The sequence below is a fragment of the Lepisma saccharinum genome, chromosome 1 (assembly GCF_977018435.1).
Source record: "Lepisma saccharinum chromosome 1, izLepSacc3.1, whole genome shotgun sequence".
In the NCBI taxonomy this organism is placed as follows: Eukaryota; Metazoa; Arthropoda; class Insecta; order Zygentoma; family Lepismatidae; genus Lepisma; species Lepisma saccharinum.
Genome location: NC_139229.1, coordinates 163786686 through 163853015, shown reverse-complemented (window position 1 = coordinate 163853015; position 66330 = coordinate 163786686). Strand labels below are relative to the sequence as shown.

The 66330-nt window shown below is 37.4% G+C and overlaps 2 protein-coding genes across 3 annotated transcripts; one reads left to right on the top strand and one right to left on the bottom strand.

Annotated features, from left to right (window-relative positions):
- Positions 1–6103: 6103 nt before the first annotated feature.
- jef (major facilitator superfamily domain-containing protein 6 jef) lies at positions 6104–29264 on the top strand. Its single transcript, XM_083141844.1, has 10 exons — positions 6104–6891; positions 11902–12814; positions 13283–13438; positions 14439–14552; positions 18444–18540; positions 21522–21683; positions 22895–23025; positions 23589–23763; positions 24789–24919; positions 27857–29264. The coding sequence occupies exons 1-10, from the start codon at positions 6443–6445 to the stop codon at positions 27980–27982; spliced, it is 2454 nt and encodes an 817-aa protein (XP_082997970.1). The 5' UTR covers positions 6104–6442; the 3' UTR covers positions 27983–29264.
- Positions 29265–29299: 35 nt separating this feature from the next.
- LOC146003556 (venom protease-like) lies at positions 29300–54037 on the bottom strand. Of its 2 annotated transcripts, none has more exons than XM_083141862.1 (8): positions 53355–54037; positions 41527–41614; positions 40335–40715; positions 39142–39277; positions 38174–38337; positions 34993–35094; positions 33203–33354; positions 29300–32395 (listed from the first exon to the last, which is right to left on the bottom strand). In XM_083141862.1, the coding sequence occupies exons 2-8, from the start codon at positions 41600–41602 to the stop codon at positions 32240–32242; spliced, it is 1167 nt and encodes a 388-aa protein (XP_082997988.1). In that variant the 5' UTR covers positions 41603–41614; positions 53355–54037; the 3' UTR covers positions 29300–32239. The 2 variants fall into 2 exon arrangements, with proteins under 2 accessions (XP_082997988.1, XP_082997981.1); XM_083141855.1 differs by having other exon boundaries at positions 53576–54036.
- Between the last annotated feature and the right edge of the window lie 12293 nt (positions 54038–66330).

Below are 66330 nucleotides of genomic sequence, written 5' to 3'. Positions count from 1 at the left end.
ACCTGCAACGATAAAGCAAGCATAAAAACGTTAATAACTTCGTCCCTGTTGGTGCTAGAACATAATTATGCACACCGTTGAACTCGTGAGAAAATTTCCTATTGAAATGAGGTATTACACTACATTGTTTCCACTTGAACTTTTAAAGTTGCATTCAAGATGGCGGTCGTCATCTTCATATGCACTATAATATTCCCCCTCCCCTATTAGAAACCTGCAATGTTAGTTGTTGGAAATATCATGCCATTCAATTTTTATTCAGGTGTTTCCACACTTTTGGACCACCCTGTATAAAGCTCTCACATACGCTATCCATAATAATTACACAAAAAATCTTATCATAACAGATGCTTTAAGCTTATTAATGGCGCTGAGTTCCTCATATCCTCAGATTTGTAAACATCCTTTATTTATCATCCTTATAATCCAACAAACCCAGTATGCTAATGGAAGAAATATCAACGTTCAGTTTAGTTACGTAAAGGCTCACCAAGTAAATACGGGAAATGAACGTGTGGACGTATATGCCAAAGCTGCCCGATCATCGGAATCTACCTCACTTGCGAGACTTCCATACACGGATCTTCTCCCAAGAGTTAAATATAAACTTCAAGATAAATGGAAACAGTGGTGTATGGAACAATTTCAATCCGCGGGCAATACATATAAATGGTTTGCAGAACATTCACAAAATAAACCTTGGTACTACTCATATAATGTTCCAAGATCAGTTATTATTTTTATAATACGTCTACGTACAGGTCATGTTCGCACTAATGATCATTTAGCACGATTACATATTACAACAAAACAAGCCTGCACATGTGGAGAAGTTAATCAAGATGCCACACATCTCTTTTTACAATGTCCTAATTTCGACAGAGAACGAGATAAATTATATAATGGTTTGCGTCGCCATGGAGTTCCATTCCCTACATCTCTAACTGCCCTGCTCACGGATCCCATTCCTCCCATTATATGACTTCTTTATGGATATGCAAGAAGATGTAATTTGACGATCTAACAAACAGTATGTATATATATATATATATATGTTTTTTCATTCTTGTGAAAAATAAGTGCATAGTGAACTAAATATATTTTTCAAAAAACTCAGAAAGATGACTAAAATCGACTAACAGTTCATAGGGTCAGAAAAAAAAAATTGGAGTTCGGGCTTTGAGTTTTAAAGAGTGATAAAGGTGAATTGTAATATGCTATTCTTTCTTTGAAATCTCGATGGAACTTCGCACATAAGTATTTTTATTTTGATAAGAAGTAAAATATACTTTCTTTTCTTAGTGAAAACTTGATTTTGATTTGGTTTGAACAACGAACAGAGAAATTATTACCCAATACCCTGAGAGGCATCACGTGAATGCTACGAGTCTTCATGTGATCATTTTTATTGTGTATTAGTTAAATGATCATGTTCTTTTGACTGAAAGAACGTGTCAATGTACATTCATGGCAAAAGTTGGTCTATGTCCCCCGGAGCCAGTGATGGGATCGTAGTGGGCCGGAAGGCGGGCACTCCAGTTCACGCCTCAATTTTGAATACTTCGTATTGACACGTAAATAACATTAGGCGTCTCGTTGCAATTTACGTAAGAGGTAAAAGAACGACGTAAAATAGCCAAAGCGCACCCCAAGTCCGTTACTTAAATACCTCCCCAGCTTACCTCCCTGCAACAAAGATCTCCGTAAGGCACTCATATGATACGTAATATGATTCTTACTTCGTAAGCTCGCAACTCTGAACGGTGTTAGATATCATGTAGCATATACTGTGAATTCGAATTTATCGACAGTATAAAACTAAAAGGGATAGGTTTGAAGCTAAATTTACCCTCGTGCAGTTAAAAAGTTCCTTGGAGCATATCCAAATTTTAGGAGCCAAACGATCAGTGCGCGAAAGAGCGAAATCTGGCTCCAAAAGAGCTAAATTGGCAACAGTGCTATGAGCCCGCCGCGGAGGGTCGTGAAGGGGAGAACCACGCGTCTGAAGACCGAAACCCTTCCTACATGTAGCAGTAAATACATTTGGAAAAAAGGTCGAAACTTCTGCTACGGTTGTTATGTGTGACAACATGCTACAATGTTTGATCTTTTATGTATTTTATTCCAACTATGCAAATTTATCTGTAATATGTGCAATATGCATATCTCTCTTCGTTAGGCCAATTAAAACGTTATTCACTTCAGCTTCAATCGATGAAGGGTGGAGAATAATACGTATCTCTGAGTAGTGAAGGGATAGAGAGTGCAAATATCTTCAATACATCTATCAGTATTTCTGGATAACTTGCAAAATTTCCGGAGATGTGCTGGCCAAATAGTGAGCCTGTGCATGACTGCGTCTGTAACCCCAAGCGCCGAAAGATGCCAGTGATTAAATAAAATGACTTCCGGCGAAGTTATTACCCAAGTTGCTGCAAGGGCGGATTCAAGGGATGTCGGAGCGACTACTTTCACCTGAATATCTTCTGTATGTGTGTGTGTGGGGGGGGGGGGCATGGTAAGGCTGTACCACAGATAAGGTTATATACCCTTATCTGTGGCTGTACCTAAGGTGGCATAGGAGGGTGGTGAGGTGGAGGGGGGAAACGAACGATTGTCTCTGAAAAGAATTTGAGAAAAGGGGTAAAGATTATTTAGAACAGGAGAAATGTATTTTTTTCCACTTAGGTTGGGAAGGAGGCGTCCTAGCAGAGGACGGATAGCATCGAGACGGTACATTAATTTGTCAGTCTCTTGTCTCGTCTCATCTCGTTGGAGAGGTTCACCTCTTTCTTTATCTTGTCTCCAGTTGCACTGGGTCTCAACGGTACGTGTGTGTAAACATACGTCTCGATCACGATATTACAGAGGTTAATCTTCTTCTTGGTCTTCGACAAATCTTGGAGGATCTAGTCTCGTCTCGTTGCTATTTTTAAAAGGTCGTCTCGGTTTCGTCTCACATTTTTTTTCCACCTTGAAGCTTTTTATCCTTCAACCCATTCACCTTTCAAGAGCATGTACACTTGTCACCGGCAATAAAAATGGAACATCTAGATCCTGAAATATTCGCTTCCCTCCTAGGCGTTATGTGTGTTGCCTAACTGTACGGCGATAAGTGGATTTTAATAGCCAATTTTCAATAGCAACTTCTACAACCGCCGTAGAGTTAGGCCACACACATAACGCCTTGCACGAAAGCCAGTATTTCAGGATCTAGGTGTCCCATTTTCATTGGAGGTGACTGTGCAGTACAGCATCACTGATAGACCCAATGTTGCGGAAGAAATGTAGCAGGATTACAGGAGAATTCGTATAACCATTTTAATCAGCATACTCCGTCTGCCTCAACAGCTCTCTCCGATTGAAATTAGTAACTGCCTCATTCAAAAACTTCTCGAGAGAGAACTAAAAGATGCTATATGGACGGAGAAACACCAGAAAAAGAATTTCTTGTGGAACAGATAAAAAACAAACAAAAGGAAAGGAGAGATTGTTCGACAAAAATGGTGTTGAATACTAAAAGAAGATAACGGAACCTCAAGACGAATATTTTTGTTTAGATTCTTCTAGGAGTGGACGAATATCGCGTCTGGAGAGGAGTGCAAGAGTTTGACTTGTGAAACTGGTCTCGCAAGAAATACACGAAGGGAGACAGATTTTACATTTGTCATAACTGTAAGTCAGAGTAATAGCCAAATGCTCAGTTTACACGATGTAAAATAAAATAATAAAATAATTTTTTACCTGTTTTTGTGATTTTTCATAATGAAAAAAATGTACGCTTCTTCTCTCATATGGGGGATGTTCCTTGGTAAACAAAAAAAATTGATCAGACAATTCGATTATTGAAGGAGGGGACAGAACTTCCGGTTTGATAAAATTCCAAATGTAAACAAGTGGGATAAATATTTTATTGGCGCTTATTTTGTTTAAAAGATTGCATAAATAATGTATAATTTGAAATGTTTAAGCAATATATAAAAACAATGGTATGTGGAAATATTGGAAACTTCCCGAATCCTTTCGATGAAGATTTAATGAACAATTACTAATCCAAAACAATGTCGATCCTCTACGTGCTTCTACTCTGTCTCTCTCTATGCATATATAAGATGAAAACTTTCTCTTATTAAACAAGAAAGTTCGTTCCTTTATAATTTAGCAGTTTCTTTTATTGGAAAAGAAGTATAATATTAAATTCTTTAAAGGTAAAACAAAGATTAAATTAACCAACGCAAAACAAAATATTCTATGTAATAGTTATAAAGTGCACATGTTATTTCTCATTAATAAAACCAGAAATCAATTTTTACATAAACGTGTATTTTACGTAGGTTCTAATTTATGTATGGCCATTTATCATTCTTCATAATTATCATTCCAATTAATCATAAACGTATGTATGCCAGTTGATTTGTAATTTCACGAAAACGAAAAAAAAGGTATTTCCACACATCCACATATGTCGGAAAACGATGCATAGATACTTATGAAAAATTATTCGTTCCCGACCTCATGTTGCAACCAACAGCCACGCAATGATTGTTGCCTTTCCTGTAAGACATTACCCTTACACCTTTTGAAATTCATGTTATGTTTCAAAACCGGAAGTAGCGTCCCCTCCCGCGCCGACCACGAACGAAAATGTAAACATCCGGTGAATAGCCCCCATATGCACAACAAATAATTATATTCTCAATGTAATAATTAATTTAATTAAATACCGCATGTTTTGTGATACTGAAAAGGTAGTTTATTTTAGGTTACATTCGCCCCAGTGTGGTGCTACATTTGTCCCTGATGAAGTGTCACTGCAACACTTGTTGCCGATGGCGTAGTTGTAACATCATCGTCTTGTAATCAAGATGACCTGGGTTCGATACCCGGTGGAGGCACATTTCACAGTGGTTCGGATCCCACTTTAAATTGTATGCCCAGTCCCGATTAGCCTATCTGTGCATAAAGTGGATTTACCAAACAACAATTCATTCATTCATTGTCACAAAAAATTGTAAATAGTCCATATATTTAAGTTAGTGATTTGTAACTTCATAATATCAATAAGATAACATTGAAGTTTTAGTATCTGATTTGCAGACTACAAATATCAATAGTTTGAGAGCAATCGCGACATTCAGCGAAAGTGTTACAATTTACCCCGTTCTCCCCAACGCGATAGCTTATTTGCATTATTTAATTAATGCCAAAGTTAACCACATTTGTACCAAAGTTAACCACGACTCGGAGGTGAAAGAACGATGGAACCAAACAGAAGATGAAATAGAAGAAATGTGTGTGGCCTTAGTTAAAAGTACCACCCCAGCATTCTCCTAAAGTGCTAGTAAAAAATCAAGAAAAGCTTTAGTTGGATTCGGCGGCAGTCAATTTGTACCAGCGACCTCCCAAGTACGAGTCCGTCACGCTAACAATTCACTTTAACTCGTTCGTTAGCGAGAAACAAGTCAAGGGTTCGAATCTCATTTTGGATCACATTTCATTTCGGAACTCAGTTTGAAAGTCAACTCTATGCACAGATAAATTAATGGGACTGGGTGGGATCCAATGAAAACCATTAAAATGTTCCTCAGAGATTCTTGATTGTAAGGTGTCAGCGTTAACCACCAGGTTATGAAGGAAGAAGTTCTGTTGTTCAAGTTCCAATTAGTCTATGTGTATAAAGTGGAATTTTGTGTAAACGTTTTTATCTAGGTGTTATTAGAGAAGTTCTTTATAGTCAAAGAACCAACTGCGAAAAAGTAACGACTATGGAGAAACTGATTATCGATTCTTTCCGCCTATTCTGTGAAAGCAAAACGTTTCCCTCGATATAGTAATCTAAAAATAGACCAATATTGTTAATGAAGAACTATCCGTACCATTTTACCTTGTTTTCTGAGGATATCTGTGCTAATCTGAGTCCTAAAATTATGTGGTGTCAACTGTGACATTTCTACGATGAAACCAAAACAGAAAGAGAAGTAATTAGCCTTCTAATTAGACAAAAAATCAACGCAATTCAGAAATCCAACATAAATACGTATCACGCTATCTTATTGTTGCATGTTCTCGGCTTCGAAACGCAGGCACAACGTCACGTAATAGAACCAATCACAGTCTGATCTGAGAAGCGAGTGCGCGAAAATTCCTCTTTTCAGCCAGGAAAGAAAGCTACACCACCATTTTAAGCCAGCTGTCGGATTAGTGTAAAATATAAAACCACACGATTTGATTTTGCCGTTTTCTTAGATTCTCAGATGGCTTCCGACACGTTCGATAAGCAAATCGGTTTCGTCGCTTAGTTTCCGGAGAAGTGTGTGTGCGTATTGATTAGCGAGAAGGTCCATTTTCACCGCGGGAGGGAGCTAGTTGCTCGCCTCTACAGCTGGGCCCGTAGCTGATAGGGGAGGTGAACGTATTTTTCCACTGTCGGGGTTAACGTGAAATGGTCGGAATGAATACGATGGTGAACGAGAATTACGGCGGCGGTTATTACGGAGGGGAGGGAGAGTCATCGCAATATGGACAGCAGCAGCAGCAACCCCAGTACATGGAAGGTGGTCCACCAATGGCTCCGGGAATTAGGCCTAAGGTCGACCCGGAAGCTTTGGGTGAAGTCGACCCCACGGTTTACCCCGAGCCGAAGGAAAGCACGCACAAGATACGCGGAAAGTCTGATATCTTGGACTTCCTCTGCAGCAATGTGGACCAGGATCTGCTTATGGCCAAAACCTTCTACTTTTTCTTCTACTCGGCTTTCGGATCTCTCTTCCCCCTTATGGCCGTCTATTTTAAGCAGATGGGCATGAACCCAGGACAATGTGGAGTGCTCATTGGATTTCGACCGTTCGTAGAATTTCTTTCTGCACCGTTTTGGGGCAGCCTTGCTGACAGGTGAGATATCGAATGATAGAAATTGATGTATTTTATTGATAGGCATTAAACGTTGCGGGGGCGTAACAGCTCCCATTTTGAATTCTTTGTGCTACATACTGATAGACGCAAGTGCTCTATAAGAATTCACACTACTAAATAGTTCCATTTTCCAACATCAAAAGTAATCAGTCGTGAATACAAAGTTTTCAATAGCTCACTATTAAAAAAATAGAATCATTTGTACAAACCAAAATCGATTTAAAAAACCAAACGTCGATGCGCGATGATGGTAGAAATTCGATTATTTCGCATCCTCCAAATTGTACAAAGCATGATGGTTAAATTAAGCTTTAGAAAATAATATTTATTTTTTCATTTATTATGAGTTAAAATGCTGAATATCTGACAGCATTGTGAACAAATAAACATTTAGAAGATTATAAAGTTTTTAAAAAAAATCTTTATTCATCTTTTTAGATTGAATGAGCATCAACGTGATGTACTGAAATGGGGGCACTATGCAATAGCGGTCCTTCACAATAACCTAGCGGTTAAGAATTTTCACACCGTGAACACAAAGCCTACAGTTCTACTTCCAGTGTGGTCACATAGTGTACGGGTCGCCACTTCAAAGGTTCGGTGGGGGGATAAAGTAAACAAACGTACCACGCTGGGGGGGGGGGGGGGGTTGCCATGTCACTTTAAACACTGGATTAACGCAATAGGGAAACATGTGCATTGAATGTGAATTGGTTTTAGTTCACGTATACACGGGCATCCAGAAATCTGATTAGTAGAAATACGTATAATAGCCAATAATAAAATAGCAATTAATTATTATAAATTAGTAATAAACTATTTCATTTATTATTATATTATTGGAGAGAGACTTCTATTTGTGTACAACAAATTTTCTGTATTTTTCACATTTCGTACCGTTAATATACTACAATAATATCTATTTGATATCCTTGTTAACATTTTAACACTTTGCTAAAGGAAATCTCTGAAGGTTATGGAAAAATCCTAGTTATGAACGTTACACTCTGAGACTTTTTACTGAAAGATTTCAGCTTTGGGATTTTGAAAACTTAATGAAATAATATATTTCTTGCATTAATATTTCAAGCTGAGCCATTGTTTCTTTAGTTATTCTGCTGAAATACAGCGTGAGCACAAAAACACTCCCTGGTTTTGAAAGGGTATAACTTTAATACCAAAAGTAGTATTCTACAGAAATGTTCACAGTAGTTGTAAAAACTCATAAAGTTTTCGTGGTGTTCATTGGAATTACAAATGCTCAATGTGCGCGCCCGCCACCTGTTACGCGGGAAACATCGAGACGATAATCCAGCTCCAACCACACCTTCTCAAGCGTATCCGGTGTGATGAAGTTGGCAGCTGTACTGATGCGTTCCTGAAGATGATTCAATGTTGTGGGTAGTGGAGGTACATAGACCTGGTTCTTCACGAACCCCCAAAGAAAAAAGTAACGAACTGTCATGTCCGGTGATCGTGGGGGCCACTTGCATAGATTTTGATCATTGGGTCCAGCTCGTCCTATCCAACGGTGTGGGAGGTTGTCATTCAGAAAACTGCGTACAGATTGATGTCAGTGTGGAGGCGCTCATCTTGTTATATAATGTAGTCACCTCTCTCTGCAGCAAGTTGAGGAATTAACCAGTCACGTAGCATTGTTAAGTAGCTATCACCTGTGAGTGTTGGCCCCTCAAAGAAGAACGGACCGTACACTCGACGCTCTGACACTGCACAAAAAACATTCACCTTGGGTGAGTCACGTTCCACATCAAGAGTGGCATGCGGATGCTCGCTTCCCCAGATCCTAATATTATGCCTGTTCACTTTTCTACTCAAGTGGAAGGTCGCCTCATCACTAAAAATGATCTTTGTCAGAAAGGTTTCATCGTCCTCCATTAAAGTGTGGATAGTCTCGCAAAACTCACGTCGCTTTACCTTGTCTTGTGAATATAACTTTTGAACCAATTGCAGCCGGTACGGGTGAAAACGCAAACGCTTCCGTAAAATCTTGCTTACGGTAGTTTGTGGCACCTGCAACTGCCTGCTGGCTTGACGTGTTGATTTTCTGGGACTGCGTACAAAGGCTTCTCGCACACGCTCCACAATTTCCTCAGAGATGGATGGTCGGCCAGAATGTTCTTTTCTTTGATCACAAATGCATCCTCTCTCAACAAATGTTTTATGCCACTGCAGAATGGATTTGTGTGTAGGTGGATCAACATTAAACTTCCGTTTAAATGCACGCTGCACTCTCACAACACTGCTTGTTTTGGCAAATTCTAACACGCACCAGCTTCTTTGCTGCGGAGTGAACGCCATTTTCGATGTTACTGCCCTCTAGCTACCGAATTCACAACTATCGATTCTGAAAAGAAAGATATTAAAATATTTTGAGTTAACTGAGCTTTGGATATCAATTTTATCAAAATATTCAAGTAACTATTAATTTTATGACATCTTGAAACCAGGGAGTGTTTTTGTACTCACGCTGTATTAATTATTAGGTGAACTTTATTTCTGTTATCGACTCTCAAAATAACAATAACAAGCTTTTCTCTAAGGATAGGATGATAATTTCCAAGAAAGGAGACTAACTGCCGTTTTGACTCACTCCTGTCTCGCGACGCCCCACACTTGTACAGAGTGGGCTACCCAGGACGGTTAAAAAATAAGAAGAAACATCCATCCCAATTGAAACATACCCCCATCTCTTTTGGGAGCACAACTGCTTGCACATCACGAAACATTTCGCATTAGTTGTGAGTATTGGGTTGCATACCTGTAGGGGTTTTCTTGCCGATTCAAAGTTTGCTTTTCCATATTGTTTTACGCCAGAACAATCCACTTTTGTTCATGACTGCATCAAAACGAGACGAGACGAAACTCAATTTGTCTCGTGCTAAGAATTTCTCAACAGTGGTCTCGCTTTTACTTTTCACGTACTGTTTCGATCTCCAAAGTTACTAAATTAAAAAAGAGGGGAGGGCGGAAGGGATAATTTCGATCTCAGTACGGCGTACATAGTAGAGAATCACTTTATAAACCTAGGTTTCAGTGCCATTGCTAAGTGAACTTACAGTCGAAGGCACATAGAAGTTGGCAACCTCTGCACTAGCATCAGTGCAATGCCATTTCTCAAAAATAGACAGGAAGTTAGGGAAAACTAATGAAAGTAGCAATGGACAATTATTGCAAACATTTATGATAACGACCGTACACTTATTTAAATACGGTACAAACCAAGCAGTAGTGTTCTGGAATTTTCCTATCCTGTCGTTAGCAAAACGTTTTTAAAAAATAATATCCGAGGTAGCGTGAGTGACACACAAAACCACCTTCATAGGCGTTACAGTGCCCGACCCTGTGGCCGAGTGGTTAGCACATCGCGCTGCGACGCCAAGGGTCCCGGGTTCGAATCCCGGTCGGGCTTGGTTGTTTGTGAATGTCCATTCATCAACTTCATCATTTCATCACTCATCCCCATCTTCGCAAATTAGCCAAGAGGCACAAAACGCGAAGTAAAATAAACTAAATCAAATCAAATCAAAAATAGGCGTATACAGCGGGGGTCAGGGGGATGTTTGCCTCCACGAGAAATTTTTCCAAACTTTTGTGTAATGATAAAACTTTTATTCAGTTTCAGCTCATTTAAATGCCAATTTTTGCTCACACGTTAAATCTGTAGTTGTTCCCATGGCCGAAAATAAAAAAAATGACATTTTTAAATTTGTAAATATTAAAAATATATCTTTCTTAGTGTTAAAGGAATCTCGAGATTGAAATTGAAAATGAAGATTGAGAAAGAAGGCGCTTCCATTTCAACTTCTAGTTTGAGCTATTTTCTGTGGTATTTGAAGAATCCCAGAGGGGTTGGGATGGGGGGGACAGAAAACGTCTTTCGAAGCATATATATTTTATAAATAGTATTCCCCTACGGGCTAAAAATTACAGATGGGGATTCTTCCCTCACAAGTCACACTTTGACTATTCTACAGTGATTGATACACACACACAAGCACCCACTTCAATTTTTCTAAAAGGCCCAACGTATGGCCATTTGGCTCTAAATTTCCCTTACACCCTCTCAGATGGAAAATTCTGGATAAACCCCTGCTATTCCTTCCTTATTTCCGTACATGTAATAGATTGCTAGATCGTAATTTGCATGACAGAGAAGAGAAACCCACCAAGAAATTACCTCTACGCCCAAGAACTATTTATTCTTGCACAGGATTTTGATGCATGCAATTTCTTGTCTCTGCCGCCCTCCAACCCATGACAGAGGCAAAGAAAAATGAGTGGCAAGGCAAGATACACATCTGAAAGAGCAGTTATCTACTTTTGTTGTGGGGCGAACTGGTCGATCAGAGGAGGGGTAGGTACCCAAACCCCTTCCCCTTTGACGTCCTCGCAGCTCCACCTCCAACACGCCATAGCAGAGTGGTTAACAGTATCACCTTGTATTTGATTGACATTGATGGCACATTTTATTTGCGCTTAAAATAGATTTAAAACTAACTTTACGAAGTTTTTTTTTCTGCATAATTAACTTTCTAAGTTTAGCAAAAATCCTACCTGCGCTAGTGAGCATTGAACCTAGAGCCGAATTATGAACACATTTCAATTTTGATATAGTAGCATGAAGGAAATAATGTTAAATAACGCTGTAAAGAATAAAGAGGGAAATGTTAAGTTTTGTCTTGGAATTCAACCAGATCCTGAGTGTCCAGAACTTGAATATGAAAATGTAGGATTTAGGCTGTTATCTCTCTCTCTTTCTGTGCACATGAAATTCTTTATTACAATTCTCTCTTTCTGTGCATATGATAATCTTTATTACAATAATCATTTAAAGGCTATTTGAGGGCACATTTCCTCACCATCATATCCTGAACATGCTTAAATATGTATGTCAATTAATGTTTTGAAATGTATTACAGAAATATTTTGTATGGTGAATGATTACTTTCAAAATTTTCTTATTAACAGGTGGCAGAAAGGAAAGATGCTGCTGCTAGCATCTGTAACATGCTGGATAATATTCACCCTTCCTATTGGCTTTGTGCAGCCACCAGTCGTATCATGCATAATGCACAATCGAACAGCATACTACCTAGGGGTTCCAGATCGAGAATTTGACAAAGACATCCAGAGATTCAAGAGAGCCGTCAGTTGGTCAGAGGTTACACCTCGAACTTTACCAATCATTAATTCAGAACGAGATCTGGTTGGACCCCACAATTTACCTCACGCACATCAAAGAACAAAGAGAGCCACGCAACCTGAGTTACCTCCAAAACTCTCAGATGGGAAATCGCCTGTCAACGTTCGCTTTGTGGTGAACTATAATGAAGTGGACAACTACAATTGGGTCACTCCACTCTTCAGCAACAATGTCTACCGTGTCCCTGATATCCAAAAGGTATTCTTCCTTCTCATATTGCTGGTTTTGATTGGCGAATTCTTTAGTGCTCCAGCCATCACTCTTGCAGACTCCGCCGTCATCACGTATCTTGGAGAAGAAGCTGATCGATATGGTCACCAGAGGATGTTTGGATCTCTTGGCTGGGGTCTTGCTATGTTCTTTGTTGGCATCGCCCTTGATCATTCCACAAGTTTTCCTGATCACCCCTGCTACCTCCATGAGGGGGAGAAGAACTATACGATATGCTTTGCCACATTCTCTGTCCTCATGGGTTGTGCTCTGATTACTGCGACTCAAATCAACTTCCACTATGAGCTAGGAGATCCCACACAGGTTCCAATGGATGTTGTGCAGAATGGACCTGTGCAACCACCACCCGAACCAGAGAAGAAACCTGATCAAGGTCTTCAGTTTGGACCTTCATTAACAGTGCCATCAGAACTACCACCTGAGCCTAAACCTCCTCTTATTGGCAAGGTAAGAATTGTCACATACACAAAATACAACTTTATATGAATTTGTCAAATCTCATTTCCAAGTTATAGACTTGTAGTTTATATATGCTTTAGAAAATAATTTACATTGAAACCAATAGAAATTTCAGAAATGTAATTCTTGTTTCATCTTGGTTGATGCTCTCCAATAATGTTGGTTCTTTAAGATGAAGAATAATGACTGAAATATTGAAAATTTATGAATGCTGACACCAATATTCAGCATTTATTGACTTTAAATTACAAAATATTTAAGTATTTCAAAATTCACTTTTAAATTTATTACAATTATTGCTTTAGCAAATCTGTTCTGAATTATGGAATCATAATAAGTCAAATTAATTGTTTCATATTGATTAGTACTCTGAACTTAGTGCACAAAAAAAGGAAAAGCACAACAAACTTTGCTGTAATGAACATGTAATGTTAAATACAAAAATTTCATTTGCAGACCAAAATGTTTGCTCAAACCACAAGAAGAATTCCCGAGTGGGTAACAGTATTGAAACAGTTTGCAAATCTTAAGTGTGGCACCTTCCTCTTTGTTGCCTGGTTCATGGGCTTTGGAATTGGTCTTATCTTCACTTTCCTCTTCTGGCATCTCCAGGTGAGTATAGTGATGACAATGCTCTTTTCAGGGCTGTCTTTTGAGCTGGGACTGAAACTGTTATATTTTATTTTATTTACTTATCATTTGATTTTATTTTATTGTAGAAGTGACGCAATTACAATGGCTGTTGATGTTCTTGTCCCCTTCCAAATTTTATTTTCTTTTGTTTAGTAGCATTTCCGAGTTTGCTTTCTTGTCTACACCACTTAGGAAGATGGTTGGGTAAACAGTGAATAAAACAGCCCTTGTAGATGAATTTACATATGTTGGATTAATGGGCTCCACAATAGCATGAATTAAATTTCTGTTTCCTCCAGAATTACATTTAGATTTGCTTTCATGACACAAAAGCAGGTCTTCCTGTCCAGACTACTAGACAAGGTGGAGCCTCGGCCACCACTAAATGATCCTCATAGGCACTCTGTTATTCCACTTCGTGCTAAAACCATGCTTATCAAGGCCTTCTCCAAACACATCCTGTGTTCGTGGAATAGCGACAGATGACCACATAGTAAAAATACACTACCCTGAACACAACAGACAAAATCAGTCTGTGTATAGAGAAACCAAGTACAGTGGATAAAATTCCGAACAACTCCACATGATTCAACCACCAATAATCAACTACAAAGATCATGAATACACTGTATTCACTCTTTGAACCACCTTTCTGGCTGAAATTCACTACAACCACAGCTTGTGTACAATTTATGCCTTTGCTCCAGTGATTTGGCAGCGATTAGGGGGCATGGGAGCAGTGGCCCCCCACTTTTTGCTACTTTGCTCCCACACTATGTTCTCTTAATGCTAATTCCAAGAAAAAGTACTGTCCCCCCATTTTGGCACCCAATCGCCACTACTGCTTTGTTCCATACATAAAGAAAATACCCTCGAGCTGTTTTACCCTGCCTCTTAGCTTGTTTTAATTGATCATTTTGTGGTGTGAATAAATACTAAAGTGGAGGAATATTTAAATTGCATCTCTTTTCTTTTCCAGGGCTATCATGGTTCGCCAACATTGTTTGGTGTTGCATCAGTTATTAATCACATCTCTGAGATTTTTGCTTATTTCTTCAGCTTCCGACTTATCAAACAGATAGGCCATGTGAAGGTAACATTTTATTTTTTGGTTCTCTAATTTTCTGCAGATAACATAAGTCGATCCCTCTAGCATGACGATGCCATCCAGCAAAATACAGATAAGTAAGTAACAAGAATCTAAGTATATATGATCAATATTGATCACAGGGAAAATTAGTAGGATTTACTAGTTAGTACATGTCAAGTGCCTATTTACTATGATCAGTACACTATAAGGTAAGAAATATCTATGCTACAGGTTGTCAATAATCCTACAAGCTACTTTTTACTATTGTGCTACTATTACGAGTAAGTATCAAATATAATTGTTAAAAAAACACACAAAACACATAAACAGCATGACACAAAACACTTTAAAAGTCTTTCCAAATTCTTGACTCCATCTTGGAGTCATCATCATAGCTGGTTGAGAGACAGCAAAGAAGACGCAGTCAAGGTTCTGATATTCTGTGTGGTTTTTAACAAGAATGTTGCCAACATGTGATGTAAGAAGATATTTTTTAATATCACATCAAATATAAGTTTATCTCTACATTATATCCTTCATGCAAAATACATTTTGCAGGAAGTCCAAACATGTTCTACAAAAGAACTGAATCCATTTTTTAAAAGTTTTAAAACCAATGTAAAGAGAATAAACATGCATTGGTGTTTCTATATCATAGACCATATTATATTATATCATAAAGTGCTTGATTTAATGCCCACATTTAATTTGATATTTCATAATTTGCATGACATTACACTATATTAAAAATATGATTCAACTATTGTTCAGAGGTTGCAGCTGGACAATAAAAAATCCATTTTACGTTAATAATATCACACTCAAAGAAGAAAATATTTATTTTTGAAAAAATCTGTCTATCCCTGATTTAAACTATTCATATCGTAATAACTACAAGAACAAACAAAAAAAAAAAGAAAAAAAAAGGATGCAAATGGGAGCAAATTTTAGGCACCCATGATTTCTATACATCTCACATTGTGGCCATGCGGTTCCAAGCTTCGAGCTCCCGCTACAGGATGCGTGCAAGTTCAAGCCTTCTGAGGGAAACGTAACAACTATTTTCCTGACATTTTGGCCTGTGTATGGGACTGGTGACCACTTACCATCGTGAGGAAATTGGGGAACTACAAATGAGTAGCGTAACGTGGTCGTAGAAAATCTACAACATTGACTGGGGATTCATTGTGTTGAACTCACGTCACCCGGTAATTGGTTAAATGATCTCCCACCTCTGGTTGGAGTGAGGCTGGCAGTTGGTAGGTAGGCATTGGCTTAGGTGGGCACACGGGGGGGGGGGGGGCAGTTGCCCCCCTAATCATGAACGTCCTCAGATTTTTTCAACGGAGGGACAAGCAAGATATTTTTGCATGGGGAATATTATCCCTCAAAAAACAACACTTGCGTTTGAAATTATCGCATTAATGTAAATTACTATGACTGAAATCAAATTATACGTGTGAAATATATACGTTTACCTTAACATTTGATTTCTAAGGGGGAGGTGTGGCCATCCTTGCTCCCCTTTCCAAACGTCCATGTCCCTACATTATTATACTTTCAGCTAGAAATTTAGTGCAGATGAATCTTATTGCTGTTATTAAATGATATTATACTCTTAAAAAGAATAAAGTATTTTCAAGCCGATAAAAGTTCAAAGCAACTACATGAGGGGAATTGAGCATTGCGCCTACAAAACCTTGGATGGAAATCAATTCTAGAGGGTGCAAACATTGAGGTACAAGAAAGCGAGACTAGTAGAATCTAAGAGTAGCAGGACAAAAGGATACTCAAGATGGAATTAGTTTTCACGTCTTTCTTGCATTATTTCTTCCAGATGGCCAAGATCATCTGCAGGGTGGCACAAAGGAAAATTTCCCCTCCTCGATATCAAATTTTATGCAAATAAAAATACATTTCGTAAAATTTTCTTGCTCGCAGTGCCTGCCTGCTTTTCTTATAGTCTTGTCAAGTCCAGAGCTGTAGCTAGAGGTTGGCGGGAGTTGGCCCTGGGCACCAAATTATCTAAGTGAAGAATATTGTAAAAGAGAATGCCATGGTGCCCCATGAAATCAATATTGTTTTCAGTTTGCAAAAATTTTGATCTAAAAATCTTCTTCATCGCTTCGTTCGTAATTTTGTTGTTTACTGTAATGCATTGTAAATTACCAGAGAGAAAAGTTATAACTACTAAGTACTTCAGACCAGTAGCGTACGCAGGATTTCATCAAGGGGGGTGTTATTTCGAAAAATTTCTACAAATTCACATTACCATTGTTTTATTATACTTTAATTAATAATAATAAATTAATTAATAATTCTTATAATTAATTAATTAATTAGTTTAATTACTACTACTAATTACTTCTAATGCAGCTGCTATTTATGAAATAAATAGAACAAAATTACATTTCTTTTGTTTCTTTGTTACAAAATAATTCTCTTGTCAACGGTTATTTGTATATGATAAGTGAGACATTTTAAGTGTGAAGAAAATCCATAAAAACAAGCAAATATATTAAATTTATTAAAATAATCGAAATATGAAACTCATTCAAGGAGCCGCGCTGGTCTAGTCTGACAACTTCGTGGGATATCCGGGTTCGATTCCCGGAATTGGTTGGAATTTATCCAGCCTTGTCTCCGCACCCAGCCTCATAGCAATGGGTACCTGGGAGCAACCCTGGGGGATGAAGGCTGCCGGAGCATGGTGCTGATCACGTCATCTGCAAAATAGATCGAGAATCTTTGGGGTCCACCACACCTCTACGTGTGCCTTCATGGCACAGTGCTATATGCACGGGGGAATTTACATTACCTTTACCCAGGATGATGATGAAGCGCGAGAATACATGTTGCTAAATTCCACTGAGTCTATGTTTTCGTTGAAAAGTAAGTTTATAGACATTCCAACTTATTTCTTACTTCTAGGTGTTTCACAAAGCACTTCTTCAACATTATTTAATGATGTGGATATAGACTCAGCATCACTTGAGAGTTCACTAGGGGATGTGAAATCAGTACCTGGAAGAACGTTTGCAATAAGGACGAAGCAAGGAATTTTCACAATTCTCGCGAAAGTCACTGCGCGAGTTTTTGCAAAAAAAAATTGCAAAATTGAACTTTGCGGCCGCTTAGATTGTGTTTTTCTTCATGCTGCATGGAAATAATAATTCAAATTATTATTATTATTATTATTATTATTATTACTGTCGCAGATCTTTGACTGTGATAAATTAGCCATTTTAAATTTTTTTACAGCATTTTCCATAATATTTCAAAAGCTCAAGGGGGGGGTTTAAACCCGGTAACCCCCCCCTTGCGTACGCCACTGCTTCAGACTCTAGTTGCAATACAGTTTTATCTTAAATGCATGAACACAATTGTTTGGAGGAAAAGAAGTGCAGCACATTTCAGAGACAATTTATTTATTTGTTATGGTGCCTCTATGTTGCTGCATTATATATATATATATATATATATATATATATATATATATATATATATATATATATATATATATATATATATACACACACACACACACACACACACACACACACACACACACACACACACACATACATACATACATACATACACACATCAATGCAATGAAACTCAAACAGTGAGATTAAAAAATGAGGCTTTTCATTCCCGACTGAACTTTCATCAAGGCTTTTGCCCCCCTAATCAGAGGGTCTGCGGATGCCTATGGGCATTGGACCTCATGGACTGTACCATCACGGATTATGTTATTGATTTCTATACAAGTGATTTTAAATTAAGTATCTAAGAACTTATACAGACTGAATCACGGTTTGTATTATTTTTAATAAAAATAAATTGCTTAGTAAGAATTCTACAGGGTTTCATATATATTTCTTTTAACAGGTGCTGTGCCTTGGATTAGCTGGAAATGTAATAAGATTCCTGTACATTTCTTGGCTTGCAAACCCTTGGTGGGTTCTACCATTTGAATTTATCCAAGGTATGTGTTATTCAAAAACATTGTAACTTTATTCAGAATATGAATTTCCAATGGGTTGGAATTATCTCAATATTTGACGAAGTCTCCGAGCCACAGCAAGAAGACGTGAGGAGGTTCGTCACTCATGGATGCAAAATAAGCAAAAATAATAAAGTTATAAAACAGTAGAAGTCACACTGTCCTATGGAAGTATTGACACTCTTTCAAATTAATATTATTGTCAGTTTGTAAATAAATAAATTTAGAAATTTTCTTGCTCATTTTGCCCATGAACTTCTCAAAGAAGTACTCAAAAGTGCTTATCACAGATGTATGAAGGCCTTGGGTGTAAAACATGGTAAGTGACATTTTGGTCATTTCTGAGTTCATTAAGAAAAAAGGTTATTAGAAGCTATACTCTAGATTACAGCGCCTAGAATAACGTAGTGTGGAAAACGGCCTGCTTCTGCGCTCTCAGGCTGGTTCCACTCGAAAATGATCCGCTAGAGGCGCTGGTGTTGACACCGGTGCTTGGTGTTCGACTGCTTATAATGGAAGTAAATGGAGTTTTCGCTGCAACGTCTGATTCTTTTACATGAAGCATTTTTATGAATGTGATAATTGCTATGATATTTGGTACAGTGGTCGCGAAGATATTAACGAACATTCTAGACAGTCGACCACGTCCTGTTATCGTCATACTTTCGTTAATAATACGGGAGAAAAAATACGCGTGGAATGTTCTTAGCAACTAAATTTTTGTGTATGAATTAGGTTCATTATTATTATCATCATCATCATTTCTTTTAAAGATATACACACTGAAGCATTTCTATTTTTGATATTTACTGTCTCTTTTCTTCCGCTTTAAACTAATCGCGGCGATGATGATAATGATGATTGCATGAAACGACAAGGAGAACCCCACAAAACTTTCTTAGTGCCATCGACATGAGTGTAAGGCAACTTTCAAACCAATGGGACAAGCGACACGGGATGTTCACACTGTCACACTAGAGACACACACTTCCAGACTGTAAAATAGCATTCATTGCACATGAGGGTCCAAACAGCAAACGACACGTTCATATGGCATATTCGCGTGCTTCTTGTTACTTCGGTCGGAAAGCTCCTTAAAGGAAGGGTGCTGAGACCGAAGCGATGCGCTACAGGGGGAGTTCCCAACTAAGTGACAAGCGACATGGTGCCTTCAGTCTATTAGCAAGCGTTGCTTGCGAACAACAGATAGGCGACACGATAAACCGCACAATACAACAACAGATCTAGGCGACACGATAAGCCACACGTGTCGCTTTGTCGCTTCTGCGTCGCTCAAACTGGGCCATTTCCTCAATAGCTTGCAACATGTTGCCGTGGTTTATTGTTCACGCATACGCGATGCAATGAGTGTCTTGTTTAGTGAGATTGCGCACCAAGGCAACAAGCGGCACGCGACACTTATCGCTTGAGGATTTCACCAACCGAACGCTGGCCTGTGCTTCCCGTCATGCCGCTACGATGTGAAATGTTGCTCTTGATTGGCTCCTTTCCAAGCAACATGTTACACTTCGGTATGAAAGTTACCTTGGACCGAATGACCCGTGTCACTTTGGTGTGAAATCCTCATATCGTTTGTCGCGTGTCGCTTTGGTGTAAAATATCCTTGAGGAAACGGTGCAGTCAGAGCTTTTGTCCCTACGGTTCGAAAGGCTGCATTGAATTATTTTTCGACTGCTCGCTTTCAAGCGACATTTGTGGTTTGTCGCCTCGGTATGAAATATCTCTCAGGATACTATTTATATTCTAATAACATAGAAAAATAAACTCTAATACACAGTCCAAGACCTGACGTCCGGAATCACATTACGATGTTTCTTCTTGTGTTACGCATGCTATTTATTTATTAATTTTATTTTACTTTTCTCTCCAAATTAATGCCATTTCGTGACTGCAAATCACTCCACAAATATAACTGTTTCCATCAATTCGCTTACCGCCTTTCTAGAGAAACAAATCTACACAATATATTCCAAAAACTAACTAAGCCGCATTACTTTCATAACAAAATTAGCACCTGGTGGGTCGATCGCACTGCCATCTACTTGTCATCGTCTCGGGGAACCAGTTTCTTGGGTCGTTTTCCACACTACGTTATTCAAGGCGCTGTACTGTAGATAAATTGTTTTCGTGTTGTGTTTACCAATTTCAGAATGCTTCACTGAGTCCAATGTATATTGTATGACATGGCAATTTCACTCGAAAATTGAAGGATGGTACATTTTACTTTGTAACTCAAGAATTACTAGAATGTCACATACCATGTTTTACACCCGAGCCCTTCGTATGTAATATATATATGCAAGGCTGCCTGCAGGATTTTTTTGAGCAGTGCTTAAATGCTTAAAGTGGGAAAAAGGTGGGGTGATGCTTTCCCCGAGTTAAGAGAATTCTCATAAAGCATCTTCAGCACAAGGATAATTTCCATAGGCACTTAATCTGCTGTCCTTCACGGCACCTCTTGCCTATGTTTTAACACTACAATTTCAAATTTTCAATTGTATGAAGTCTTTCCAGATATCTCAGGCGAGGCACCCTGTCACCATTCTGCGGGCACGTTGTATGTATGTGTGTGTGCGTGTGTGTAAAGAAAGGCAAAAATATTTAGATGCTCAGTCATTGTGGTTCCTATTAAATGCAGTAAAAACTAATTGCAATAACTATGTTAATAGGAGTTTTTGTAATAAAACCAAATTCACCTAGGCTCTCATTGAAAATGCATGTTCTTCGCTTGTTGTCGTTGGCTTCATAACATAGGCTATCTATAAAAAACAGTGATATACAAGATTGTAAGAAATTGTCACAAATTGTAGGAAATAAATAGACAAGTTGCTATTTTTTTTTTAGCATATTTTAACAGGCTACACCAATAGGTATGCTTCTTATGTCTCCTATCAATTTAATAACAAAACATATATTAACGCAAAATTCATTTTTTTCCGCAGGAATTACTCATGCAGCTGTGTGGGCTGCTTGCTGTTCATACATTGCCCACAATACACCACAGCACCTTCGTGGCTCTGCTCAGGGAGTGCTTCAAGGAATCCACCATGGTCTAGGAAGAGGATGCGGTGCTGTGATTGGAGGAATCTTTGTCAACTATTTCGGCATGTTCATTTATTTGCAGACATTAGCATTTTAGCTCATGTGTGCTTGAACAACACAATTGTAGCATTCGATTGGGATCAATAACCTGCTTTTAATTTTGGCAAACCAATCCACAATCAGAACAATTTAAAACAACAAAATTAATCCATTCTTCTAATAATTACCATCATTGACGTTCACCTAGCTGCCTTGGTGGATGAGTGATGAACTCATGGCCTGGCCACCACAGGTTTTCAGTTTGAATCTTGACCTGCTACGAGTGTTTATGTGTAAATGTCCCTTATCCATTGCATCCACTCATCTTTCATCCTCCATGAAAAAATGGGTCAACGGATGAATAAAGGTTATGATTATTATTATGATTATTATCATGGTGATTAGTAAAGAAGAGGCGGAAAAGTGACATAAAATAAGAAATATACAATTAATTACAACATTCACTTACAAAATAATGTTGTAATGATGTTCATTTAATATTTCTTTTGATGATGCACTGATTTAAAATTTGACATGTTTAATATTTGGCATGAGGAACTATGTCTCTACAGAAGATATTATATCCTTAGATATAAATTATCCTATTATTGTACCATGATGATATTCTGCAGTCTGCTCATTTATGCATTTTTCAGATATACCATATTCCTTCAAATCTAAGATGCATTTGGGGGGGGGGGGGGGTTGGATGTTGAAAATTTAGGTGCACCTTGGATTCGATGATATCTTGAATCCTAGTATATAAGTATAAAATGTACCACAGCATTAGTGTAATATAGAATGGACCATTTGCCAATTTCAATAATCAATTTTCTCCTTGATGTTTTATCTAAATGCCAGTTTTGATAAAAATCACCCTTAACGAAATTTTATTGTGTAATATTGTTAATGGTAAATGTAACAATAATGTAAATGTAATACTATACGGTATTGTTCTATTCAAGTACCGGAATTATTGATATGTACATCTGTGCATCTTAAATTGGAAGCATTTTTTTTTCTCAAAAACTGAAGCAATATTTAGGGTGTGCCTTATATTCAATGGCATTGTGAATTCAAAGAAATAGGGTAAAAGAAAATTATTATATACTCTTTCAAAACATAAAAACAAAAATTATGACAAATGTTCTCATTGAGTGTTTTCATGTTCCTCTTAGTTCCTAAAAAAATCTTCATTGCTTAAGTAAGGAACAATAATGTTACTGTATTGCAGGTACGGCCATCACATTCAGAGGTTATGGATTCACCTGCCTTTTGGTTTTGGCAGGATTTATCTTCATCAATTTCTACAAAAAAGATACTGGATTTGTGTCAGAACTTCCACCTACTGAAGACCCGCATCAGGTATGTTGTGATGATACATAGAGGAAGTCTTTGCAAGTTGCTTTTAAGTTAATTTAACTTAACTCAAGTAATACTTGGAAAACAAGTAAAATACGTTAAACCCAAATAATAGCTGTTGCATTTATAGCAGTAAATGAATTGCACCATCACATTTTGTCTCAGTGAATGTAAATTTAAAATTAATTTTGCTTATGATACACGGCAGAAAACAGAATCTCCATAGCTGTGAACAGATTTACACATTTAATGTAATGGTCATGCTCTTGTGGACATCCTGCATATTCACTGGACCTAGCACAAGGTGATTATAATGCCCCCTTCAAGAGGTTCTACTTGGCTTGAAGTTCCGCACTAACATTGAGTGGTTAGGTGGCATACCTGCATTGACTATGTTGAAAAGTGATGAAGTGTTTTCAATCCTATTGTACATATTCTGTTAATATAAAAATAATAAGGTTATTTTTTGACTCTGCCTCATATAATTTTATGCAAATAAATAACCTAAAAACCATGTTCTATCTGGTTCACAGGCACATGATTGATTTGACACCCTTGTTTTGCAGGTTGCTGAAGAAACAGCCCATTTGGCACCACACGGTGTCCCCAGTAACCCAATACCTCGAGCCTTGTCCAGTAGTAAATTGCATGAGTTGGGCGACCAACAGCAACAGCAACCAGGTTATGGTGCCACTTATCAGACCTCAGGTGGGAATCTGGATATTCCAGGAGGAGGAGGAGGTAAGGATCTTGGATCATTTCCAGAGCAGAACAGAGTAATTTGTTCAGAGCAATTTCTAGTTTCTCACGTCCATAATGAAGACCACTATGGTCTCAATTTATTCAACTTCAACAATAGGTTTCTTCTAAGTTCATTCTACAGAGTGGTCGCAAAGTGGAGTATTCCCCTTTTATTTTCGACACTACGATGGTTATGGTTGAATATGGACACATACCTGATGGTTTAAGAGTCCAGAACATCTGTATGGAGACCGTCATTTTCGTAGCACAGCTGAATTCTGTGCCATGTTCTGGCAGATGTTTTGGGAGATAATCCAGGGTCATGTGCGTGAAGGCATTTTCTACAGCTGCTTGTAACTCTTACGTTGTGTGACACTGGTTATTTCTGACTCTGTCATTAATGAACCACCTCTGTGACTTTTTGGAGTCTCTTCAAAACCTCTTCAAATTCAACACCTGGGAAAGGTCTTATTCAGATAATGACCTACTTGCAATGTGAAGTGTGCCAGAACAAGGCACAGAATTCGACTGTGCAATGAAAATGACCATCTCCAAACCTTTGTTCTGGACTCTTAAACTATCAGGTATGTGTCCATGTCAAACATTCAATCATAACCACCTTAGTGTAAAAAATAACCGGGGGTACACCCACTTTGTGACCACCCTATACATGTAACTGAAAATTCTATTTATCAATAAATCAAATTTATCAAAACTAGAACCTAGAATATACTTTTACAGACATGTACTGATAATGGAACATTCTAGCAATTCAAATTTTTCAGAGTGTGTTTGTTATAAACATTAGAATATAAATCTTCCGTTACATATTCTTAAGAATGCAACATTTTATATTATTAACTTGAAAATCTGATATCATCATCTTTTCTACAACCCAATCTATAATTACTTTTAGTTCTCCTTAATCGAATAGAGAAACTGTGAAAATATTTTGTTATGACTTTATATTTTCAATGTTATATGGAGTATATATCACTTATCTTCATTATATATTTTCATAACAGGTGGAGGTACCAATCCCTTCCGTGATGAAACTTACAACTACACAAATTACGAGGGCCAACACTACACAAGAAAAAGCTCTCCAGTTCCAACCAATGATGTAGATGATGAACTCATACGCCATAAATTCAAGGTAAAGTGAATTCAAATCAATTGACAATAGCATCATGCTGAAATGGATATTCTAATTAAGAAATTCAGCCTTTTACTACTTTGGTAACTGAGCTTCAGAGGTAGGGAGTAACGTAACACAAGTAATGCATTACTTAGGTACATGTTATTTTTTTCTTAGTACTTGCGACAGTAACTCATTACCAAAACTACATGAGTAATTGTAATAGCACCTTGTTAATTTACGTGCATTACCTTGATAAACTAGAGGATTTGTTGTGTTCTTTTAAACTTGTGCCTGTAAAGTTGCATTGAAAAAATATTCACTAGAGAGTACAGATGTGATAATTGTGTAAATTACCCCATTGCATGACAAAGGTAATCTTGTTTTTCATAATGCCATTATCTGTAGCTGTGGCATGTCATCAGATTGTGTGTACTGAAATATTTATAATACACATAATACAGTCCTCTCTTTTTTTAAAAAAAATATTGTTGTATTGATTTCTAATCTTTACAGATATCATTTACAATTTTGTAAACAATTTGGTGTATGTAAATTGGTGCGGCTGTTATTTTACTTTTCTCTTTCCTCTTGCAATAACAGATTTCTCTATCTCCCTCTATCTTAAAATCTAGTGTTTTCATAAGCATGAAATGGATGAAGTGATCATGTCTCAAAATTCCTTTTTGAAGAAGCTGGAAATTTATACAAATGCAGTGACGTGCAGTGACGTTGACACTTGGGGTAGCAATGAATGGCGTGCCCAAGGGGAGTTGGTGTGGGTCATAATCCCCCCCACCTTTTAGGGCCAAGTATTCCTAAAAGAAAAACGTCAAAGACAGGAAAAATTGCAAAGTTAGGAATGACTACAAAAAAATGTACACCCACCTTCGAATATCAAAAACTATTTGATTTTACTACTGAGCCAGAGATGCAAAGTTCGAATCTCGGCTTGGCAATGGGTGCTCTTTGTGTATCCCTTCATCAATTTGATCGTATCGTTTTCGCGATTAGCCAAAAATGGTGGGAAAGAAAAGTAAAATAAACCAAATCAAGCAATCAATCAATGAATGAATTGATTTGATTCGCTTTTTTTACACATTTGGTTAATCGCAAAGATGATACGACAAAATTAATGAAGGGACAAACACAAAGAACACCCATGTCCAGGTAGGGGTTCGAACCCGGAACTCCTGGTGTCGTTGCACGCTGTGGTAACTGGTAACCACTCCCCCACGGTTGGTGTTTTAAGTCCACTTTATACACAGAAAGGCTAATCGGGACTTGACCTATAGTTTAATGTGGGATCCGAACCACTATATGCCTCCACTGTGTACCGATCCAAGGCTACTTGCACTCCCTCACGAAGATCGGCCGACAACAAAGATGAGAGGAAGGCGTTAACCATTCGGATTTCGCGGGTATCAGTAAAGCAAACTGCATTTTTCCTGAGTAGTAATTTAATTTTCAATTGAATTTTTGAAATACCACCTTTATATATGATTAACGTTTTTTAAAAAATTTGGCATTGCTTGATTTCCCTAATTTTCCCATCTCACGATCTCGTTACTGAACGATTCGGGCTCGAGGCCTGGCCTTTGAATGAGTGTTTCTTTGCAACCACTCTTCACCAGTTTAATTTAATCAACGATCATCGTCACGGCAGAAATTAGGCAAAGCGATGGAAGAGAGATGAAATTACAAATAATTTCCGTGCATCTGCAGGGCACTGTCAAATCAGGAGCCTAGAATTCTCTGTTTATGATTGTCCCTCACGACTTTCATAAGCTCTTAGCTACTTATTGTGATTATATCTGTACAGCTAGAAAAACCGATGGGGGATAAACAGGTAACAAAACACACCTTTAAATACACCTTTTTTTTACTTTTTTGAATGATATTAATTTGGCTTTTTGAGATCTGGGATACATTTTTCATTTCTATTTTTTTTTATTATTATTCACTGCAGGCAGAGTACAACACATAGGAACAAGAATGCATGCTCGTCACGAATTCCGGCCTGAATTATTCTTTGTGAGGTCCCTTCATCAGTTTCATCATATCATCATCACTCATACTTATTTTTGCGATAACAAAATGTGGCAGAAAAGCGAAGTAAAATAAACCAAACCAACAACAAGAATTAGAACGCACGTTCTCTTGCCCAAATAAGTACATCCGTAATTATGATTGTTTAGCTTATCCATTTTTTTTATTGGAGGCCAAGAGATTAGTATATTTAAATAAAACACTACTAAAAACGAGAGCAAGAGAGAGCGTGAGCAAATATTTGTTAATTAATCATTATACATTCCATATTTGAAAAAAAAAGCATAAAATTTTTGTCTGCACATAAGACGTTCCAATTGCATAAATAATAAAAGTACATCCCATATTATACATACATATTGTACAACGTGTAAAAAGTAGTGTAAATACAGAGAACATAAGTACTGCAGGAAAATTTTAGATCTTTAGAGAATTTACAAAGGAAGCGAAGGGAATCCAATCCCCTATCTGTCCTATAGGAGATAGACTGGAGGACCTGAAAGCACTCAACCATTGGAGCGGGGGTGAGGGGGCAAGGGAGGTAGAGGCAGAAATCTTCCCTTTCCCTTCAGAAACCCGTTTCAACCTGGAACTGTGAGGCGGAGGAAGAGCGAGCTAGGCCAGCTTTGCCCGCTGAATGCACCGAGGGACGAGAAGCGTGTGAAAAAAAGTGTTGCATATGAACTGTGGCTTCAACAATACAATAAATATTGTGATTTGAGATTGATTGATCTATCTCTGCTAGACTAGCTACTCCTCAGTGCACGTCATTGTACAAATGCTACAGTGGGTACTTTACACTTTCAAAACTGCAAATTAATTTCTAGAAAAATAATAAAACATGGAAGCATTACACACTTATGCAAGGAATAACTCTTCTGATTTATTTTATTTTAATAATTGCAGGTGTACAATGAAGTCCTATCTCAGTATTCTAAAGAGGCAGACATTGCGAAACCAGGTCCTCCCATCACTAGACTTCATGCATTGCAGCCAGGTCAGTACCAAGGCCCAGACACGTACGACTGGTGAGAGCCTCTAAAGGATTTAGAGCTATAAGGAATACTTCAGGAGATTTCAATCTAGATAAAGGATATATATTGAATAGCAAAGCAAATAAATCATAGTTGTGATGTTCTGTTTAAACATAGTGCTACATGGACCAATACGGAACAATGGAAATACTCTTATGTACACTTTTTTCTCTCCTAAAATGTCCAACAAGTTGTTTGAGGATATGTAATGTAATAGAGTATTATTTAAAATCATGTAATATATTGTTGGCAATATTATTGTAAGTTATATGAAGTTTGTGTCGCAGTGTATATCAGTAACACAATTAAGATATATTTCTAGTCACTGTTACATGAGTGTGAGTGTGCATGATCATATATAAAAGCCTATACAGCATTACAATGTTTGTCCTTCTTTGACGTTAAACATATCAAACACATATCAATTTGAATTCTGGTGACAGCATTGTATTGTCTAAAAATTATATATTACAAGAAGAATGTGAGCTATAAAGAAGGATTATCAACGATGTGTGTGTGTCTACATGAAATGAATGTGTGTGTTTGAGCGTGTGATGGGTATATAAAGTAAATGATGTAGTCATCTGTTGACCTATTCTTCCTTCAGGATCTATTGTTGTGCTGTTTTCGTGAGATATCTTACATATCACCACTGTTCCTGTAAAAAAAAAAAATACTGCCCACGCATATTTTATATTAGCAAAAAGGCACTTATATTTGCAAAATTAGGAGTTTATATGAAAGGAATGCTTGTGATATATGTAGATGTAATGCTTAACACTCCACAGGAAGCATGATGGGAATTTCTACTGTTGTTACGTGTTCTGGCTTGGAACTGCATGAGCAATTTCAGTCATTATTTCTTTGCATCAGTATAATATCTTCCTTTCTCTTTAAATAGGTGTCTAACGTTTTAACATTTGACAAGTGTTCTTTTGAATGGATGTGTCCAAAGAATAAAATAGGAAAACAATATGATGATCACGTTCTTCACAAAATCTGGACAATACTAAAAATCACAAAAACAAAATTTTCTTGCATCTAGTACACTTGCTAATTCTGTTTTTTGATGCAGCCACACTTAGCTTAGCTATACATAAAAATATGTGCAAGTAATTAAAGGTTATGGAGTGTACTCACCACTTAAAGAATATGTAAGAACATAAAGCTGAAGAAGTATACAATGATATACAAATATGTGAAATATGTGATTGTTTTGTTCTCAATAAAGAGAATGGCAAAGTAATGTTAATCATAAATAAATTTAGTTTTCTTTTGCATTTTTCTTTTTGCTTCATTGAATACAAATTATAAAATTATTACCCCTTGCATGTGAAATTATGCTTATATTTGAATAAGGTGACTGCTCTTGAAGTTTTAAGTTCTCTAAGCTGTGTTTCCTGCTATATATTTTATAATTTATATCGGTACAATCACAGTTTATAACTATGCCTGCTGTGATAATGTAGACATTAGCACAAAGAATTTTAATGCAAGATATCATGCTCTAAAATAAAGGCATTAATTGCTCAGATATCTAAAATGGTGCTGGTTTGCACATTCTCATGCATTTTATTTACAATATATATAGAACTCCATATAAATCATAGATTTATTATATAAAGTATTAGCAGTGCTCCAACAATTGGAGCCAACATTTAAATATATTGATTCTTAGGCAATAAATTAAATCATTGGTCCATAGGCAATTTAATTTAACTATAAGCTGATGGTTCCTGTTGATATATTCAGTTACAGTAGAGTTAAGCATCAATTACTTTTCATCTTAAGTTGGTTAAATAAATCATAAGCTTATAAAAATGCACAATAACAGGGCAACGGAATTAACCTTCCTCCTTATTGGTCATCTAATGTAGATATTTTCTATAGGCAAATTGCTGTACTCATTCTCTGGTTATCTATTGTTTAGGTTTTGATAACTTTTGGAAATTAAGTCTTGATTGTTAAAACACCATCGTGCATCTGATGAGCTTTTAAAAAAGTAAACTTTTAAAGTTAGATACAAAGTAAACAGAGACTGTTTTAATTTCTTTCAAGCATTTAATATAAACTTTCAGACGTCATTATTACAAGTTCTTGAACTTACCAAAGCTTTACATTTATCACATGGGGAGATGTTATAAACATATCAAATAACAACAGAATATTACATTTTAAGCAGATGATAATTAGATTATCAGAGGAACAAAATAGTCTAAGTAAGCAGATACATAATTATAAAATCAATTATTTGAAAGATTGTGTGTTCAAAAGCATAGTACATAACTTAATAATATTAAGTTACAAAATATAATGTTAATTCATATTTCAGGGAATGAAAGACATGGTAGCAAATTAATATACTATCACTTATCCGTGAAACTGATTTATGATGTTAATTACATGAATACACATAATCCACAATTAATAACTTTAATATTTTTATTGTGTCTTTATGAATAATTTCACCTTACCTTACAATGAAAGTGAGTGTATAGAATAAATTTATATTAAATGTGAATTTAATATATTCAGTCATACGATCAGTTAACAAAATTAAAAATTTATTTTAATTTTCCATTTATGAATTTGCAGAATAGAAATAGTGGGAATGTTGCTTTAATCTAATGTATTACAGTTTTCATTAACTTCCATATAAAAGGTGGATTTCAAATCAAACAAATTTTCAAAGCAAATCCCGCAGATTTTTAGAAAGATCTATTTATATGACAGCATGGTTTATTAAGAATATACTATACATAATATACATAATCCACAATTAATAACTTTAATATTTTTATTGTGTCTTTATGAATAATTTCACCTTACCTTACAATGAAAGTGAGTGTATAGAATAAATTTATATTAAATGTGAATTTAATATATTCAGTCATACGATCAGTTAACAAAATTAAAAATTTATTTTAATTTTCCATTTATGAATTTGCAGAATAGAAATAGTGGGAATGTTGCTTTAATCTAATGTATTACAGTTTTCATTAACTTCCATATAAAAGGTGGATTTCAAATCAAACAAATTTCCAAAGCAAATCCCGCAGATTTTTAGAAAGATCTATTTATATGACAGCATGGTTTATTAAGAATATACTATTTTTGGTTTGTAAACACAGCAGTAAGTACCTAGAAATTTACACAAAACTTGTGCAAATTTGTAGAAATACTTGGAGAAAGTTAGGTTTCAGTCCATAACATGCATTAAATATGTATTTAAAGAAATGATAGATTGAGTATTTTACAGGTACTGAATCATATTATGCTGGCTGCTTCATGAAAATTTTAATAAATGTATGGAATAATTTTATTATTCAATATAAAAATATTGAAATTTCTAATCCAAGCCATGTCTAAAAGGCAACACAACAGGAGAGATGAACGTAAATTTAAAAAAAAGGCTATAATAAAAATCTACACGAATAAAATTAATATTATCCTTCACAAACATAGGTTTTAAAGGCTAATTTTCAGTAGAAGTAGTCCATCTTGATAATCTCCTCCTTGTTTAGAGTGAGCATTACGCAGAAAGGATAATATTCAAAATCTTGCTATCTGTATTACTCGACAAAACGTTTTCCTTCAATTTAACATTTAATTCATTGATAAAAATAACTAAAGCCTACAGAAATTTCCATAATAAACCATATGGATATTGAAAATAACAATATGCAAAGTAACAAGTAGAGTATAAATGAAAAGAAAATATATAAATTATGAAAACACATAATTTAACACATGTCCTTAAAATGGATTAAAAAATTCACAGCAGGACCAATAAGAACTTGTAGAGTTAAAAACTGGTGCACATAATTGTTTCAACACCACATAGAACCTGGTGTGTGTTCATATTTTGTTAAATCAACTTCTCTCTTTATGAGCCTACATTGAACACTACACTTCTTACACAATTACAATGGCTGAGGCTGTAGTGAATCAAAGTAAGGTTTCTTGTATCTTCATCACAAAAGATACAAAGTGCACTGACATTAACATGAGTATTGCAAATTTTAATTCAGTCAGTATTATAATAGGTCACAAAGTTTACTATCTGAGCACATTTCACACCAATTTCCTACAGCATCTCGCATACACTACAAATACTGTTATCTGTAACAACCTTTCATCATACTCCATAATTGAAAAATCACTTCCTTAACTTTCACTGACTTGAAAAATCATATTCAAAATATCTACCACAAGAATACCTGCATATTTTTCATGAGAGGCACAGAAGTAATTATCAGTTCATGTTCTGATTTATCCAATCCACAAACTGCGTAACTCTTGTATAAACTCCAGGAAATCCAGCCTCAGCACATCGGAAACCGTAGGAAACTACACCTATTATATAGTACGTTCTACCATTCGGCCACATTAGGGGGCCTCCAGAATCTCCCTATAATGAGAAAGTATAATTCACATTGCTTTACATACTGATAAATCAAATTTATAAGAGCTGGTTTTTCGTGTAAGAACATTTTTATTACTGGTAATTGTGTGATTGTCAAAAAGTAGTAAGCTTTTCAGCGCAAGTGGGCATTTCATTCTTGCTGGAAACATTTTACTTTTATACTCAAAGATTTCATCTAAACTCAGGAATTGGCCAGGGAAAAGGTATAATGTTAAAAGATGGAACACAATTGACTCAAACTAAAAATCTTTATGGAATTAACTATTCGAATAGCTTACTGGCACACAGAGAATTAATATTAACTTAATAATATTATTTAAATCATTAATTAAAAGCTAATGGAAATTTGATGTAAATAAGGCACCAAAAACCAAGCCTGGGTGTTTGGCATTCTGTGCCAATAACTGGAATGGATATAACTTACAAAGAGATCTAAGTTGTGGAAGTTCTCAGAAGGTCAGAGGTTGATTGGTTAGCTCAGTTGTAGAGCATTGGCAAAGAATGTCAAATACTTGAGCCTCAAATTTTCACTAACTTTTTAATAAGCTAATAATAATATTTACTTAATGTTTTTTCAACTTTAGTGGAACAAATTTCAATTCCTTAACATATTTATTATTTTAAATTTTAATGTTACAATTGATTTGTACTATAAAATGAGTATTCATAAAACTTAATAAAAACATTATTCAATTTTAAAAGACTTGAAAGGAATATTTTTGTGATTAACTTATAGAAACCAACCAAAAATTCAAAGAGACTAATAGGAATTAAAGACCCGTCTTTTCTTACCTGACAAGCATCTTTTCCACCTCGCTGAAATCCTGCACACAGCACAGCATCATCTATCACTGTTGTCTTGAATGCTGCATAACTACGTTTACACTCTGCATTATCAACAACTGGTAGTTGAACTTGCTGCAGAACGGCACTGGATGGACCATCTGATTAACAATAAAAAATAAGATTAGAATCTTGCACATTGAGAGGATTTTTTAAACTTTACCTTAATAAACTTACTAATGAGAATACATCACATTTTGCTAAAACTCAACAATATATCTCACACATACATATGTTATAAAAGTAATGGAGGACTAAGGAATTAAAAAATAGATAATGTAAAGAAGGGACATAAATTATGATAAACATTTCATTTAATTCTTTCAGCTATTTTTAGGGAATGCATTAAACAGTGGAAATCGTTGTTTGAAATGCTATATTTTAAAAGTAACCACATCACAGTTACATGTAAATCTCTCAAAAAGTAATTCAGTTAAGATTACCGCTACTTTAAAAAGTAACCAATTTACTCCCACAGTTACATTTTTTATGTAAGATATAACTTGTATAATATATTTCCATGCAGATCATTCTTATTTTCATAACATAAAAAAATTAACATTATTTTTCATTAAATTATTAATAAATTTATATATTTTTTAATATGAAAAATATGGAGGAAATAACAAAATTCAAAACAAACCCATATACTTAGAAGTGAAGATTAACATTTTATTTCCTTTTTTATAAAACTACAATTTCATTAATTTCTGTTGAACCAAGAATTTGTGTCATATCCAGGACGATCGTCTGATAAACTCTTGTCTTAGATATTCTAAAATAAATACACTTGGGAAGCATGCAGTGGTGATTTTGTCTATAAAATTCTAACATTTTTCTCACAATTTTAATAATCAATTTGCCCATTATTTTACAAACATTACATTCAAGATATTGCAGAAATATATCTGAAGAAAATTTCCATGCGAAGTGTACATGCTAATTTCATTATGGGTTATCTGAAAAGAAAAGTAACCAAGGTTGGTTACTAATTTCAAGAACTAATGGGTTACAGTTATGCACATTTTCACAAGAAGGCTACTAGATCAATGCCTGGCTCAATGAAAGAAAGCAATAAGTTGAAAATAAGGAATAATCAGGAACTGAAATAGTAAGCAGAAGGAGAGGAAATCACGAGCTTTATAAATTGAGAATGAATATCTATTTAGTATTTTTGTTATTTAGTGTCACTTTTCTTCCACTTTTGGCTAATATCAATGACGAGGATGAGTGATGAGTAGATGAAATTGATAAAAGGACATTCACAAAGAGCACTCATGCCAAGGCCAAGACTCGAACCCAGGAACATGAAAGTTGGCCACTTAACATGATCGACCACTGAGTTGGCTAATGCAAGCATGAAAGGCACGATTAAGACGCACGCACAAGGTAAAAGACAGAATACAGAAGAAATTATTGCTCATTAGAATGCAAGAGGAGAAAGGTGAAGGAAAATGTGAATGCAGATTTTAGACTAGGAACTGGCAATCATGAGGATTTTAGGGGACAATAGGAAAGACAAGATTAGATACTTAACAATACTGATCTATCTTGCTTGATGGTCCCAAAAAAACAAAATGTTACACAATTTTTCCCAATTTTACCATGCTATTATGTTTTTTGAGGTTTATTGTAAAACACAGTGCATACTTTATGTATTTAGAAAATCATAATTAATAATCTAAATGCAAGTTAGTCGATGTTCCATTCTAAAATTACATCCATATGATAACACTTACTAAAATTCAGAGCACCCCAGCCAGCTACAAATGGAAAATGCCTAACAAATGTCCTCTTTCTGAGATCAGGTTCAGATGGTAGGCAAATGGGCCGAATTTTGTCTGAAATAAGAGAAACATTTAGAAAGGTTAATCATTTCATTTTTCTGCTTGTCAGAAAAGTTCTTAAACTCAACAGCTACTATGAATTAGCAATAAAGGTTGGAAAGTTTCTGGAATGCCACTGGTCTTCCTGACCATCTTGATTTAACTGCAAAGGGACACGGAGTGACTAACTGAAGTGTAAAAGCACAAATGTGACAATATTTACTCCCCAGCTCTGGACCCCTTGCATTCATTTAGGGAGCCCAAAAGTTTAGCTCTATTCTTTAACCACGAGGACCAATGTTTCTTTATTAAATCTTATGGAAGGATCATTTTACAGCACTGCATGTAATATGCAGGGGAATGAAGGAAACTCTATGTACACAGTATTACATATCAGTTACATTCACATACATAGTAATTGGTACTCTATCAGCAGTGACGGCACCAAGATTATTCATCTAGAGGTGCTGAGGGGGGTGCAGAAATAAATTTAGGGGTTGCGATTCTGAAAATAAGGAAAACATGAAACATGCATGGCAAAGTGCCAAAACTGGGGGGGGGGGGGGGGGGGAGGGCCAGGACAGTTCATTTTCCCTTGGTAGATAAGATTTAGCATAGTGCAGGGGCAAAAATAGCAAAAAGTGGGGTAACTGCATCCCTAATTGCTGCCACTGATTAACATAAATTACTGACTGAAATTAAAATATATGTGTGAAATATATAACTTTAGATTGACATTCATTTTCCAGGGATGCAGTCCCCCCCCCCCCCCCCCCAAGCCTTCCCCCTGGACGTCCATGATGATATGTATTAAGTCTTCTCTTCCAAGAAAGTGGTCATACAGTGTAAACATTCAGATACACAATGCAGTCTTATTGAACTATGTAGTGAAATACAAAATAAAATCATCCTGCCCTTAAAAACACAATTTTTGAACCTTTTCAATGCAACCAATGGAGGTACAAAATACGAGGTGTATTTTTAAAGTAAGTACCGTTCGGTGTCCTGTGCATGTGCACTGTGTACCTACATCTGTTGGCAAGCCACAGACACCATTGCGGCAACAATCGATCGTGTATACATTTGCTTTTGGGTATTTAAAATGCCTCCACCTATTGAGAATCCCACCGAGTGTGAAATACATGCTGTTATTCGTTTTCTTAGTGCTAAAGGCGTGAAAGCAGTTGAAATTCACCGTCAGATTTGTGAAGTGTACGGACAAAACATTATGAGTGATGGAATGGTACGCTTTCAAAGATGGCCGAAAGAATGTTCATGACGAGGAACGGAGTGGGCGACCCTCAGTGATCACTGTCGATTTGGTGCAGAAAGTCGACGAAAAAGTGAAAGAGAACAGACGCTTCACGATTTCTTCGTTATCAGAGGAGTTCCCTGAAGTTTCAAGAAGTGTTATCTACAAAATTGTTACCGAATGCTTAAACTATCGAAAATTGTGCTCACGATGGGTACCAAAACTGTTAACTGAGGCACACAAAAGCAAAGGTTTAGGTAGCGCCTTGACTTTTCTTGTCAAGATCTCATCGCATCATTTGGCTGGAAACAATTTGATCATCCTCCATACAGCCCCGATCTAGCGCCCAGTGACTATCATGTGTTTCTGCAACTGAAGAAGCATCTCGGGGGTCAGCGCCACGATGACGACGATAGCCTCAAAAAGGCCGTGTTGCAGTGGCTGTCAACTCAGGTGGCAAACTTCTATGACGACGGAATACAAAAGCTTGTTGTTCGATATGATAAGTGCCTTAATATTGGTGGCAATTATGTGGAAAAGTAGATAAAAGTGTGGTCTTTCATGTAACAATAAAATTGTTACTAAAAGTTTACTTTTTTTTGTACATATCAAAACGGTACTTGCTTAAAAAATACGCCTTGTACATAGTACATTATACCTTCCGTCCGCCACAAGGTAAAACGCGAAGAGCACAGCAACTGTGTCATCTTTAAAATCCCTTCTGTCCCACTATCCCCAATAACAAACTGTAAATTTCTTCGTGAACATTGGGCCTCTTCCTAACAGTTTTTGAAAAAGCTAGAAATTTGATTGTTTACCAAACATGGTAAGTGGAACAAATACATAGAACATATTAAGAAGAAAACTACCCTTCATGTTACAACTTGCATTAAATAATTTCCCGAGCATGACCTGGTGATACCTAAAAAGCAGCTGAAATTTTTGCTCCAGTGTAAGGAAGAACAAGAAGGTGGAAATTAAACCGTTTATCATTAAAAAAAAAAAAAACTCACATTAAGCTATAGGCAATTATCAGAAACCACGAACAGACCACTTGAAGAAACAAAAGAAGAAAAAATTCATAACAACAATGCTGACGAAAGAAAAAAAATGGGCGCTGATCTTTACAGAGGATACCGCAAGTACAGAAAAGTATCGGCACCTCTTTCAGTGCTTGCCTTTTGCATACAATAATAACGGTCTTACTTCAGTGCCTATCATTCGGTGCTCAATATGACGACGACATAATATTACATATTAATGTTAGTGTTTTCAGTTGAACATAGGGGGTGCTGAAGGGGGTGCGGAAGAAAATTAATTGGGACACGGAAGCAATCCCTCGCATTGACTGATATGGTACATTGGTGTTTATTTATTGGTAAAAATTTGTAGATCATTTTTACCGATCTGATAAATAGACTGTTATTTAGTGTAAATATCAGCTATATTTGATAAATACAGAGCCATAATTCACATATGTTAGTTTTGTAAAGTAGACATGTACATATGCAGTTTCTTTAAGACAAATCTTACTGTGGTCAGCTAATTACATACATTATTTAAGGAGGCCAAAACATTCAATATTTGCAATTTTATGTAGAATTGGTAGGTAGCAGTTATTGGTATTTGTAAATTTTATATCTGTACTTCATCATTATTGTAAAAAAAAATTCCTAATTAATATTAAGAATTTCACACAGTGCAAAATCTTAATCAATTAGTTATTAGAAATAAAACTTTATAGGAAGGGTCACATAATATTTTTCACACTGAAATCTTAAACAGTTACTCACATAATTAATTTTTATAAGTTAACCAAATAAAAATGTGTACAATACTTACATGAAATAGGAACTTTTTCCTTTAGTTTTAAGATGGCAAGATCATTATGGAAAGAACTGGGGTTGTACTTTTCATAGACAGTCTTCTTATCAATGAGCACATCAATTGGTGAGGCTCCGTCATTATCAGACACTATGTCATGTTCTCCCAGCCGTACAGTGAATCTGCAAATATTATATATTTTTTAAATCCATTAGAATATCTCCATTATCAGAAGCCTTTCTTTTTAAAAAAAATGCACTACAGTTATCATTTAGTGTTTCTAATCAAAGAATACACCCTACCAAACAACTTGATAAAAATATATTTCATGATGTTTCTAGACTCAAATAAACTTCTGAAAAGTGCAAACATTTGTTTATGGAAAGCACGAGGTTTTTAGAATATGCTAACCCTGTTTTTATTCTGTTGTTCATATCTTATATCAATTAACAACACTGCAGTACAAATTTCAAGAAATTCTACCAAGCGATCATGCTAGTTATAATATATCTTATGTGTGCCATGTGGAAAACAGCAGTTAATTGGAAACATGAACATCAAAATTTCCATTTGTTATCTAAAACAAGAACAACAACAACAAATACATATATTTTGTTTGCAAACAATATATTTTCTTCCTTCTCAATATTTTGCCGCTTCTCATCGTGTAATTATAAGACAGATATTAGAAATGGACAACGGTAGACGAGAGTGATGTTAGCTCTCGAAAGCTCGGAAGCCTATCCGGAAATCACCTGGTTGATATCCCAAGGAAACCTCTTCTTTATTAGTATTTTAATATTTTGAAGGTTAAGTTCAACATGGACTGCACAAAATAAAGAATTATTTATTTACTCAAATACTGCCATTATTTCAATACAGGTAAGACATTTTGAAAACAGTTTCATGGGTAAATGTGAATTCATGTTCAAGCGTCTAGTGCAGTGTAAATCCTAAGTGTATTCTACCAATCAAAGTTTACTTACAAATCGGGCCTGTTGTGTACACAATGTGCTGCAGTAAGAATATGTTGTGAGCTAATAAGAGCACCTCCACACAAATAATTCGTTCTTGTTCCATCCTTTGATCTGTATCCAAGAGCTGCAATCCATGGCCATGCACCTACAAGAACAGTTAGGTAATAATATCATGATTTACAATTAATTTCTTTAATTTCTCAAAATATAAATTAATCATTAATGAATTACTGGGAAAACTTGTGTAGGTTGGGGGGAAAATCAAGTTCTGGAGCATTTATTCTAAATTCTCACTTTTCCACAAATAATTAAAACTCACTAATACATATGTGGCTAATTTATTTCGAATTACTATCCAAAATTTTAATATTATAACTCGTCTTTTTAAAACAGAGAAATAAACAATAATAAATATAACTATTTTCATAAGATACATAACTGGAGATATTGTTAATATCTCATGTATTGAATTATGTTCTCAGTTTACTTCATGTAATCAATACAGACTCCTGCATTATTCTATATATATTATGTATATATATAAAACATACACACACAAATAATCCTTGAGGTATAATAAACAAATAATGACAAAAAGACTAACTCAGAAAAATAAAGATATGTAGTTGAGAGTCCCATTTCAGTGAGTTCCCCTATACTGCCGAGACTTTTGGGGAAGGGGGAGGGAGGGAAAAAGATATATATATATGTCTCCAATTGACGCAGAGGTGTATATAATCTTAAAAAGAAATGTAAAATATTTCCTTTAAAAAAATTGCATAACATTTTGAATTACAAAGGCACTTTTGACTTAAAAAACAAAACACAGTGAAAGATAATAAAATAAACCTATACACTTTTTTTCAGTAGGGGCAATTGGGTACCAAAACTGCCCCCTTCCCATGCCCTCCCTATACCGCATTTGTTACAACCTGTCCCGGTTCCCATGCTAGCTGATCGCTGGCTTCTCTCCGTGCTTGGGAAAGTCGAAGCCAGACAGCCAATTAAAATACGCAACGTGGCAACAGCGTCTACGTAAGCGCCTCTCTTCTGGCTTCCATTCGCTCCTTGCTGCCCAGCAGACGATTTTTTCCTTGTTTCTCATTGGCACCGAAACTGTCGAGTGATCCCTAGCATGGGAAATGGGACAGGTTCTAGCAAACGCGGTATAATCGTTGCCACTGCTGTTTTTAGAAACTTACCTAGCTGGGCATCAACACCACCAACTACTCTGGTATGGCTCACATTGCTGAATCCACAAGGGAATTCATTCAGAGCAGAAGGTCTTGGAGTTGTTTGTCTTGGAGGAGGAGTGTTGGGTCTTGTAGGCCTTGTAGTTGGCCGTGGTGGAGGAGTATTAGGTCTTGCTGTTGTTCCACCTCCACCACCATTTCTTGGACAACAAACACGAGGATCGAACCCATCAAAACCGCAGATGGAGCGCCTAAGGAATTCACGAGCATTTGACTGAGAGTTTGTCAGCAGATCAAGAAGTGGTGCACACTGCTTTAGTCCAATGCAGTTTCCTGCTTCTCCATTGGGTGTCTGACATCTTTCGGAGTCTTGCAACCTTACTATATCAGCTGAAAGGACAAAAAATTAAATTAAAAGGAAACGAAAAATTAGAGCCTAAATAAATTGGTGACAATTTGATAATTAATGGGTGGTTCATAGGTACTGGAAAATTCCAAACTAGATTAGATAAAAAGTTATTACAATAGAAAATAGGTACAATCAGCAGCAAATGTACCAGTAGGTAAACTGTGCATCACTTTGTATCAATTCTTGAACTTCACATTGCAAAAAACAGAGTGAATGAACGTAGTAATTGACAATTTGTCTTTGATTAGGTTTGTATGCAAGGTTGCTCTAGAGAGAACACAGTGCTTAGGCATGCAATACAATTAAAAAGATAGATCAAGAAAATTCACTGAAAATCTCTCTTAGTAAAATAGACATCTGTATACTCTACAAGTGTAAATTTATATGTTCAAAACATTTGTTTTATTGAAACGGGGAGAAGACAGGCAAATAAAGCTAAAATAATATGCCCATTGGCAGTAGCATGAACAAAAATTTTACAATAGATGTGCTATAGAATTGTTGGTATTTGAATAATTAGTCTTGTTTGTATACGTCAAATTGATTTAAAGGCCTGAATAATTAGTCTTGTTTGTATACGTCAAATTGATTTAAAGGCCTATTCTAGCTGTTTGTGCTGGCCACATCACTGCTTATTGATAACTTAAAGAATTAATCTGCTAATAAAGAAGTATATTCATTTCCATCTACATAATGTTTGCTGTGCTATGTGTTTATGATGTCACATCATGGTACTGCAATTACCAATCTCGATATGTTTGATTATTCTAACAATATCTCTTAAATACTGACCTTGCCTTTTGACCTTATATGCTTCACAGGAAAATGCGAAGAAGATTACACATCCCAATACTACAGCAGATGGCATTTTCAGCAGAATCTGTGAAAAGAAAAATTATGTATAAATAGATTTGTCAGTATGGTTTTTGAAGAAAAAAATACAGTAGGGATAGGAGAAATTCTGGTCATCTCTTTCAAGGCCATTGATATATTAAATTAGTTTTATATATACACACAGGATATCACCATAACATTCACAGTTTGCAGAGGACATAAAGGCAAACAACTTTTTTTAGTTGATATTAGAAGCTTTTGAAAACTATATTTTCCCTCGCTGCTTAAAAATACCACCTGAGATTAGTGAGATCAATAACCACAAAATAATAAAACTATAAGTCTGAACATAAGCACAACTATAAATTGTGAATGAAAACCTAAATACGTAATTCTGATTATATCTTCACATGAAAGATCATCACACATCACAATAAAAGTCTAGTAGGAAAAAAAATATCATGGCCATAACATAACATAAATTTGGAACCTTCTATGTAATGTAAATGTCTGTGTCCTAGACATAGTGGATTTTCATTAAGACACACATTAAAATTTAATCAGCCATTTATTATGGTTGAAAAATGTATATGCTGTAAATTAGTTTATCAATACCATTCCATAAAGAAACAACAACTTTATTCACATCATCAATTTTTGTTAGTCCATTGAGGTCAGAGGTTTATTCAACATTTTCAATCTGGAGGAAGGGGTGAGCAAAGATGAATTTTGAGCAAATATGATTATAAATTACAATTTTGTTCTAAAGTTTGGGGAAGAGATCTGATTGATTGATTGATTGATTTAGGTTATTTTACTTCACGTTTTTGTGCCTCTTGGCTAATTTGCGAAGATGGGGATGAGTGATGAATGGACATTCACAAACAACCAAGCCCGAGCGGGATTCGAACCCGGGATCCTTGGCGTCGCAGCGCGAGGGAAGAGATCTGAAGATGAGAGTGATGCTAGCTCTAAAAACTCGGCATTTTAAAGATGGGAATATGATCATCCAAGATCAGCCTCATAGCAGTCTCCCATGAACAGCATGAACTAAATGCAACAAGGAGGGGGTTCGGGAGGTTTTCTTGAACCTGGGCAAACCATAAATGCAGCTCGTTATGTTCAGACTCTGTACAAGCTCTACCGTGCATCGCGTGATAAACGTCCTGGCTGGAAGGACATCCTTCAGCACGACAATGATCGGCCCCACTCAGCTCGCTTCAAATCGGAAGAAATTGACAAAATGGGATGTGAACTTTTTCACACCCCTCCTACAGCCTTGATCTGGCATCATTAGATTATCATCTGTTTGGATTTTTGAATGTCAGAAGCGAGGATAACGTTATGAGACAACGGAGGCAATACAAATGGCAGTGCATCAGTGGAGTTCTACAGCAGCGGTGTATTAAAACTTCCAAAAAAGTGCAAAAATGTGTACAAAGGAGTAGAGATTGTGTGAGAAAGTAAACAAAAGACTGTAGATTAAGATTATGTACTTGGTTTTTCATAATACATCATGAGTATTTAGGAAAAAAATGTTGCCCATTACCTTTGGTATGACCCTCGTATTAACCATTCACTCGGCACATTGCGTGCCAAAATATCATGAACAAATCGTATACAATGACAATTTATAAGCATTAAGAAAAACTTAATGTAACATAGAAAGTTAATATTGCGAGCGAACCGAGCAAGAACATTTTAGATCTAAAAATAATATTAATTTAATAGGGCGCAAGTATTTTCACAGCGAGCCGCAACCTTCTAATCGATTTAAACATTTCCTCTAATTTTGCTCGTCTCCCTTGTAACTACCACTCTGTGGGCTACATCTGTCTGCATATCAGAGTATATGCATTAGCATTCGTGGAGATTTCGATTAGGCTCCTGGTTCGGTCAATGAAGTTTTAACTTGTTTTTCTTAAAAAAAAAAGCGTTGAAGAGAAGACACTCAAGGACATGGAATTTATTTACAAAATGGTTTCATTGAGAATTTCAAGACAGGATATAGAAAAAAATCCCGAACCTAATACATCCACGTGAATGCAACAAGGCGAACGACCTGCATTAGACCTTGTTCGTTTATAGTCAAGGTTATCCTTTCCTTTTGTCATTTCATTTGTGGTCGGAACAATAAAACCCAAGAGCAAAACCTATTGTTGTTACCTCTGTCATTCGATGGATGGTTATGAACCGGGAGGGATTTGTGTGTATTTAGGGAGGGAGATTTCTGTTGGTGGTGGCCTACCCGAGGGTGGATTGGTGATATCAATTTCATAAATAAAATATCTTTTTACAGTACAACTCCACCAATTCTAATCCTGCGAACACCAAATGGTGCCCAAATTAATCATTAATAATATAGTAAAATTAGCAGTAACAGGTTCGCGGGATATTTCAACGCGTAAACTTTATTTTTTCCATCAAAAGTAGATTTTTGCATTAAAATCTTTGTTGTATTGATGAAAAATTAATATTTCCTTGATATCACTTTATAATGTTACTTTTAGAAAAGTTCACCTTGATCTAAGTTTAAATAACATATGATAATAACAAATAAAAATATATTTTTTGGATATGCATTCAAACACACACTAAACACGAAATGTCAACTGAATGCATTGACGAAAAAAAGTCGTTTAACGAATCAAGTACTACAAGCGATTTGATTTTCACCAGGAAGACCATTTTATTTTTACTTCTGAAAATTAAATAGGAAACGCACTTCTCAGTTCCACCTTAGTCTAGGTTGTATCAGACACGAACAAATCTCACCACAATTTACGTGTTATATATATTCGTATATATAGTCACGTGCAAAAACGGTAAAACTTGTCGTTTCAAAATCTCGAAACAATATTTCAACTTTTCGGTGTTACCCCTAAAACAAAAAGCCCGACCCTGTGGCCGAGTGGTTAGCACATCGCGCTGCGACGCCAAGGGTCCCGGGTTCGAATCCCGGTCGGGTATGGTTGTTTGTGAATGTCCATTTTCATCCATTTCATCATTTCATCACTCATCCCCATCTTCGCAAATTAGCCAAGAGGCACAAAACGCGAAGTAAAATAAACTAAATCAATCAATCAATCAACCTAAAACAAAAACTGTCAAACGCCTTGACGCATAGGCAACCAAACTTACTCTTGATCTAGGAACGAAGGTATATGCGTCAGGGTGAAAGTTGCTTTCAAAGTTGTTCTGTCGGCACGTTTCTTCTCTTTTACATTACTATACTTCGTTAACACAACTCTCTTGTCGGTCTCTCCGATGGCGTAGTGGTAGTGTCGTCGCCTTGTAATCAAGGGGTCCCGGGTTCGAAACCCGGTGGAGGTACAGTCGTTAGGATCCCACTTTAATCGGCAGGTCCAGTCCCAATTAGCCTTACTGTGCATAAAGTGAACTTAGAACACCAACTCAATCAATCAACAACTCTCTTGTCCTCATTGTTTTGGGTCAAAATTAGATTTCGTTTTGGTTTGAGTTAGTGTTTTAAGTCTACTTTATGCACAGTAAGGCAAATCGGGACTGGACCTACGATTTAAAGTGGGATCCGAATCACTGTGCCATGTGCCTCCACCAGGTATCGAACCCGGGGCCCCTTGATTACAAGGCGACGACGCTACCACTGCGCCATCGGGGAGGCCCTGGTCAAAATTAGGAAATGTCTCTATCAGTTCCACCTTAGTCTGAAAAGAGAACGTTAGATCCATGAAAAATATAAATACAACACTAATAACTACTAATATTATTATTGGTCAAACAAAACACGTTCCTAAATGGAGGGTGAGTTGTGACAAGGATAATCACGACAACATTATGGAAGGATGTGCAAGAGTGACTCAATTTTCAGTCGTAGCGCAACAAAGGCTCGGCATACCGAAATGAACAATTTAATGATTGCCGGGCTTTTTGTTGTTGGCTCATTAAACGGCTTAATCGCGTTGGCATTGGCTCTGGAAATGTTTCCTCATGCCCGTGGCCTTTGATACGGCTCAATTAGGAGCCACTTCCTGGCGTTGTGAACGCAGTGGACTATCATAGCTTCTCTTCTTCTTGCAGACGCACCGGATACTGTGAATCGAAGGCGGGTGTTGTAAGTAAACAGGTTCGCTGTAAGTTATCAGGGCTTCGAGATCATTACGGCAGTGTTGCAACATGGTCTTCACGAATATTCCAACGTGGAATAACTCTTGCAGAAGTGCGTGCCAAAACAAAAACAAATTCTACGCAGCTTAAAAGCAAAACATCTCTTAAAAAATAACAAAAACGCTACAAAGAGTTCTGTACTCCGGAGGACTTCGGTCATCACTGTAAATAGCACATAAATATTAAGGATAAGAGGTGCAGCTTCCTTCACGAAGTACGAGCATCCGAACGAGAGGACATCTAGCAACCTGGAACTTGGAATTCTACATGAGCGTTCTCTAAAGAATTACCACAGTTTATCTGTGGCATTACTTTCAGTGCTCGGAGTGGGTGAGGGGGTTTGGACGCGGGAATGCCATCTCCCAGATAAGAAAATATGCGTATAGCATGCTCCCCAGCTAAGATAATTTCCACGTTTGTTGAGCAATGCCTACAAGCATGCCCCATCTATCCCCAAACTCGTCCAACCATCCCCCACCTAGGAGTTTCGACTTCGAGCACTATTTACTCTTATAATTGCACAAAGCACGTGGTCGTTATGAAAATTTGCTAATCGTTGCCATGATTTTCATTTTAATTGTCCATAAGAAATTCATGAGAGTCGAGACACATTTATTAATGATCCACCTTAATAATCGTCCTAATAGATCCTCTTACAATTGCACCACGAGGAGAAACTTATAACTTGCTGTTCTCATTTTTCTAATACTCGATCATTGAGACAAAAGGAAAATGTGCACCTTAGGGTACATCATCACAATAATAAAAAAAGAAACAGTATATATACACCCTATGAAGCAGAATTCAAAGGAGGTGCAATAAACAATGGTAAAAGGGGCGGGGACCAAGCGGCTGGAGCGTAGTGCTGATCAAATCACTTCATAAATGGTCGATTAATTGATTTGGTGGTTTAAGTCCACTTTATGCACAGTTATGCTTATCGGGACTGGACCTACAGTTTAAAGTGGGTTCCGAACCACTATGTGCCACAAATGGTCGAACTTGTGAATATGTGGAGCCCTATCCCCACATCCCGCTTTAAGCCATCACGGTCTATTTGCAATGTGCCGCAAAGGGTAGCTTCACCTGTACTTTTTACTAAGATACACACTACTGTACGATCCTTGATGGGAAATGTGATGGTAAGGAAGGCACATGTTGAAAAGTAGTTAATTTTCAAGTTCACTTTATAATCAAAGAGTTTCTTCGGAATTTCACTTACAGCTTCAAAAGGGATCAGAACCAACGCACTGTGCCCCTACTGGTAATTGAACCCAGGCGCCCTTGAGTACTAGGGACAGTGAGGCCCTGAAGGCCATTGTTGAGCTGAATGTGAAGAAAACTAGCACGGATGTCCTGGGATAGGGACAGAAGGAAAACTTGTTTTGCTGCGGCAATACATTTTAAGGTTTAGGATACCAGAGAATTACGCAGTTGATGAACTATTGACAACTCAGCTAAATATAAAAACAAATATTTATGCTATAACCTGGCCTGCACCGAAAATAGCGTTAATCGTATTCTTACTTTCTTAAAAAGGTAGTGATTGCTACTACAATTGCATTGCCATTAGCTGGTAGCTTTTTGGGGTAGTAAATAATCTGTGGTGGTTAGCTTAGGCAAGTTGGGTTTGGTTCTCTTAGAAGAAGAAGACGATGAAAATTGTTGTAGCAGCAATACCGACCTTTTTTAAAAAAACACACATCACTAGCATACAATGCCAATTGGATATTATCCATTGTTTAGTGCTTTACCTGTACTTACTTTTTGTTCACCTGAAGACGAGAAAAGAGGTACTTTCTCGAAACGTAAATAAGTATAGATAAAAGCACTCCAGTGGTTCCCAAAGTGGACACCGTGGTTGGTTTATAGGGGCGCCGCGAAATGTTCCAATATTTTCACTGAATAACACTTATTCCAAACATGTGCTTATTTAGCACACTTTACACATAAAATGTTTCTGAATTTGAAATATGTGTTTATTTTTTAACTTAAGGCAACCAACCTAACCACACTAACTGAGCGTTGCAAGTGTTATATAGGTCTACTTTCTGACTTAGGCGACGCGAAAAAATCTTGAAACTCTAAGGGCGCCGTGAAATGAAAAAGTTTGGGAACCCCCTGCACTAGACAAATACAATGGATAATGTCAAATTACCATTGCATGCTAATAAAGAACTATTGGCACTAACCTTCTGAGAATTATTAAATATACCTCACCACGTGAAATAATTATACGAAAAATATATTTCTTCGGATTGTACAGTGGGATCCATGAGTATTACCGTGCAAAGTGTCCATGACTATTTTCATTAATTTTTTTCTTACATCCTATGTGTTTTTAAGCGATGGATTTTTAAGTATGCTGGTGCAGAAGTTATCAACATCTTGTTTTGAGTTTTCTTTTAATTCTTGAAGCTCTTATTGGGTCAAATAAAGTGAACATGGTGATGGACAATTTGCACGATAATACTCATGGATCCCACTGTACGGCCTATTTTGCATTTATTGAAAACTTTCGATTTGTACGTGTTGAATACCACGGGTAGAAGCTCAGTTAGCAACACTGTTTCATCTCTGTCATGCGTTGAGTTGGAGTCCTTGATGTTTACATGAAGGTCAACGCAGCGGTGTCTCCATGCACCAAAGGACATAATTTACGGGGCGAGGAAGCACGAGAGAGTTGCATGGAAGCTTCGTACGTCAACAACCAGTTGCAAAGTTGTTTTGTCACAGCGCTAAGAAAGTATTTCCAAGGATGTGAATCAGCGTGAGTTACGTTTAAGATAGTCAGTCGAGCGATGACAACCTGCGCCTTTGCATCAGAGCGGCGTGTTGTCTAGACTTAATCTTGACAGCTTTTATTTTTACCATGATGTGATCATAGTTTGGGGGCACTGGTATGGTCCATTCGTATTAACCAACGAGTATAGTATACTCTAGAGTGGCACAAGCTTTTTCCCGCCCGAAGAAAATCGAACCTCGGCCTAACATATGTAAATAGACAAAGAGCTAAAACCCGAGAAATAACGTAAAAGCAGTGGTAGCTGCTGAATATGCGCTAACTTGCTATAGCACGTCACTCAATTTGTTAAAATAAAAAATAGATAAATTCCATAGAAGTTTAATAAACTACTATATAATATACTACAGTGAATAAACTTCTCACGTTGAGTTCTAAATTTCCCAGCGGAGCGCGCAGTTAGACAATAAAGAACAACTACCATGGATACAACCCCCTTGTGCCTTCATGTTCTTGCGGAGGATCGAGGATGTAGGGTTTTGGGGCGGGAAAATCGTCTGCGACCGTGCTGTAAACAAACCCAGCAAGCACGGAAAGTGTCGTCATTTCAGGAGAGGAAAAAAGTATACGTCAAACTCATTGACAATACGACTTAGATTTTCTATTTTGGTGGCAAGTTGTAGAGATTGTATTCGCTTGCGTCGATTCTGCTATGTAACTGTATGTTGGATAAATTTTAATTGATACATACACTGTAATATTAATTATCTTATTCTAATGTGTGTGAAGCACTTCAGTGGTTAACAAACATACGCTGTTCTAGCTGGTTTCAAATCGAAAATATTTTGATCGGTTCATATGTTAGTCGCGTGACGTGTGGTGAAGGATTGGTTGTGTTTTATAGTTCGGAGTGAGAGAGTGTGTGGGAGAGTGGAGGTCATTAGAAATGCAACAAAGAACAGCATCCATCACCTGTTGCATGCATCTTTGGTAAACGACCAGCCGCCGCTGAGTAACAGGGGAAGGAGCTGTGTATCAAAGGTTTATTTCAACGTTTTATCATATCCAAATCGTTGGCGACAGGCAATGAGTGTCGGTAATACCCTAGTGGGAGGGAGGTGAAAGGGTAACTTGTAGCTGCACAAGTTGACGGATGCGCTCTTGAGCAAGCTAGCATAAATACGCATGAACGACTTTCCCTGCAATTCACCTCAACAAAAGACAGTCCATTCCCACCCTTTTCACAAATATTATATATTCATTGGTGTCAACAATAGATATCTCGGGAACTACTGCAGTTAGGAAGATTAAACTTGTTGGCTTCAATCACCATGTCCATTCGTTAATCTATCTGGCCATGTGGACCAATAACCGATATCACATCTTTCTATAGCTTGGGCACCACAAGTCATCTATGCATAATTACGAGCGCCGTTACTTGGGGACGTGTCCTTCTTATAAATGGTTATTGTCTCCCATCCTCATAGTCGAAATCCTAATATGCATCTAATGAAAGCAGACATTAACCTTGAGAAAATCACGTTTCAAGTTCATGTGCCACATTAGGCCAAATTTGTCGTAGTCCTACGAATCCATTCCATCTCTCTACATTGAGTTATGTTAATAGAAAGTAGCTTTTTCACTTACAAGACTCAATATGGAATTGCAGAAACTGGAAGAACAAACACACCATTTCCAACCTTCACAGGACATTTCCTCGCAGTATTCTTGAGAAGTCATTAAGTGTAGCATCTACTTTCAGAACCAGGAGGCAGGCCCGTAGCCAGGCAGGGACCAGTGGGGGGGGGGGGGGGGAGGTTGAGCCCCCTGGCAGTGCCATCAGCCCCCTTGACATTAGGAAAAACTATTTTCTATAATTTGTTTGCAGTGAAGAGTGAAAATGTAGACAGCACAACTTTAAGGATAAATCCACAGAACATGAACATCAGCTATTACTATTACATTCGCTCATCTTGCTTATGAGCTGAAGTCTAAGTAGCTGCAAGTATTTAGAAGATTACCTAGACTTTGTTAGTTCTTTCAAAGGGGAGCTTCCTTCTCTGTCTCCGTTGCGATCTCCGGTTTAGACAGAAATCTGTGACTGTCATCATGCAAATTTCCCTCGCAGCTGCATCAAAGGTCAACTGCTCCCAAGTCTTGGGAACGAAAGGGAGTTGCATTGCTTCGGTCGGGGGTGGAATGTACTGTAGGCACTGTGATTAAATATTGTGTATTTTTTTGTGTGATATAAATATCTGAATCATATAAAGTAGTATGGAGCATGTAAGGGATGATTTTAGTATCAGTCAATTAACACTTCCGAGATATTTTAAAAGATGTAGAATAATGTAGTATTTGTATAGGTATTTATATATTTTTTATAACATAATGAACCCCCTCCACACACACACATAATTTACCTTCATTTAATACTGTAATTTTTTTTAAAAAATGGACTTGGTTTACAAAGCCCCCCCCCCCTCGATAACCCGTGAGCCCCTCTGGAGATCAATTATAGCTACGGGCTTGCCAGGAGGTCTATAGCAAGTACGAAGCCTTTTATAGCAAATGTGCCGAGCAAAAGATGACCACCATAACAGTTTCTGCAACATCATAACATTTGCACAACTGGATAATTTATTTTCATGTTAACTTGTTCCTATAGCTCTTTAAAACAGCATGATACCACCTCACCTGATTGAAAAATGTGGATAAATCCCTGGTCCAGTTATTTTCTTCTCGCCACTGTATAGTTCAACATTGTATTTGGGAAGTGAGATTAACTCTTCATAACTGGGATAACCAGAGTGACAGTAATATACCCATAATTTTTGGAACTGGCGATATATGCTCACAAAGCGGGTACACGAATCCAATTTTGGTTATATATGTTCTGTTTTTGCAAATCTAAGTCTTAAAAAAACAAAAGCTGAACGTACTCTCGGGCATTCCTAAACCCGGGGGTTTATTGCCGCAGCAATTATTCTCCAGTGATTTATCTCTTATAATAAGATCCTTTGGAATTTCTGGGATCTGACATCGATAATTCACACCCCGTCATTTTCAATTATTACTTTTTTTTTGTTCAGTACCCTCCAGCACGTAAAACCATAAATCACAGGTACCATGAAAGACAGTAGATTAAGTGGTCTCTTTGTTATTTGTGTATTGTGAAAAAGTACAAAAAGACAAATAACTGTTCAACAAAGTGATAGATTCCATATTGTGCTTGTACGTGCACAAAGCTACTTTCTGTGGTTATTCTCTCGCCCAGAGAAACCTTGTTAGTTTTTCATGTCGTTCAACAACATGCTTTCATGTTGAACATTTTGGTTCTCTGATGCGACTGTTCCACTTAATCTTCTAGATCTTCCATGTGCAAAATTTGAGGCACGGCTTGATGATACATAGGCCCCATCGTTTTTTGTGCCAACAGTGGGAGACTGTTGGCGATATCCGCCTTGCCAACCACCTCCCAACCAACTATTTCACAACAGTATTTCGCAACGGTGGGGCAACAATAAGTTTGACTGCCAACGCAATGCATGTTGGGCCAACGTACAATACGATCATTATAACAACCACATCTGGCAACAAAATTAATCTCTGGCCCTACGTAGCTATATATGTTGGCAAAACTACCAACCATTTCCAAATAACGTGTTACATGGGTTGCCCCCACCCAAATTTTCAGGCTTATTAAAATTTACACGTTAAGGATATTTTTGTTAACCTCCTGGTGAGAAATGATGAACAAAGAAATAAAGAAGATTTTTTTATGATTTCTCAAATCTAACAGTTATTTAGCGAATAACATAACATGGGATGGACAACTTACCGATCCTGCCACCCCGAAGTTAGGTCCCAAGTTTTGAATATGACAAGTAGGGTAAAGGATAGCCTGGTTGACCCACCCGAGATGTTTACAACTAACAATAAATGGCCAACTAACATGCGACTAAACAACGACCACTCGCAACTCTGAGACATTTAAAATAAACAACAAATCGTAAATTCACACAAAAGTAGATGGAAATTCCCCTTCTCCATCTTGACGTCTAAAGTTAAGGGTCGCATCCGGAGATAACGTCTAAAAATAATAATAAACATATCAAGAGGCAGCTAAATAAATGCCATGCACAAGACTTGATAGAAATGTCGTTAATCCACCACTGGGGTAAGTCATACAAAAAGTCAATTTTAAAGCGAAAAACACAAATTCAAGGAAACGCATCAGATTGAAGTTTCTCCTAATTATTTCTATTCGAAGTTAACGTTTCATATTTTTTATCTTTTGTATTATTTTCACTCGCAACTTATTAACACAATTAGACATCCAAATCACGCTATTAAATACAAGCCTCTATAATCTGTTTCTTTATCTTCTTAGTTTTTTTTCTAAATTACTAAGATAGAACAAGCAACTCTAAAACTTAAAAAAATGTTTTTCATATGACAAATATCAAACTCTGGTGCTCTTAAGCAATTTTAAGGATTATGTTCTTGGAATTTTCCATAATTACATGAGAAACTATATTGGCATATCTTATGAAACTCACCCTTCGCCCTTGCATTCGAACTCCAAGGGGCCGTGAGGCTCTCCTATCCCCTTCAGGGTGCACATGATAATAGTTACTTTATATCACTTTGTACCTACGTTTGGTTAAATGGCGATTCGCAGGGTAAGGATGCCCGATGAATCGAACCTAGAGCCTTCTGAAACTGGTTTGTGCTCTATGCGAAAGACAAATTGTAATATAATAAATTCGTTCTTTTTGTTGGTATTGTTGATATATTTGGTTACATATTCCTACTGCTGGGCTAACAATGAGAATGAATGAGTGAATGGCAATGAAATTGGTGCGAATTGCTATGGTGATAGTAGAGATAGCATTACCTTTTACAGATGTAATAATAAATCCTTTGATTTTAAATCCTTAACCACTGTGTTTGGATTCGAAGTTCAACTCGACAACACAAATAATATAAACAATCACACTCCTTATCGGGAATATCCAATGATAACACGACGGCGCTTCCTCTATATGCAATGCACGGTGCGAACACAACTTGCATAACAATAGGATGATCAACACTGAGATTCAACGGATCACGTACCTTTTTTCTCCCACAACACGACTTGGCAATCGAAAGCACGCACACGCACAACACTTGCGTCAGTCACACAGTCTGTTCCTTGCCAGCACGCGAGCAGCACTGGTCATCCTGAACGACCTGGGAAACTTTTTAAAATGCGCCACCCCCGATGCAAGGTGCGATTGTTCACGGTCGAACCGATGTCGCAGGAAGCGAATATTTCTGTAACTACGGGTCAGTTTCGCTGGAAGTGCGTTTAATTCCAGGAAGATCCGGGAGAAAACTGGAACTGTCTCACCCACACAACGCCGATCGTCTGAAGTGACTTTGCCGCGAAGCTTCTTCCACATCAAAAAAGTCCTTCGGCTCGCTAACCCTTTCTTTGCTTGTTACGTCATCGCCTCTGGCTCCCAAACAGGCATTCGGAAAACCCGAGGGTCACTCGGAGAGTATCTTGCTCGATGTTAATGTCAAGCGCAGTGTACGTCAACTGTTGACTCAGGAGATTTGAATGGTGGATTGCACGCAAGCCCTAGAGGGGATTTCACCAACAACAGTACAATAGTGGTAAACCATTGCACGTTAACGCTGCCGTTTAGCTTGAAACGTGTAAAACTATCATGTGCAAGGGACAATTTCCCAAGGTGTAATGTATACTTAGGCCTTAAACAGAAAGAAAAAATAAATTGCAACCTTTAAAAGAAGCACGCTATTTTTTTACCTGGACTTGGGAAAGTGAAACTTATTTTGTTTTTCGTGTTTCACAATTGTTCGTGGGTTTAAATGAGGGGAGGGGAGGTATGGGTTCACCCACCATAATAGCTGCAAAATCTCTCTAAAAATATTAAAAATCAAATGAAAGACACACTGAGATATGGGGTAACCAAACAACGTATTTTTGTTATTTAACGTCGATTTTCTTCCAATTTTGGCTAATCGGGACGACGAGGATGAGTGATGATTACGTGAAATTGATGAAGGGACACCCAAGGAACATGTATGCCCAGGAACTTTATTGAAGAGTTCGAAAGTCGACCACCATGTCGGCCCCCTCCTACACAATTTTGAGTTAATTTGTATTGACTAAAATAAGATACAAAGACATTCATTTGACAATATTGGAAGATTTAAATGCTACCAGTTCTGTCTGCGAGAGAGTGTACAATATTTAATGTACAACTCAATTTCATCTAAGTTGAATATGAAAATTTGACTACATTGATAAATATAGTGGATTTTAGTCTTTCTTACAGTTTAAGTACAAAGAATATGCAAATAAATCGCCTTGAAGTAGCTTCACTTTGCATCAGGAAATTGGAAATATCTGAAAATATGACGACAAATTGAATGCCACTCTACTTTTGTGTCACTCTGTACTGTTTAAGAACGTGGATGCAAAAGACAAACACTAGAATTTATTTATTTTATTTTTCGATACATACAAAATCCATCACAAAAAATACTTACAGTATATCTACATGCGCATAGAAGCACCCTGGCCGTCAGGTGATACCTATAGAGTTGGGGAGATATATGTACAAAGGGCGTTCAATAAGTTTTGCACAGTTGGTTATAGTATTTTTATTAGTTGCAATATGATGATGAAATTTTAGGTGAACATACTTTGATCCTTTGGCTAGAATACCATGTCACTCAATGTAGCCTCCATCTGCTGTGACGCATCTCGTCCAACGTTCTTTCCATGCCTTGAATGCACTTTGGTAAAATTCAGGTGGCTGACTTTTACACCATTGTTTCACACAAGAAATGAGGCCCTTGTCACTGTCGAATGTTTTTACCCGTAGGTGGGCCTTCAGGCGACCAAACAGGAAGAAATCCGAAGGAGCCAAGTTCGGACTATAGGGAGGCTGAAGGACGACTTCCCATCCCATTTGCATGGTTTTTTGCTGTGCCATCATGGCTGTGTGAGGCTTGGCATTGTCATGATGGAGTTTGATGACCTTACCTTGCAGCTCCGGTCTCTTGGTCAGGAGAGCACGTCGTAACTCCATCATGAAAATGGGATGGGAAAATTTCATCATCATATTGCAACTAATAAAAATATTATAACCATCTGTGCAAAACTTATTGAGCGCCCTTTGTATGTTATATTTACGAACAAAACATGAAAAACCTTAATTACAACATTACTATGCACATGAACGTTCCTAATCTCCGAAATACAATGTTTTGAAAGTAAATATTGCTGTTCTGTATGATTTACAACAAAATAGAATTATGCAATATTGGGTGCCATCTTGAAAAACGAAAAAATAAAAGTACTTTGGCGATGCAAATAATGTAATTTTAACTGCTTGATCTGAATCCATGTAATTTCATACCAAATAGGATACAATTTTTTTCTTTGTTGATGAGCGTATTGTACTACGTATATTTTATCCACCATTTTTTAAAGTGGCGAATAAAAAAGTTATGTACGGAGTCACGCTAGCTACTCACTACATTATGTTAATACTGTATAAGACCTTAAGATACCAAATCAACAAAGAAATTCCCGGGATCCCAAAATATTACGTGGTATGGTATGTGGTGGGCTCGCCAAGAAACCATTTGGTAACATGTTATACTAATATCCATTTTATGCACAGAGACTAAGCCTTCAGTTCCACGCAGGATCTGAAGAACTTAAAAGTGAGCCACTGTCAGGAATCGAACTCAAGCCGGATTACAAGCCTTATGGAAAGTAATCTTCATAATTGACTGCATATTAATTGTGATAGAAGGTATTATTAACAATAAAAATACCAGCTCTACTATCGTTATTCTGGTTTGATTGATTGATTTGCTTTATTTTACTTTACTTCTTGTGCCACTTTTGGCTAATTTGCTAAGATGGGGATGACTGATGATATGATGAATGGACACTCACAAACATCCATGCCCAGGCCAGGATTCGAACCCGGGACTACTGGCGTCGTAGCACGATGTGCTAACCACTTCGCCACGGGACAGGGGGTTCGAATCTAAATCCTAAATTATCTGAATGTAGATCAATTCAATTTCTAGATACTGAATCAGAATCTTTTCATCTCTAGTAATGGGTTTGAATCCCTATACCACGATTCTTCACAATCCTCGTAGTTCTTTAACCTAGCAGTACGTAATAGAATTGCCACCGCTATCGGACCGTGCATTGTATCCTCCCATGAAGGTACATACGGGGTGTAGGCCGCACACATTCTTCATCTCGGCCTGATACTCATTAATCAGAGGTTAGGTGGGTCTGGGAGAAACTCTATGAAACTCAGAAAAATTCCCACTGAACATCGAACACGGATAACCTGCATGACAGTTTGAACAACTGAGAACTGCCATACGAAAACCACCATCAATAATAGTAATGTAGGTGTAAGCTGTCAGAAATTGAATTCAATCTGTTATTCTAATTCGGAATATCCCAACTTATTGACCTTGTGAAGTGAAATTGATTCTCCCTGTTCTTACGTGTTGTGAAAGTAGCTCGTTCGTTTCCCCACATCCTGCGTCCTTGATTGCACCAAACAAGGAAACTACGAGTAGGTATCAGTATGGTACTGCATTCCATTTCCACATGTCTCCACATTCCAAACTCCTGATGAAAACATTGACGTACTGTGGACATCATTAAGGTCAGGTCTTGAAAAATATTGCACCAAGAACCGGATCTTCTGTCCCCTCGTTTAAATGGACAGGTAATTTTACGGAAAATCATGGAACAGTTCGTTATTCGACTTATGAACTCATCGTTATTATTACGTGGCAGAACGATAATATAATGAATGACTGTGACATAATGAAAGAAATGGGATGAAGGTAAGCATAAGATTTCCGTTTCTTTCCCCACGGGTTAAACCTGATTCTTTCAAGGATTACTGGTAAGTTACTATCGACGATGAATAATTTTGGTTGCTTTATTTAACGCAACCTGTTTGTACTGTTAGGTTTACCGCGAGGAGAAGGGGGACCATAAAGAGAGAGAGAGACGGTTAAAGATAATTTCTGTGATAATCAAGACCATGCGCACCAGGAAGGGGCAAGCAATGCATTTTCCATCCTAACACTGCCTGAACTTAAAATTCTGACGTCCTTGCGACGAGTCTGTGTCAATCTTACTTTAGGGCTATTCAATTATCAGTTTCCTACAATAGTTGAAATAAAGATGAAATGTGTCTGTCATTCAGTTTCCTGGAAGGGGGCGTGGCCTTCACATCATTGCAGACAGCCGTAATGGTAATCAAAACCAAAGAATATATTAAACATACAGTCACGGACACTTAACTCCCTTTCGATCACTAGAAACCAAAGTGTCCGTGACTGTACAACAAATCAAACTTTCAAAGGTCTGAAATTAACGAGTGTTGGCGCGATCACCAATGGAATTCAGGGGCGATTCCTCCATGTAGGAAGTGAGGAACTTCCTACAGTTCATTTAGACTTGCTTCCAGTTCTCTACTTTTGAGGAGTTTAATAATAACGCGCGTTATAAAATTATGAGCGCAATGTACGTACAATTGACTAGGTTAGCTACTGTCAAGAGTTGACTTGTGCCGCTCGGCTCCTTCTAGCCGCGCCCAAAGACGAAGGACACACAGGCTTGACTGCCGCTCGTGAGGAACATCAGCGGTCATCCTACAGACAGATGGGCGAGTAGTGGAAAAGGGGAAGGTTGTGTTTTTTAAAGATCCAGCGAGGAAGCATCGAGGGGTTCCTACATTAGTGGTGCCAACCCCATCAAAATGGTACTAAACGTAGCACAGTTTGATCTTCGTTGGCCCCTAGCATCCTGCTTTTGGCATAATGGTTAAATCTAGTATAATCTGCAAACGCGAGTCCCTGGGAGAGGGAAATCGAATTCAAACAAATAGGTTTTCAGGAAATTGAAATAAAATTACATCCAAATCTTATTTATACTTCACCAGCGGGCTTGTTTCAAATAAAAGGGAGTATGCATACACAGCAACACGCTTTTTATTTTACAACCATGCGACGATCCATCCTCTATCTTTTCTTTATCCTGTCGATTTTGTTGCTGAGGAGATTTTACCGCAGTAAATCGATAGAAGGTTGGAGGTAAACAAACAATTTTCTCAAACAGTTTCAAGTTCTATGCTGAACCCATCTCGTCTGTTGAGCTATTCTACACAATAGTAAGTAACGCAAGTTCAAAACTCGAAAAATATATGCATAATTGAACTTAAAACTGTAGTTACCCGAAAAAAAGTAATTAATAATAAATCCTAGCACAATTTAGAAGCATGTAACATAATTTCAGAGTTTAAGCAGCACTTTTTATTATCCTCAATCCACAAGACAGGGAGAGAGGATAAAATCGAAATTGTTGTAAAATCTGAAATATCGTCATGTATTTTCGTTGGATTTTATAGGTTCACATTAAAAAAATTCATAGTTCAAGGGGGCAAGGGCACCTTGTCCTACCTTGTGCGTAGGCCTGCAGGTAACATTCTAAATGCAATGGACAGTACGAGCGATTTGTGCGACTGTAATTGGACGCATTTTTCAAACGTTCCTCAGTTTACCATAACTTCTTCCCACACTTTAAAAAAAGCCACGAGTCGCCACTGATGGAATTAATATACTTTTTTTAAAAAAAAAAAAAAATCAGGAAACAAAATCGACCAAAGATTCACTGGATTCTACATATTATTACTCTGGTGACGATTACTGATATAATTCTCTCCCTAATAGTGCAAATCTTGTATTGGCATTCATTTAGATATAATTTATTAATATTTTTTATATCGTAAGTGATAGTTTATTTTCATTACGCGTATAAAGCGATATTCCAATATACGTAATTAAATATTTAGGGGAGGAGTCTTCGTTAAAATGACGCTGGACAGATTTTACACAGGCTAATAATGTAACGTTATATCCTACAAACATTACAGAAAATTCTGGTTAAGGAAGTATTCCAATAGGGAAAAACACAGCATTGAAAATAGTTCGTCACTTGACTTGTAATTGTAAACTCATCGTTACTATTACGTGGCAGAACAACAATAGATGACTCTGACGTACTACAACAAATGGAATGCAGGTTAGTATAAGATCTCTCGTCTTCTTTCCCATGGGCTGAACTAACTAACTAACTAACTCCCTAGCCTTCTTAAACCCGAAGGTTCATGGCTGCAGCAACACAGGCCTTCCATCTTTCCCTATCTTGAGCAAGTTCTATATACTCTTTTCCATCCCTACCGATTTCCCTTAGGTCCATCTCAACGTTGTCCCTCCATCTTCGCCTTGGCCTTCCTACAGGTCTCTTACCATCAGGTTTCCCAACAAGGATCCTGTAAACTCCTCTTTCCTCTCCCATTCGTGCCACATGGCCTGCCCACCTAAGTCTTCTTGATTTAATTATTCTAATAATATCTGGACATGAATACAAATTATGTAGTTCTAAATTATGTAACCTTCTCCACTCACCTGTCTCCTCATCCCGTTTAGGTCCAAAGATTTTCCTAAGGATCTTATTTTCAAATACTCTTAATTTATGTTCCTCTTTCAATGAAAGGGACCAAGTTTCACATCCATATAATACTACAGGCAAAATTACGGTTTTGTAAATTTTAGCTTTTAGTTTCTTAGATATTAAACGAGAAGACAAAAGTTTATGAAGAGAGAAGTAACATGCATTTCCTGAATTAAGCCTACTTTTTATTTCCTCTTTAATATAATTTTCATTTGTTAATATTACTCCTAAGTATTTGAATTTGGAAACTGGTTCAAACGAGTTGTTATCAATAATTACATTTTGATTATTACCTAACACTTGGTTTCGGCCTGTAAGCATATATTTAGTTTTCTCTTTGTTAACTTCCAAACCTATCTCTTTAGCAGTTTTGAAAAATATTTTAGCATTATTCTTAATTGTATTCACATCATCCCCCAGTAAGTCTACATCATCTGCATATGCTAACAACTGAGTCACGCCATTTAATTTTAGCCCTTCTTTAGTTTCTTTTACCTTCCTAACAGCATATTCTAAGGCAAAATTAAAGAGCAATGGAGATAATGCATCTCCTTGTTTTAACCCATCATGAATTGTAAATTTGTCAGACATATTAATACCCACACGAATTTTACTTTCTGTTTCACTGGTGCATATTTTTATCATTCTAACAAGCTTCTTAGGTATTCCAAACTCTATTAATATATTATATAATTTATCTCTTTTGACCGAATCATATGCTTTTTTGAAATCAATGAATAGCTGATGGACATTTTGATTATATTCCCACTTTTTTTCAAGTGTCTGTCTGATGTGAAAAATTTGATCTGTAGTTGATCTGTTACGTTTAAATCCACATTGATAATCACCTATAATTTCATTAGCATATGGGGTTAGTCTTGTTAAAAGAATGTTAGATAATATTTTATATGTTGTTGAGAGTAGAGAAATTCCACGGTAATTATTGCAGTTCATTTTATCACCTTTTTTAAACACAGGAACAATTATGGATTCTTTCCACTGTTGAGGGATTTCTTCTTTATTCCATATTAAACAAATTAATTTATGAATTTGACATATTAATGAATTTCCACCATATTTAATTAACTCAGCTGGTATTAAATCAATGCCAGGTGCTTTGTTATTCTTTAGCCTTTTAATAGCATCTTTAACTTCAGTCAAGTTAGGTTCCGGAACTAAAGGTTCTGCTGTGTGGACTTCATTTACTTCTGATTTATCTCCTACATGGACATTTAAAAGGTCATTAAATGAGCTATATTAGGTAAAGATTTTACTGGTTAGTACCGACAATGCGGTCGGCAAGAAATGTTGAGAGTTTCCTTTCTGAAATTTAGTTCAACACCAGTTCCTTCCTATCACATTTCTTCGCATTTTTGCTGTTCAACCTGTTTATCACATTTTTTCTTCATTTTTGCAATGTAGTCACGATGAGCAGATGTTACAGATCAAGGGAAACATTAACAAACACACGTGCCCACTCCAAAAGTCAAACCTGGAGCAGTCGGTGACGATATCGTGACCCAAGAAACGTAACACGGTAAGACCACCGAGGTGACTCTCAACATTTCTTGCCGACCGCATTATTTCCACGACGGATTTGGGACCACTCACTCAACATATTACATTGTCTTGTGCACAACTTGTTGTAACGTCCCCGGCTATCAGCCAGGTTTGTAAGTTTATAAATTATTAAGGTTGTATTTTCATTAGTTGATTTTGTAATGGCACTTCTCTGCAATATGGTGGAATTTCTGATCTGTATGTTAATTAATACCTTAAGTTGGTAACTTTGGCTGTATTCAATATACCTTAAGCACCGAGTTCATATGTATGCCACTAGAGGGGCCTCGGTAGTAGTTATTACGCAACCATAGTAAATCTAAGTAGTTCCTAGAATCGCCACATGCTTACGCTGCGATCAGGGCTCCCAATGCTATAAAAGAAGCCTGAGTGTGGCCCTAGTATCAGTTGGATACAGGCCAATTAGCCTGCTTAATAATCTAGGGAAGATATTCGAAAGAATTCTCATTCGGAGAATGCAGTTCATAATCCGAGAAGGCCAGAACAATTCGGTTTCCGAGCGAAACATTCAACCAACCATCAGTTGATACGCGTGCTGGAACACATAACCGAACATTATAATAAAAAGAAAGATACGGGAATGGTTCTACTAGACGTAGAGAAAGCGTTCGGCCGCGTGTGGCATGAAGGGCTTATTCATAAGCTACTCATGCTTAAAATCCCCCCGAAACTTGTCAGGCTCATGCAATCATTCCTGAGTGACAGAAAGTTCTACGTCTCAATCTTACAAGACAAATCGAGCACCAGAGCGATAGAGGCCGGGGTACCTCAAGACTCAATCCTGAGCCCCCTCCTCTTCAGTCTTTTCATTTCCGATATTCCGAAAGATAGAGAAGCAAAAATAGCCATCTACGCCGACGATGTAGCTATTTACCAATCTTCGTGGAGGCGAATTAAGATCGCAACGGGACTGGAAAATTACCTACGCGTATTGCAGGAATACCATGATCGCTGGAAGATAAAAATAAATGCGACTAAAACGGAAGCGATTATCTTCACTAAGCGCCGGCAACCTCTACCACCGGAAATCACTCTCAACCGAGTGCATATCCCTTGGCGGCCCGAAGTTAGGTACCACGAAGTTAGGGATCACGATGGACAGCAGGCTCTCCTTCAAGAGCCACACCAATAACGTACTCGACAGAGCAAGAGTCAGATTTCATCAAATCAAATCGTTGATTTATTCGGCGACGCTTGCTCTCAATTACAAACTCTTGCTCTACAAGCTCATGATCAGGCCAATACTCATGTACGGTTCAACGGCATGGTTTACTGGCAACAAGGGAAATATCAAACTGATACAAAAATATCAGAACCGGATATTAAGATACATTCTCAATCTCCCATGGCGAACGAGAATGACTCCCTACCACATGCAACACCGGTTGCCAAAGATAAATGAATTCAACCTCAAAATAACGAGGAAATTCTATGAAAAAAAGGGCAAGATCGATAACGCGCTAGTCAGAAACCTTGGTCTGTATCCTCGTGCGAGATACAAACACAGGAGACCTCTGAACGTTCTCTGGACAACGAAAATAAAAGATAATAATTAAAAAATTGAATAAATAATTAATTCATTAATTACTTAACTTAATTCAATTCAAATCATTAAACTAAACCAGAATCTTCGACTATGATCATAAAGGTGAGGAGGTTGCGGGTGCGCAATATAGGCCGGTATATGACACGGGCCCTGGATGGTGCATTCTCGCACATGATGGGGGAAAGTTGAGCTCCCCACATTCCCAGGTGACCTGGGGCACCAGCCGGCCCGACAGCTGAAAGCCAACTTGATCTAAAAACAACGTCAAATTCCCCAACAGGGGCACAGGCCCTACGCATACTTCGTTCCCCAGCATCTAACCACTTTTGTGGTCCTTAGAAGGGCCGTCCCTCTTTTCAGATCCACAAGAAGGAACCAGGTATGCATGAGTAGATCCTACTAACAATAGAATTGATGGGCCGCAAGGCCAAAATACCCATAAAACCTTCCTCTCCTTATCCCCCCGCCGCTTGCGGCATCTAAGGTTAGGAACCGTTAGGGTGTGTGTGTTTCCCCTCCCCTTCAACGTGAGGGTTTTTCACACATCAGAATCTAGATGAAGCTAAAGCAATTCAGACGCAGCCGAGGTTTTTGCTGGCTCGCCAGTTTTTACCCTCGGAGCTTCCCTTCTCTTTCTCTTCTAGTTTTTTTTAACATCTTTTCTAATTTCGACACTTGGTGAAAGTCTTCTAAAACAAGACTATAAACCAGGAAGCATGAAATCCGATATCCTTGTAGGTAGTTAGCTACTAGTGCATGAATGGAGGTCTACTCAAAGGGGCCACATCCAGCGCTAATCTGGATTTGACTCTCCGAGAAGGGCTACCCCCCCGGCTGCAACCAAACCCGGCCGCCTTAATGAGCCTTACGAGGCAAAGTTAAGACACCAGGCAAGGTTAAAAGCTGGAATGGGATAGTTGCCGGTTGACTAAGGTCGGGCACCACTCACCCCCGCGAGCTCCTTTGGGGGCGGGATTTTTCCTTTCTTTCTTCTTTTTTTTTTTTTTTTTTTTTTCTTTTTTTTCTAGTATCAGGACACTGACTGGAGCACATCGAGGGCTGGCTCCTCAGCTTAGGCTGAGAGATCCACCTCCAGCCCTAACAGCCTGGTCTGAACCCAGTTAAGACTGAGGAGAGGTATCCGAACGTTGGTTCGACCCCAGCCTCGTGCTGAGAAACAAGGTACCCGAGCCTTAGTTGGCTCTTCCCTAAGTCTATAACTGAGCGGTAGGTAAACGAACCAGATTCGATCCCGGCTTCGTGCTGTGAGGAGGTACTCTGTCATACCGACTGGTTCGATCCCCGGTGTTGTCACCGCGCACCGTGGGAAGGCACCCGAACGTATGTTCGTACCAGTATGTGTATACTGAGCGTAAAAGTGCCAGAACGTTTCACTTTTGGTTTATATATCCCCCCCCCCTTCTCCTCGCTCTGAGAGAGATAAAGTGTTTAACGAGGGCCATGACTATAATCAGGATAAGTAAATGTTAGTATCAATGTCATTGGCACCTGATTAAAGGTTAGTAGCGCCAAAGTAGGGAAACTTTAGAATTAATAAGGGGCAAATTTTAATAATATTAGTTGTACATTGCTTAAGAATTGTTATTAATTTTGGTTTAGGCAATATTTCTCATTCTGCCATTGTAAACGATTTATGCAAAGGAATTTTTATTGTAAATTATGATAATTGTAAGCAAGTTTTGACTAAAGCATGTTCAACGAGCCTCTATTTAAATAAATAGTTATGCAATGTTTCATAATCGAGTTTCCCATATTTTCACCCAGCAAGCCCTGAGTGTATAAGAGTTCTCATACTCCCGACAGATGTGAGTAGCAATAATGGGTAATGCAACAGCGGCGGCCAATGGCGCACCGTTCGCCTGCACCAGGTTGCCGTTGTTTCTCGTCTTTTCGAACGTTGCATTGTTCACAACTCCACGCGGCATAACTGCAAATTTGCATAATTTCAGGTAATGTAAGGTCTCAACGGATCACATATCCAATGTGCTCTTGAAATTTAACCAGCGGTTTCGTCTAGTTAACTAAACAGTTAAGAGCATGTTGGAAAACCCATCCACTCGTATGTGTCCAGGTGTTAGCTTTACTTTGCATTCTCCATCGCTCTTCCACCTAACCCCTTGAGCTTCTACCTTCTTTCTGTTTTGAATTATCACCTCTTCCTCCCCTAGGTCCCCGAGAGACGACGATTAGGATGCCAGCTTGTAATTTAGATGAAACAGATTGCCCACTCACCAGCAGGTTTCGCCCACCCAGCATTCTTCTCTCGATATAAAATACAAGCAACGCACCGCATCGTTTTCTTCACAATTCACTTCCAGGAAAACGTTCTTCCTTGCCTCACTTACTTGGGGATTTCCCTGCCCATCTTCCTCAAATGTCATCGTCTTCGAAACAATAATGTAAGCACACAAAAGGCGCATTCGTGACATTTACTTAACATTTGCCACAATCGCTTAAAGAAAGAAAGAAAATGAACTGTTTATTCAATGCATGTTGTTTAACAACGGACTGTTGCAACTCTCGGCAATGTATGTTCTCGGCTAATGAACCGAATGCTGTTCCATCTGTTCTATGTTGCTTTCCTTTGCTTTTCACATTGAATTTCCAGTTCCAAAGCTTCTAGAGTTTTTCAGTATCACAAAGGCAGGACCATGTACTTAAACTCTAAGGTGCACTAATATTTACAGTGTTAGAGACCATTCGTGCTTTAATTACTCTGCAAGAACCTCTGTCGCATTTAAATGCCATACTTTATTTATGTAATTGAGAATTAGCTATCCAACTTTTGGTTCGAGTCAATATTCCACCACGCTTGAGACCAGTATGACCAGGGGCGGCGCCAAGGAGCCGTAGTAGGCCATGGCCCATCGTCATAATGTGATGATAAAATGGAAGTTTACAGACAATGCTGTATATGACGGGGACATTCCTTCTTTGGATCACGTAATAATTTTGATATTAAAATAAATTTTTATTTGAAGACGTTGCCAGCCCAAATCTTTGACAGCTATCCTATGCGCTCCCCCCAACTGAAAGTCTGGAGCCACTAATTACGACCCATAAGTAGGCTACATTACATTTCGGTAATGACCAGGACTAAGGACGCACGCATTAGGGGTGGCAAATTATCCTAATGCG

Excerpts from the sequence above, each read along its gene's own strand:
- jef (XM_083141844.1), top strand. The coding sequence starts at position 6,443 with ATGGTCGGAATGAATACGATGGTGAACGAGAATTACGGCGGCGGTTAT. Across the intron at positions 18,541-21,521 it reads ACCATTTGAATTTATCCAAG|GAATTACTCATGCAGCTGTG; the intron begins GTATGTGTTATT and ends TTTTTTCCGCAG. Across the intron at positions 23,764-24,788 it reads TATTCCAGGAGGAGGAGGAG|GTGGAGGTACCAATCCCTTC; the intron begins GTAAGGATCTTG and ends TTTTCATAACAG.
- LOC146003556 (XM_083141862.1), bottom strand. The coding sequence starts at position 41,602 with ATGCCATCTGCTGTAGTATTGGGATGTGTAATCTTCTTCGCATTTTCC. Across the intron at positions 38,338-39,141 it reads GTACACAACAGGCCCGATTT|ATTCACTGTACGGCTGGGAG; the intron begins GTAAGTAAACTT and ends TAATATTTGCAG. Across the intron at positions 33,355-34,992 it reads CTGGGGTGCTCTGAATTTTA|ATGGTCCATCCAGTGCCGTT; the intron begins GTAAGTGTTATC and ends ATTGTTAATCAG.